Here is a 72089-nt window from a genome sequence, read left to right on the forward strand (position 1 = left end):
GTCACCACCAGCACCCAAAACCAAACCATCACCCTCCTCCCCTGAAGAGCCACTTGTTGCCTTGTTAAGGGGTCTTTAAAAGCATTAATGTTCAAACTCATCCTTTTCCCGCTTTCATGTGTTGCATTCCACGTGTTGTAGGTTTAGATATCTTCACACACTATCACACCAGTGTCCCCGTGGGAATGTCCCTTTATCAACGTGGAACGACAGCCTGTTAAAAACTCCCAGGGAAGCACTCCCACAAATGTTTTTTTTTTTTTTTTTAATTATTATTATTATTGACGCATAGAAGGAATGCCACCGTGGAATCCTCTTTTTGGGAGCTCCGCACATCAGGCGGAATTCGACAAAGTCCAGAATGCTCCCCTGCTCAACGGACAACGACAGCAGAGCAGTTGTTCCCAGTTTGAAGCGACGCACGGTCGTGGACCAGCTGCTCAGAGATACAAGAACTAGGATGTCGATATACTGTGTGTGTGTGTGTGTGTGTGTGTGTGTGTGTGTGTGTGTGTGTGTGTGTGTTTGCGCGCGCGCCATGGAGATCTGATGAGACGTGGATGTCTTACCTGAACCCACTGAGTAGCAAGTACACACTCACATATAGGTGAAGAACAGGAACTTTGACCTTTATGAGCTATGGAAAACATGGTGCTCCTAACATGCACGCAAACCTCATGTACACTGTACACGTGTATATTTTTTTTTAAACGCCGGTTGGTATAATAATCACACAATCCTCATAATCAATTGGGTTTTGGGGGTTTTCTTGGTGTGCTGGTGATAACACAGGGCTCTGCCGCGCACTGATAAACATGGCTGCGCGTAAAAGCACATTTCAAACATGGAGGGTGTTAGGTCCGTGCTTCGGCGCCGAGCTGCAGAATCACACACATATATCAGACGTACAGTATATTACACACAAACTCCCAAACGTTCCAGCTCATGTGTACCGACAGCCCCGACGGGCAGCTGTCCGTCCGCATGTTAAACTGTGGCGCGTCGCTTCATGTCGGCTGTATATGTTTGATTCTCCCGCAGACTTCCTTCTGCGCTTGGGTGAGCTGATGTTATCAACCTCTTGTACAAATGTTTGTTCTGCTGCTTTGGCTAAACGGGCCACGTTGACGTCTCATGCACCGCCCGAAATCAAAACGGGTTGTCACACTTTTAATTCTTTTTTTTTTTTTTTTTCGTTCAGCACTGTTCAGTTGACACGAGTAATAACCTGATGGTTGTTTCCGACGTCCAAGTGTAATATTGAACGTGAGGACGTCAGTTTACTCTGCTTCTCAGTCGTCCAGTTTATTTCCTGTACAGAGCCATCTTTCTAAATACCAGCCAGCCACATCCAGGACCATTTAAATGTTGAAACGTCTGTTTGGGTCCGTCTATTTATTTAAACGCTTCCATAACGCTTGCAAGAAAATCTCCCAACGCCGGAGAGCTTTGGGAGAAACAGTGACAGTGCCTGGTTATTGTTCTTCCCCTCACGGTCAGCAGCTACGTCCTGGTGTTATATTTTTGCTCTGGCCACCAGGGAAGCCTCCGGGGGGCCGCCCCGTGCGGCTGCCTGGCCAGGCGTTCAGCTGGACGCTGCAGGAGTGGGAGCTGGCAGAGGTTCCCCGTGGGAGTCCCGACGCCGCCCAGCCACTCTACTGCCAGGGGGTCTTCGACGCCATCACGATGGGTACGGTCCAAATTGATTTCTGTTTTTTGGATGTGGCTTAAAAAAAACAAAAAACAACACGCTCGTGGAACAGGTTTTAACATAGAGAACAACATGCCTCACGTCAGCGAATGCATTCCAATGTCAGATATGATGAATTACGTGCACTCAGTATTTCCTCACTTCTAGAGGAGATGTCTCGAAATGTCTCCGATGCCAGAGGAGGTGAACATATCGATCACCGCTGTCGCATTATCTTGTGGCTGTGTGTGTGTGTGTGTGTGTGTGTGTGTGTGTGTGTGTGTGTGTGTGTGTGTGTGTGTGTGTGTGTGTGTGCAGACCAGAACGAGACGGTGCTGGTGTTTCGGGGCAGCGTGTACTGGACGGTGGCGGCTGACGGCAACGTGAGCGGGCCCCTTCCGCTCCGCCAGCGCTGGTCGCACCTCCCTCCGGCCATCGAGGCCGCCGCCTTCTCCCCGCTGGACTCCAAGTGGTACTTCTTTAATGGTGCGTGTTTGTTTCGCCTGTTTTCCCGGAGGCCGAAGCCAGTTTCTCATACTTGACATTGTTTGGTGAAGGCCCAAAACATGAAACTTCATGGCTGTGGATCCACCCTCTGCTGCCCAAAACATCGTTATCATCATTTTTTTCGGCCCACATTATATTCTGAGAGGAAAAGGAGATATAAAACATCCTCCAAATTATTCCATTCGCTGATCTAAATGTGGTATGAGAGTTTCACTTACAGGTAAGTGTAAAATATTATATACTGTTTACAGAGGCACTTCTATGGTATTGATTGTGGGCAAAAAATACGTTGGAACCCTTTTCCAAGGTTGTTGTTCAAATAAGATTCAAGAAACATGCCGCTAATATGTTGTGGAAACGATTTCTGCAACCGAGAAGTCATGATTGGTTTTCATGGCAGAATAGAATCCAGGATGTAAATAAGCCTTCGGTGCCGCCGCTGCTTTCATCTGTGTTCTGCCGTCCCGGCGTGCAGGGAGGCGGATGTGGCGCTACTCGGGCAGCGCGCTGGACCCCGGCTTCCCCAGGAGGAGCACCGAGCTGGGGCTGCCCCGACACCCCGACTGCGCCTTCTACTACGCCCCCCTGGGACACATGGTGCTGTTCAAGGGCTCCCGCTACTCGGTGCTCAACCTGGAGACGCTGCGGGCGGAGCCCTACTACCCCCGCCGGCTGACGGACTGGAAGGGAGTGCCGCCGCGCACCAACGGAGCGCTGACCCGCCCGGGCGGCCGCGTCTACCTGTTCAGGGAGCAGCAGTTCTGGAGGTTCGACCCGGTGAAGGTGCGAGTCACCAGACGAGGCCAGTGGGTCAAGGAGCTGAGCTGGACCGGCTGCGCCAACCCTCCAATAAGCAACAACATCCTTTGACGAAAAAAAAAAAAAAAGGTGTTTGGACCTTAGATAAAGTGCAATTAATATGTGTGAAGTATTAACTTGTTCCACAGGGGTGTGTTTTGCGGCGTTTGACCAGCTAACTGTATTACTTCTCATGCACAACAGAAACAGGGAGCAGTTGGGTGTTTGGTCTTGTGTAGCCCAACAAAATTAAACAAATCTGGATATTTATACCACATTGCAATTGATATTATAGTCTCGGGAAATGCTATAATATGCATAATGATCACAACTGAAACCCAACTGGACTCTGCCCAATTTAGTTTTATACTAGAAACTTCCTTAGGGTGAGTTATTCTGGCAGAATAATCACAATTTAGTCATAAAACAAACTTTTCATAATTAAATTGGTATTTTTGTGCTTGTGATTTCTGTCCTAAACGAGATATAACTGTGGTCTTAAACTCAAATGACCCGGGGGCCACTGGTCAGGCTTTCTCCTTCTAGGGTTAGGGTTTAGTGTTGAACTTCAGGGGAAAAACGTTTGTTTTGTTTTTTTTGTGTTTTTTGTTTTGTTTTGTTTTTCTCCCACACATGAGTGAATTGCTTCATAGTCTTGTTAGAAATGATCTGTTTAATTCTGTTTTATATTTTGAAAACATTAAGTACATTTGTGTTGATTCATTTATCATTGTGATACGAAAAAAATATATATATATTTATCACAATATTATCACCATGTAATGGGGCCACATTAAATTATCTCACGGGCCGGATGTGGCCCCCGGGCCTGTAGTTTGAGACCCCTGAGATATAAGGTGTGCACATGTTGACACCGCTGCCCCCACGTGGTCATAATGTTCCATTACAGGACTGTATACATTATTTTTCGGTCATATAAAAACGACAACAACACATTAGTTTTACACGGGGCAGCAGCAGGTCGTTAAAACCCAGAAAAAGGTTTTGAATCAATGTGGAATAATTAAAAAAAAAAAAAAGGCATCAAGTTCCGTTAAAAGTCTGACATTTGCGCTGGCGGCTGAAGAGCAGATATGAAGTAATGCTGCCGTGCAATGTGTTTGAGAGGATTAGTGTGAAAGAGCCATTACTACAGGACAGTCTTGAATTCAAACCGGCACCTGACCTCACGACGGGTGTTAGAAAAGTGAAGCTCATCTTGGGTCACTCATTTATCTCACGTTGGTATATCTGAGTGAACGAAACCATCGGTACTGTAGGACGTGTCATTGTGTCGCAGATCGTGAACTACAACTTGTGTAACACAGCTATGAATCTTCATGATTTCTCAGGAAAGAAAAGATTTCCTTCAGGTTCCTTCGTGATGTTTCCGCCGAGATCTTTCAACATCCAGAGAATGTTGTTTCTGTTCATTTCTCTTTTTATCGGTAGATTATTCGTCTTAACAAATGTGACTTAGCTCAGGTATGTGTCAAGATCCAAATGCGAAAGTAACAACGACTGGTAAACGTGCCATCGGAGGGAACGTCTTCCAGATACTGACAAGATGATATATGGATCATTTAAATCAATTTGCTTAAACATGTTTCAAAGTCAAAGTGTCAAAGTGTTTTATTTCTCAGATGCACAGTACAACACAGGGTGATTGGGAACCGTGAAATCCTTGTGACAAGGCAAGCGATTGATTGTTAAAAATGAGTCAGCAAATGAGGGCAAAACTAGCAAAATATATAAGAATAGCAAGAATTTACACAACAAAATAAAAAAAATAAAACAAAACACTAGCCGCAGTCCCGGTGAATTAAAAAAATGGGGAATATATAATATGTGGTTGTAGACACACGTAACCAGAGCGTATATGAATCGTTCATGTGTCGTCAATCTGATCAGTAGCTTATTATTGCTGGTCAAGAAGCCTGATGGCCTGGGGATAAAAACTGTTTGTGAGCCTGGCAGTCCGTGCAGGAATGCTCCCGTAACGTCTACCAGACGGCAGCAACGTGAACAGTCCATGGCCCGGATGGCTGATTTTCAGTGCTTTCCTAAGGCATCGCTCGTGGTAGGTGCCTTGCTCGGAGGGGAGATGGCAGCCGATGATGTGCAGCTGCCGTACCAGGCAGAAATGCAGCCAGAGGGGAAGCTCTCGATGGTGCGTCTGTAGAAGTTGGTGAGAGTTTTGGCAGACGTGCCAAACTTCTCGAGTCTCCCGAGGGAGTATTTTCACTTTTGGGCAGTTTTTACCACCGAGTCCGCTTGCCTGGACCAGGTGAGGTCCTCTTTGATGAACACAGGGAGGAACTTGAAGCAGGAGACTCTCTCCACTTCAGCTCCATCGATGTGTACGGGGGCGTGACCCCTCCCCTGCCCCTTCCTCAAGTCCACGATCACCTCTTTGGTTTTTCAGACGTTGAAAGAAAGGTTGTTGTCCTGGCACCATGTTGCCAAGACGCTGATATACTCTCTGTTGGCGGTCTCACCAATGTTGGAGCTGAAACCCAGGATGGTGGGGCCGTCTGCAAACCTGATGATGACGTCGGAGCTGCGTGGGGCCACACAGGTGCATGAATAGGGCGTACAGGACCGATTACGTAGCCCTGAGCCCCGAGGCACCTCCTCCGCACCGCTCAGGGTCAGTGTGGAGGAGGTGACCTTATCCATTCTCACCACCTGGGGTCTGCCCAACAGGAAGTCCAGGATCCAGTTGCAAAGGGAGGTGTTAAGATCCAGGATCCTGAGCTTGGGAACAAGCTCAGCGGGCACAATAGGGTTGAACACTGAGCTGTAATCTACAAACAGCATCCTCACGTGTGTTTCCCTTATCCAGGTGGGAGAGGGTGGTGTGTACTGTCAGGGCGATGGCGTCCATAGATCTGTTGGGCCAGTGCGCTTAGACTTCTTTTCTTTTTCCAATGAGATTTAGTGATTATGTGCAAACTCCATTCTTTACATATATTACAAAGTGATTTAAGGATCAGAGCCCAGATCTCTGTGGGCTCAAGTCCCATCTGTCACAGCGGAGCTGACCCCACGGTAATTCCAGTTTGAACACCCAAAGCATTATTCCTCAAGTTCCACTGTGGATAAAACCTTGTTATCACCCGATCCTTGAGATTATTCAAGCCTCCCGACGTAAGGAAGAAACACGTATTGAAAAAAAACACCCTGGTTAATATTGAAAGCACACTCCTGCACATCATGACCAGATGTGAGTCCACTCCGTATTGTAAGGAGCCCAATACATTCTCAGGATATAGCTCTTTTAAAAGCCACTTCTAGTCTAAATGTTAAACTAAACATTAAAATGCTCATATGGCGTGACTGCCTGGAGCCTGTTTTCCTCTGTTCAAATTTGAATAAAAATCAAGAAATCTATTAATTATTCCTTCTTTTTCAGCTGGCAATAAACACTCACGTTTTTTAGTCCATGCATGATGCTAGGGTTAGCTCTGGTTCAATTGATTTTGTCCTAGAAATGAATATCACATGGTTTGGCGCTTATTTTGTAAATTTTGAAAGGGCAATTACTTGGACACCAAACCATTCTTTGATCAACCAGGAAGAACTGGAAGACATCCAAGGCTCAAGCAGTTTTGCGTTTACATTTTTCCCCCCATTTAATAGGGAATATAATTCATGAAGAAACGTAATGGTCAATTGTTTGTGTCTTATGATGTGACACTTTTTTACGCAAAACAGGAATACGCTTTTGATATTTTTGTCCTTGATACATAAATGTACACTCACCGGCCACTCTATCAGGTACACCTGTTCAATTGCTTGTTAACACATATAGCTAATCAGCCAATCATATGGCAGCAACTCATTGCATTTAGGCATGTAAACATGGTGAGGATGACCTGCTGAAGTTCAAACTGAGCATCAGAATGGGGAAGAAGGGGGATTTAAGTGACTTTGAACGCGGCATGGTTGTTGGTGCCGGACGGGCTGGTCTGAGTATTCCAGAAACTGCTGACCTACTGGGATTTTCCACACACAACCATCTCTAGGGTTTACAGAGAATGGTCCGAAAAAGAGAAAATATCCAGTGAGTGGCAGTTGTGCGGACGAAAATACCTTGTTGATGAGGAGAAGGGGCAGACTGGTTCAAGATGATAGAAAGGCAACAGGAACTCAAATAACTATTTGTTACAACCAAGGTACATAGAATACCATCTCTGAACACATAACACGTCGAACCTTGAAGCAGATGAGCTACAGCAGCAGAAGACCACACCAGGTGCCACTCCTGTCAGCTAAGAACAGGAAACCGAGGCTGCAATTTGCACGGGTTCACCATAAATGGACAATAGAAGATTGGGAAAAAAGTTGCCTGATCTGATGAGTCTCGATTTCAGCTGCGACATTCAGATGGTCGGGTCAGAATTTGACGTGAACAACATGAGAGCATGGATCCATCCTGCCTTGTATCAACGGTTCAGGCTGGTGGTGGTGGTGTGGTGTAATGGTGTGGGGGATATTTTCTTGGCACACTTCTGGCCCCTTAGTACCAATTGAGCATGGTTTAAACGCCACAGCATACCTGGGTATTGTTGCTGACCATGTGCATCCCTTTATGAGCACAGTGTACCCACCTTCTGATGGCTAGTCAGTGAGGACCGTCTCTCCCAACGTAAATACAAACAGTTCATTCTACGGTAACAAAGACAGGATTCTTATTTTCATGGGTTTAAACACAAGTTAAAACATACTTGTGAATATTATGTTCCATTTCTGTTAAACCCGTCCCACAAATTCTACACACTGCACCTTTAAGTCCCTTCCCCTTAGGACGTTCTAATGGAATGTGATGACATCACATATACTAGCTCTGCTTTTCTGACATATAGTGGACTAGAGGTGGTGGGCGGAGAGAAGGGACAGCAGTAGTGCTGGGACTTACATGACAAAAAGTTTGGTTCTTTAGGTGAATGGAATTTCGAGCGACTCTGATTTTTTTACATTAGTCCATGCCTACAACACAACCTACCAAATGTACGTATGTCATCTAACTTCATTACATAAGATAAATCAACCTGGCACTACAAGGATGATCACAAGTACCCAGTCTGATAAATTTGTCATTGTTCAATATGGGGGATATTATGTAATGATGTAATTGTATAACATTTCCCATAATTGCTGTGATAAAATAAAATCCTCCATATCTAGTCCGAAAACAGACATATCCAACACAATACCCGTCACACAGACAAATAGCAGTGAGGGATAGTAACCACCCTAGGGGCGTGTTTGAAAGAGCCCGGAGACCAGGTTTAGGCATGAAGGTGTACATGTTGGAGCGATGGCCCAGACACTGCCGTCCGGTGCTGCAGTTGCAGGTTCAAGTTCAGATTTTTCCATCCAACTCATGTTCCTTTAATCAAATGATCGGCGGAGACGACCAAGCTCAGTAGGACGCGTGGGGCTCGAAGGGATCTGAGCGAAAGCTGAAGTTTTCAAACACGTCAGAGATGACTGTTGCGTGTGTCTAGAAGAAACCGTGGCACACGTAGCTGGTCACCACCAACTACATGTGTCATATAGGTTATAGCTGATGTGTTGCCACTTTTCTAAATAACCCCTGAACGACTGACTGTGTGGAGACTGAGTTCCAACTCCAGCAGGTCATCTTCAGTAAAACAGTATCAGCTGATAAGAGTTTGTTTTCTTCAGTGAAAAATGAAGACAACACAGATAAATATATACTTCTCCGGGGCTTGATTTCTGTCGATAACATCTTGGAATTTAATGTGTTTTCATAGAGTACATGATTTGTCTTGTACTTGAAGGTTTTTTTTTTTTTTTTTAAGCTTAAGATTTAAGATTTTTATGCTTAAATGTCAACCACCAAATTGCTGTATTTTACTGTAGTTTTAACCACATACTGTCCGTATAAAGTCTGATTAGTTATCTGCATTACTGTTACACACCCATTGTATCTATATCCTCTACATCTAGAAAAATATAAATAGATAAGAGATAGTATACTATACTTTATAGGCTTTGCATCAAAATGCTGTAGTCACTGTTAGGCAGAATGAGGAAGAAATGGTTTTATTTCACAGTGAGTGGTAAGGCTGGGTATTGGTACTCAATACCTTTAAAGGTATTGCCTGAAATAACCCAATTCCAAGTAGTATCGAAACTTCTCCAGTCAAACAATACCTGCATTCAATCATCTTTGTACCCAGATTTCGGGAAAAAAAACAAACTATGATTTTGCTTGCAGCCAATCACCACCAACGTTCGATCTTGGCTGTAATGTGACGTGTGATTGGTCCACTAGCGCAGCAGCTACAAGCCAGCCAATCACCGCAAGCCTTTTAGGTTTAATGCGACGTGTGATTGGCTCACTACCGCAGCAGCAGCAGCTACAACAGTCTGTTAGAGGAAAGATTCACGTTTCCTCCTGTACTGGCTATTTGTTTGAAATGACACTGCCCAAATAACTTGAACACGTTCAAAATGTATTCCTGAAAAAAATCATTCACATGATGGGTGTAGTAGAAAAGAAAGGTATTGAACGATGAGGTACTCTATTAGTATCACTTTAAGGGTACTGGTACTGGTACCGTAATATTTTAAACAATACCCAGCCCTAGGAAGCGGTCGTGCCATGTTGGATTGTCACACTTCATCATCGTGCGGCATCACTTTTTGCCAAATACGTTTTTCACAAGAGCTTGAAATTTTGAACATTTGAGGACTAAAAAAAACAGGCTGTCAAAAATGAAAATTAAAACAAATACTGGAAGTGGCCTTTACAGGGAAAAACAGAGTTAGAAACACAGTTCTTCGTTACACAGTACCTGCTGTTCTATCTAGAAGGACTGAGGCCCTTTCAATACAGTCATTTGGCGAGTTTTAAAACCAACAAAATATATTATATTTAGGATGAGCCAATACTTAAACCAAGATCCATCTCTAAGTGCCTTAAAGGAAACGTAATCTACTGTTATCAGGGTCACTACACCCAGCAGAGCCTCGTGCCACAACAGGCCCGTACGGTGATTTCAACTTGGGTGTCATGGCATGATTAAACTACACAAATAGAGATTGACTTTTACAATTACACAAGTTTTTTTTATGGTTGGCTACTGACAGGGCTACAGTTACAAACATTACTAGGGTCTATATAAATACACATAAAACCATTAGGACATTCGACATTTCCCTAAAGGAGTAATACTCTTCTGAGTGCTGTGCCTAAGACTGAAAAATTGAGAATTTCTCCTTTCAACTGAAATCAGCTGTAGACTTTGTTATTCATTTATCGCGCCAAACTAGCTGATCTCTCTGGCTCGATGAGAATCAAAGTTCCCATCCTCAGTTTGGTGGGCTGGCTTCCCTCCTTCCTTATACGTACGCTGCATTCCGTGCTTATACATGGAATGTATGATATAATATGTATGTACTTCATTTGTACAGTGACGTTCATTGCACCGCGCTGCATGGCGGCGAAACTTCATATAAAGAACTCATCCACCGGGTCGCGGTGGAGACCGAGTGCAGACGGAGGTTTGGGCTCGGCTGTAGTCCTGTCCGTCTCCGCCAGCGGCCCCCTCGCGGGGCTCTGTCCTGCCCCCACCGTCCTGCCGCAGCAGCGGCCCCTGGCTGAGGAGGCATCCTTACACCCGGCGGGGTCCCACGTCCTGGAGGCCCCGGGGGACGCCCCGGGGAGGCAGTCGCTCAGCTCCCTGGCCAGACTCTCCAGGCCCGAGGCGCCCACGGCCTCGGGCCTCTTGGCGCGGGGCGTCGCCAGGAGGTCCACGGAGGACGAGCGGGTTGCCTCCTTGACCGCCGAGAGGTGGCGGGGCGAGACGGGGACGCCCGTGTCCACGTTGGTCTCGGGCTCCTCCTCTTCCTCCTCCAGCAGGAGGTGGGACAGGGAGCGGGAGATGGAGGGGCGCAGGGGGGAGTCGAGGTGGGTGGGGGCAGAGGGGCTGCTGCGCTGGGAGGAGTAGCAGGAGCTTCCTGGTGGGGAGCTGCAGCAGCTGTCAGAGCCCAGACTCTCACCTCCTCCTCGGCCTTGCCCTTTGTCCAGAGCGGGCTCAGAGGACTGTCTGCTCCCTGCAGCAGAGAAAGATTAAACTGTCACAAACATTTTGGGGATACGTTGTACATGTAATCAGCACGGTCATTAATAAATTACGTTTTTTTGACCTGCTATATTCTATCTATATCTATTCTTATTTTTTTGAGCTAAGAAGTACATATAATTGCTGCTAGTGCTGGTACAAAAATAAATCGGAATACTGTGTGAATAAATCCATATGCCCAATGAAATGATCTTCTTTCAATTTCTGAATGGATTTGAAAATCGTAATGTTCTGAAAGTTATGCAACCATCTTCTGTGAGGTCCTGCCAGATACCAGCCCTAACTGCTTCCAGCTGATCTGGGCTCTGATTGTATATTGAGGGGCCCAGGTTGAAGTCAAAAAAGGGATTTCCTCTATAAATCTAAAAAGTACCACACACCGCATAACCCCCCACCCCCCCCAAAAAGAACAGTAACGGTAGAAGAGCCATGCCGCTAAAATGTTGAGGCCAGATAACAATCCGTCTGATTCGCAGTTGCTCAAATGTTCTCTAGTTTTACAAGATGGCGCTAACAGGACGCTCCGGAGGCACATTCCTGTCTGCGTAGAATCAATGGTGGCCTAAATCTCCGGCGACGGGCTTGGCCTCAACACGGGCCTCACTTGGCCTGTGACTATCACTCAGTGTGTCTCCTTCCTTCCTGTACCTTGCCTGTGTGTGTGCCGGGGCGGGGGAGCCGTCAGGCCCGGGCTCGGGTTCGGCGTCGGGGCTTGTTGCCCGGAGCTCCTCGGCTGCAGCCCCAGGAGGGAGACGCCGGGGCAGGTCAGGGGGAAGGCAGAGGTCAGAGGTCGCTGGGGTTGGGCAGTGCTTTTCACCTGCGAGAAAAAGAGGACAGGGGGAGACGGATTAGTACGATTTACACCGGGACTCGGGAGATTACGGCAGCATAAGTAACTTTGACAGAATTATCATCCGCTCGGTCGACATATGGCGAGTTTGGCAGCTTTACTGGTTCTGCCGAGGGCGTGAGCTACGTGCATTTATACTCTGCTTCTTACAAGAAAAGTCTTTCCAGTGTTTTCCTTCTTCATGGCGTCTATTAGGTCTATTTTATGTTTAGCCAAAGTCTTTACAGGAGATGCCAGAAATTGCACACAAAAACCTTTTATACGATATATAAAAAGTTGATTGTATAAATCCCAAAATACTAATACCTCACCCCGCTAAAAAAAGAAAAAAAGAAAGCAGTGAAAAAAATAGTTTTTTTTCCCGCCAATCCACAAACCAGTCTTTAAAGCAGGGAAGTTGATCACACACACACACACTTGAACAAAAATCCCCTATTTTCCAAAACCAGACATTTTAGAGACAATGAACAGAAATCCAGCTCCTTCCAGAGTGTGGGGATAGCTGTGCAGCTCTGCCCGAGGCTGAAGAACCTCCTTAAATATCACCTGTAACAAACTATTCAACCTGCCACAAATCAGCAGGGAGCTGAGAGTTCATTCCCTCTTTCATGCTGTACGTCACACATGAAACAAAGAGACACACTGGAACAGGGTGGAAATTAACTACAGTACTTTAACTTAGTACTACAGACGTGGACAAATGTGTTGGTAACCTTACAGCTCATTGAAACAATGCTTCATTCCTCCTGAAAAGTGATGAAATTAAAAGAAATTTTCTCATGTACACCTGTACGCCTTCTGTATGTCAAAGAGTAAAGTAAGGAAACTAAAAAATTATTGCTATAGAGATCGATTATATTCTAAAATGGCCTGGACAGATTTGTTAGTACCCCTTAGAAAATATTTTAAATCATTGGATTATAGCCTTTGGCATGTCATAGAGGAAAGCAAAGAAACTGAAAAGAGATCAATTATTGCTTAAGAGATCAATTATATTCTAAAATGTTCTTCTAAGAAGAAGAACCCACAATTTTCTCTGAAATAACTCGAAACCATGAACTTAATTGGCATCCATCATTGTTTATTCCATATTAAACATAAATTAAGAGTTTTCTTTTGATTTTTGATTCAACAGAATATTTTACATAATAAAACAAATGAAAATGGCATGGCCAAAAATGATGGAACCCATAACCTTATATTTTGTTGCACAACCTTTCGAGGCAATCACTGCAGTCAAGGGATTTCTGTAGCTCTCAATAAGACTTCTGCACCTGTCAACAGGTAGTTTGGCCCACGCTTCCTGAGCAAACTGCTCCAGCTGTATTAGGTTTGAAGTCTGGGCCTTCTCCAGACTGCATGTTTCAGCTCTTTCCATAGATGTTCGATAGGATTCAGATCAGGGCTCTTAGAAGGCCACTTCAGAATAGTCCAATGTTTTGTTCTTATCCATTCTTGGCTGCTTTTAGCTGTGTGTTTTGGCTCATTATCCTGTTGGAGGACCCATGACCTGCGACTGAGACGGAGCTCTCCGACACTGGGCAGTACGTTTTGCTTCAGAATGCCTTGATAGTCTTGAGATTTCATTGTGCCCTGCACCGATTCAAGGCACCCCGTGCCAGATGCAGCAAAGCAGCCCCCAAACATAACCAAGCCTCATCTGTGAACATAGAGCTGATGTGACTTGCCAAAAAGCTTTGGTTTTAACTAATCTGTCCAAAGGACATTCTCCCAGAAGCGTTGTGGCTTGTCCATATGCATTTTAGCAAATTCCAGTCTGACTAAGTTTTTCTTTCAAAAGTGGAGTCCTCCTGGGTCTTCTTCCATGGAGCCCGCTGTCACTCAAAAAGCGACGGTTGGTGCGATCAGACACTGATGTACCTTGACCTTGGAGTTCAGGTTGTACCTTTTTGGAGGTTGGAGGTTTGGAGGTTGTCCTTGGCTCTTTTTCTACCATTCGCACTATCCAGGGAGGGTCAGTCCCATGGACCTTAAACGTCATAATAATATTTGCAACTGTAGTCACAGGAACATCAAGCTGCTTGGAGTTGGTCTTACAGCCTTTACCTTGTACATGCTTGTCTATATATCTCTTTCTGATCTCCTCAGACAACTCTCTCCTTTGCTTTCTCTGGTCCCTGTTCAGTGTGATGCACACGATGATACCAAACAGCAGAGTGACTACTTTTCTCCATTTAAATAGGCTGAAAGACTGATTGTAAGATTGAAGACAAGATCGAAGACATGTGTGATACCAATTAAAGAAAACAGTTAGTTTGAAATATCTATATAATCTATTATCCAATTATTCAAAATATTTTCTAAGGGGTACCAACAAATCTGTCCAGGCCATTTCAGAATATAATTGATCTCTATAGCAATAATTTTTCAGTTTCTTTACTTTACTCTACGACATACCAAAGGCATGCAGGTATACATGAGAAAATTGCTTTTAATTTCATCACTTTTCAGGAGGAAGGAAGCATTGTTTCAATGAGCTGTAAGGATACCAACAAATATGTCCACGTCTGTATATTTAAGTACGGCGTGGAGGTTTTTGCACTTTATCAGGGTTGATTCTATCATTACAAGACTAAATTCAAGGACTTTTAAGTACATTTTAAAGCAATACTTTACATTTATTTTACAAATAATCAATTTTCAACGTGATTTCACTGTCGTCTACTCATTTTCTATTTCTAACCATGCTGGATTAAATTGATTTAATCTAATTTCCCTGGCACGATCTATGTCGTAAAAACTTTTTGGAACTGTGTTTTCCACTGAAAAAAAAAAAACTGGCTGGAAATATAAGATCATATAAACTCGCATACCACAACTTTTCAAAACTTCAGGAGACACTTTTGCCAATTGCCGATGTTACAGAATGGTCTTTTAATATTTTTACTCCAAGTAGAACGGTGAGCTGGAGAACTAACTAACTTTAACGAGAGCACTGTTCTCTTAGCGTATTATTAATTTCCCATCAATCTACTGAAACCCATAACACAAATGCACAGTTTTAAAAGCACAAGACTGCTGGTCCTGGTACCTGGAAAAGGATCTTGTTTCCATCCAGGTCTTCCGTCTGCCAGCGTGACGTGCTGATGGGCGTGCAGGGGTTGGGTAGCAGGGGGACCAGCTGGCCAATCTCCTCCACCCTGAACTGCAGCACGGCGCTGCTGCACGGCTCCACCCGGACCCCCGGAGAGAGCTGCTTGAGGGCGAACTGCAGGCAGAGCCCCGGTTCTGAGGAGGGAAGCGCATGTGCAGGAGGGGAAAAGGGGAAAAGAGTGAAGCAGAACGAAAACAAACTGTGCCGGACATTTTGTCAACTGTGTTATCATTTCTTATTTTTCATACAGCAGCGCTGCTCAAATTCATTAGTGGTGGCGCAGACTTTAAAGGGGACAAGTAAATATAGTTCTCCGATTTTTTTTTGCTGAAAATATGACTCAGATTATGCATTCTAGCCATTCTAACATGCCTCTAAGACATCTTGTTCCAGGACGGTCTGTTTAGTGGGTGGCGCCTCCCTCTTGGGGCCCCTAGTTCTGTGAGCAAATGGGATTTGTGGTTGAGGTGCAGGTTATGTAAGTCTGTAAACGTTCACTTATTACACCTTTCACCTGCAGTCCACCAAAATCTGTTTTGGAACAAATTTGAGGCGAGAAGTAAGCAATCCAGTTGCTGAATCTTCACTCATATCAGATCTACATGGCCTCATTTAAGACTTCACATGATCTGCGCAAAGCAGATTATTTTTGAAATACTCAAATTTCCATCGTTTGCAGTTTTGTGAAGGACAGTTGGTATTTATTCATCCGTTTAAAAGATTTGTGCTGGTCTGTGCAGCCAACAACAGAGCACTTCCAATGCATAGCTCCTAGCTTAGCCACCGGACCCGCAAGCGGTGGCACTCAAGCCGCGGGTGGAGTTACTCAGATGGGGGCAGTTCTAATTCTAAGGAGACCCAACGTGATGTAGGCTTGAGAGACAAATCTGAACGGTTTGTTGAATTACAGGTTATGAAATAGGCAGCTCACAAAAAAAACTGACTGGGTTGTCTTATTTTACAGTTTGTGCGTTAGTAGCCCCTTCAGAAAACCAAATGTATGTGCACAAGCTATAATGAATATCCATAAAATCGTCTGTGTTGGTTGGTTTAAGCCCCTTTCCCACTTGCACTGAAAGCCGTAAATCTACTGGCAATTCCAGTTCCATATTGGCGTCATGTGGGAAAAGGATCGATCTTTGCTCTATTCTGGCCAGAAAAGGCGGAGGCCACCACCAACACTGGAAGCATCATATAGAGGAGCACATGCATAACGCTAATACATCGAATGGCTGTTTGTTTAGTGCAAGCTAAATAAATCCCAAATATGGGATTTTTTTCCATAAAAAAATTAATAAAAATAAAGAAATAAATCAATAGATTAGCAGTGAATAAGAATCAAAAGCTTTTGCGTCTAGCTCAGAGACTTGCCAGCATGGAGGGTGAACCAGCAGAATCCGGTCTTCTGCTCCTCCGCCTGGCGCTGCAGCACTGTCTCGTACAGTCGCACGGCATCCTCGTAGTTGTCGTACCCGCTGTAAAGCGTCACCCGCAGGATCTCCCCTCCGCAGTGCACCGGCCGCACGCCCCACACCGGCATCCCCGCACCCAGGCTGTAGAAGTCGCGGCTGGGCAGCAGGTAGGGCCGCAGCGTGGCGTTGCCCGGGGAGACGCAGGAGGTGATGTGGACGCCGGCAGTGCGGTTCCCGCAGCTCTCGGTGTGGTGGTACTGCCAGGGCGGCCGCTGGAAGAAGTCCAGGACCCGGAGGATCCGCTCCTCGCCATACGCCTCGTGGAGGAAGAAAGTGACGGCCAGAGAAGGGTAGCCTGAAAATACAGGATTTACATGGTAGTGACCGTGTCCAAGTATAGATGTATTTCTATAAACATCACATTCACCAAAAAGGGAAGAAAAGGTTGGACTATACACCGAGTTGCAAAAGGCTAAAGAAAGTGATGCTCATTTTATTATGCATTCACTGTTATTCAAGTGAATAGACTAAACAAATAAAATGTGTAAAAAAAAAATTAAAAATAAATAAATAAATAAAAAAGCGTTTATTTTTCATCATGATAACTTTTATTTCTGAGATATAAGGATGTAATGGCACAGCAACCATTGCCCTGAAGGCAGTTCATGGAATCAATAGAGACATTAAAATGACAGCATTCTTTATTACATTTTTTTTAATAGCATCCAACTCAAAAAATGAAATGATCTGTTTTTAAGAAGGAAGTGAATCCATGGAGACCTACTGGTATATAATACAACTCTGAATCCCTAAATGTATAACGTTTTATGTAGAACAGACATCACAGTCCTATGTATTTCTCTCATAAAAGATAGAAACAGCAAAAACTCTAACCATCATGTTTTTAACTTAGATTTAAAGATTTCATAATGATCTCCATATACATATTGAAATGTAATTGTGTAACCTGTGGAGCAAAATCGAGGTTACCGGTAGCACAATGATCATCAGCATTCACCCCTGAAACGCAGCTTAAGGACCTCTACCTGTGGCGGGACAAAGCCTGGAGCGTGGGAGCTGCCGGAGGGGGGAGGCTCTCTCAGACACGTGGAAGATGCGCAGGCTGGGGCACAGCCAGCGCAGCAGCTGGTCCAGGGTGTGCTGCAGCAGGAGGGAGTCCCCCGGGTTGGCCAGGAGATGCAGGTTGATGAGCAGAACCTGCTGCTGCTGCTGCTTCAGCTGCCGGGTCATCAGCTCCGCTGGGGAGGTCGACGCATGATGAGACCCGGATGATAACAAACGTACAGGGTTTCTGTTTTGACATCTAGGCGCGGACACGCATTGGTGTACAATCAGCATCATATGAAAACTTCAAAAATAGCACAACATAAGATCCAACAGTAGCTGCATGTAAATAATCGGCGCTACACTAAGTTCCAGATTTCCATTAGGAACCAGGTCTCTTTTTCTCTCCAGAATCTGTCTTGTCTTCGCTCGAAGATGGTAACTTCAATTCTTGAAAACTATCGCTCTATCTGGGTCACTTGAGATGGTGGGGGTCATTTTTTTCATCCGAGGGCATTCGTTTTTATGATGTTGCTCATCCATATCAACAGTTTGCTGATCACAACTGGCTGCAATGGTTATTAAATTCACTGTGGCAGCGTGTTGCCCGACCAGTGCATTGTTGCCTGGAAAGGTGGCCCCCGCCACCAACAATGGAAACAGCATATAGAGGAGCATGTACATTCAATTGCCTTTTCTTATAAAATGGCCGCCAAAAAAAAAAAAAAAGGATCAAAAATGGGAGCAATATGTAATACATAAACAAAATGATCTTGTAGATTTAAACTTTAATATTTGACAATAATTCGATTGTCTCCTTAAAGCAGCCAATGTACTTACTTACGCCAGTAAGCACATTGGCTGATGACATGTTACTGCAATCAAACCTGAAAATAAACATTTATGACAGTCATTCAGCTCAACCAGCATCAGACTTAATGAAAACATTGTGTGTAGGTCCAGTGGTGCAGAAAATAAAAAATTGTCTCCATCTTGTGGCGGTAGCTTGGAAACATTTGGTCACCATGACAACAGATGATCTTTGTTGTTGCCAGATGAATGCTTAAGGCTGAATCGAGGGGAAAAAACCCCCACGATAACTTATAAAATAGGGCAGTGGATCCACCGCTGGCCGTGCCGGTCAGAAAAGTATCACAACAACAACAAACAAGGGTCTGAGCGAGTCTCCCGTTGCTCCTCGGCTAGCCGCTAGCCAGCTAGCACAACTAACTTACCGGGCACTTTCAGCGCCGGAGTCCACGGTTCCATCATCGATTCCCGGAAGCACGGGCGGTGTTCGCAGCATCGTCCGATGCCAGGCGAATAGAGAGCGGTGTCCTTCGGACGAACGGCCGGGGTGCAGAGCCGCGGGGTCACATTTTAGAGCAAGGAGCCTCGTACCGTCGCCTCCTCCAAACCGCAGAGCGATGCCTCAAGTTTAGTGAGACTCGCGAACGACTCGTTCGTAGCGAACGAGTCGCAAATGATTCGTCGTCGAGCCACTCGGGTGGAAAAAAACGACTGGGGACTAAAGTTAAGTCCAAGCAAAAAATGAACATGAAAATAAACAGGCGCTTCCAAATTGCAGCAACGTGATTTTGGCAGAAGGGAATTATTTCGTGGATTCACACTTTGCGGTTCTCTGCCAAAATAAACAATTTCAATTAGGCTGAAATACTACTGTGACTCGGCAGTATTAGTCATCTCTTGTATCAGTATTAGTCGTCTCTAGCATTAGTATTAGTCGTCTCTAGCATTAGTATTAGTCGTCTCTAGCATTAGTATTAGTTGTCTCTAGTATTAGTATTAGTCATCTCTTGTATCGGTATTAGTCGTCCCTAGTATTAGTATTAGTAGTCTCTAGCATTAGTATTAGTCGTCTCTAGCATTAGTATTAGTCATCTCTAGCATTAGTATTAGTTGTCTCTAGTATTAGTATTAGTCGTCTCTAGCATTAGTCGTCTCTAGTATTAGTATTAGTCGTCGCTAGCATTAGTCGTCTCTAGTATTAGTATTAGTCATCTCTAGTATTAGTCGTCTCTAGTATTAGTATTAGTCATCTCTAGTATTAGTCGTCTCTAGTATTAGTATTAGTCGTCTCTAGCATTAGTATTAGTCGTCTCTAGTATTAGTCGTCTCTAGCATTAGTATTAGTCATCTCTAGTATTAGTATTAGTCATCTCTAGTATTAGTCATCTCTAGTATTAGTATTAGTCATCTCTAGCATTAGTATTAGTCATCTCTAGTATTAGTATTAGTCATCTCTAGTATTAGTATTAGTCATCTCTAGTATTAGTATGTCATCTCTAGCATTAGTATTAGTCATCTCTAGCATTAGTATTAGTCATCTCTAGTATTAGTATGTCATCTCTAGCATTAGTATTAGTCATCTCTAGCATTAGTATTAGTCATCTCTAGCATTAGTATTAGTCGTCTCTAGTATTAGTATTAGTCGCCTCTAGTATTAGTCGTCTCTAGTATTAGTATTAGTCGTCTCTAGCATTAGTATTAGTCGCCTCTAGTATTAGTCGTCTCTAGTATTAGTATTAGTCATCTCTAGTATTAGTATTAGTCGTCTCTAGCATTAGTATTTCATCATTTAGACAAAGTGAAATGTTTTGCAAAACTTCTTGTGTCCAGTAGAACTGAACTGACTGTTCTGGCTCTCGTACATCGTTGGCTTAGCGGCCCGTGCATTCATCCATACAAACCGCTCTGGGCTGCCAAAAAAAACACATTTCACTCGACGCTGTACAGTGCAATACCTGACAAAATGAATATTTTGACTCTTTTGAAATAAAAGAGTCGGAAATTGAACGGATCTTTTTTACCGAGACGAACCGTCCCTCACTACTGGAGTTGGGACGCTGGCGTCACCGGGCAGGCACGCGTTTATGGATCAATTTCCATCATTTGAGTCAGACAAAAAAAAACAAAAAAAAAAAGAATTTTAAATAAAAGTCTTATTTTAGCAAGAAGCTTACTTTAACCCCAAAAATAAATGCACAATTAAAAAGGTTGATTATTTAAAATAGTGATGTAAAGCCGTCTATAATAAAGGCAGCAGATGGCCATCTGACCAATATGAGGACAAAGGAGGCAGTGCAGACGGGGGGGGGGGGGGGGGGGGAATCCCTGAACCCATAATATTCAGGACATGGTCTGTTAATACCATGTTAAGAGCATTAAGCCATATCCAGGTTGCTTTTAGGGGCAGTCCTTCTGACAAGGTTTGCTTTACGATGTATTTCTACGAAAAACTGCTTATATTATTCATGGAACCTGATAGCATGTTGTAATACAAGACGGAGTACAACTTACTAAGGACCAATGCCGCTTTAATTGACCTGAGAAAAACAAGTTTTCCTGCAGGATTTACAACGCCCGTTTTGAGCGGCTTAACACATAAAGTGCACGATAATTTCGCCGAAATGACACGTTTTTCCTCTGTGCTCAAGGAGAAAATTAAAAGCACCCCTCTGCTTTGTTTATTCTACATTTAATATGATGAAAACAAGGCCCTGTACAATCCACCTTAACAGTGAGTACAATAACAATTATTTTACAATTTGTACAAGGTGCAACATTTGTTCCATCCATTCCAAATGCAGCTGAGGAAGAAGAAAAAAAACAAAAACAAAAAACAAACAAAAAGGAAAAATAAAAAAGGAATCCCATTTGAACCCCACAGTTGGAGAGCACATTCCACACAGGAGAAACATCTTCTGGGCTGTTGTGGATCCAGTAGTACAGCAGGCCGGGGCAGAATCATTTGACATAGAGCGTTATGTCACCGGTTTCCCTCCCTCGTTCCATTCGATAAAAGTGTGCTGTAAAACCACAGCTCGGACTTCTGTAAACACCCGTACAGATCTGGCCAACATCTCTTTATCTATATATGGCATCAAATGTTTTTTGGCTTGCGCGAGGCACAATTTGCATCACCGCTCACTCGCAAGTCAAGATTAATCAAGCACTCATCTTCCGAGAGGTCAAAGTGTCATGTAATGCTTTTTTCTTTTAAATTTTTTTTTTTTTTTATTGTTATTCGTTTTCTTTTTTTAATTTAAATTATTTTTTTCAGACCAGGTCTGTACAGGTGTACACTTGCCCTCTTCCTGAATTTAAAAATCTCGAGGACAAATGTGTCCAACAACCTGTACAGCCAATGCCATCATGGTGCCAAACACAAACAGAACACGCTGACATCAACATAAAAAAAGAAAAGAAAAGAAAAAAGGGGGTTATTGTGATGATCTCCATTTTAGCCCCTTCATTTGCTGAGTAACATGTCTCTTGTTTTCTTTGGACAGAACGCAAGTGGCGCGCACTCAACCAACTCTCCAAAAAGGCCACATTAGGAAGATGACTGTAACAAAGCTCTATTCCCTCCTTCACGCTCCCTCGGCAGAGGGAGTCGGGACTAAGGATTTCCTTTCCACATTGTGTGGAAGGAAATGGAAGCTCTCCAGCATTTCCCAGAACCAGCGATGAAAAGCACTTCCCAGTTCCTTTTAAAGACACAATGGTCCAAAGGGAAAAAAAATGCTCTCGGTTCCTCTCAACTCGTTAGCTTTCAGTGAATTTTATTTTATGCTACGTAGGTATATACTTTGCGGTCCTCTGGCGTTCGTGCTAAATATTCCCTCTCAATCAGTCCTTCAATGCGCTTCTTGATGACTACAGGACTAGGAAGAAATCGTGTTCGCAACTGCTGGGTGACCTGGGGAGAGGGAACAGACACACAAACACCATCAGCGTTAACTTCAACTTGTGCTCTTTCATCGTTGTCGTCACTTTTATTTGTGGTCATGAGCTTTCATCAAAAACACACTCCTAAGCGCCCCTTTCACCGCATTGCTCTTTTGCAGAATGAGTTCAACACGACTAAAGTTCAGCAAGAAAGAAAATAAATAAATTAAATAAAAAGAAGTGTCTTGATGTTAGCCTTAGCTAGAGGTGCTAGCAAAATGTCCCTAGAAATCATTGCACCGTGCCACCTCAGCCCAATTTGATGGTTCTGTTCTGATTGTTGGTTCTCCGTTGTCAACAGTAAAAAGTAAAATCAAATTTCATGTTCTACAAACTTAACTGTTCATAGCTGTACGGTAACGGTACTGTTTTCCAGATGGGGGAGGGAGAAGGGTGCGGGTGTGCACGTGGCGGTGTGCGCTGCTGGAGTTCTGCTTCCTCAGAATCATTTCTAAGAATTCCAATGTAAACCGCCTCCTGTCCCATCCCATAATGCACGCACGTCGCACACATGAGCCGCGCGGCGAAATGAGGTCCTACTCCAGACGGCGCTTTGTCATCATCGCGCTCCCGTCAGACCGCCATCACGCGCGGGTGAAGCTGCGCACTCCTCTCGCGTTTTCGTCGCCGCATATTTAACTCGTCGTGATTGATTCATTTATTTATTTGAGCCTACGTTCACGACCGCACGGCAGGAAATGCCTTGTTGTTTTGGTAAAAGGGTGGAGCGCGATCTGCAGCTCGGATCAGAGCCATCCTTTTTCCAAACAAAGTTTGTTTATATTGTAGATGTATTTCTATTAGCATATACATTACATAGCATATAGCATTACATTGCAAGTTGACTGTGACCCAATTGGTGGCAAATGCTCGTAAGCGTATTTCCCACGTCTCTTGCTTTGTGTCCAGGGGAATCAACACCAAGAGGAGCTGTTACAGACCAATTATTGCTTTCACACGTCTGGGCCAGAGAGTCTCTTTTTAGAACATAGACCTCAACAACCTGAGGAAAAACGTGTTCACAATGGACGCCTACATAGCCATGGCACGTCAATGTACTGACCTCTGCTACCAGTACATTGTGCTGCATCTTCTTTCTGGACTTCATGATGCGGACTATGGCCGCTTCAATTTCATGTTTTCTATCATCATCCACTTTCTGCCGCGTCTCCTTCCTCTCCGGGTCAGACTCCCCCTGTTTAGCAGCCACTAGGAGGCGCAAAAGATTAAAGAAGCAGGGAGATTACGTGTACTTATTTTTTAAAGGCGTTATCATTTTAATTGCATATAAGAAAATCACGGCAAGTGCACTCAACTGATTCAACTCTTTCAGTGTCTCTAGTCATCTTTAAAGAATATATCAAATTCATACCGTGTTATCAGACCTCGTTCAAACAGGGACAATTATTACAATTCACATTCTTCCATTGCTCAACAAACATGACGTACCTGTCTGGATCTTGACACGGTGCAGTTTAGAGGTGAACTGGTCGTTGACTGTAAATACGTGGCCGTTCTCGATCTCTTTGGACTTTGGCTCCTTGGTGAGGACTCTCTGCGTGGGCTTCCCGCAGGCCAGAGACTGCAGCGCTCGCACCAGCTCCCGCTCGGGGATGTCCGTCTCCTGCTGGATCTCCTGCAGAAGGAAGGAGAGAAATAATCCAAGTAGAAGATAGTGAATAAGTAAGCCGTGCAAAGAGGCCTCGAGTTCAAAAGGAAAGAAACACGTAAACAAAGGGACCCGGGAAGATAAGAGTAGGGAAGAGTTCATGATGGGATGGCGTCCAGCACCACAGCATGACTGTAGATCTAATATGTACTGACATAAATAACTCAATGGGAGGTTATCAACAAAGCAATGCATTCTAAAATGAATTCAAATGATTGGATGGAACCAGCCATCAATATCAGTTATGGACTGCTTCATTACTATTATAGTATGTTATTGTATAATATAGTATAGTAGCAGCCAAAGTTTTAACATTTGTGTCTGATATAAAAAGACAGTAGCTTGGGTTTATAGCACCTAAGAAAACATTTGTACTAACCCAAGATTATCTTTGGGTAAAAATGTATGAATCAACAGAGCCCCATCAAAAAGCATTTGATGTAAATACACAACAGCATTTTGTATAAATAGGCATGGAACTGTGATTAGATCCACCGTTCTTATCAGTTCTGATCCAATTCTGATACTGATACAGATACTGATCCCATTACCAGAGCTCTTTTTTCTTCTTAATTAATATTATTATTATTATTATCATTATTATTATTGTTGTTGGTATGTGTAGACACAGTACTTCTAATTAAGAGCAAAAAAAATAGAAAAATCAATTCAATTTCTATGTATTCCAAAGCAATTTATTTGAACTGTATGTGAAGTAGGCTTCACATTTTACCTTCATATACAAACAGGTGTAGGGTTCTGCGTGGCGCTGCACAAATAGAACTACAACTCCCAGTAGCTCTGTGGCCGCACATATTATATAGGTCAGAATCCCAACGTCTTATTTTGAGGAGCAACAGCTGAATGGCTGCTTCAATCCGTTACAGTTTGCCCAACTCCAACTGCCAGTTCAGTTCCTATTCGCGCATTGCACTGTACAGGTTAATCATTTGCAGAGTTGAATTGGTGAGGCAGACCATTACATAATTAATGAAGAGGACCATTAAATAAGCAAAATAAAACGCCGGGTTCATGATCCAGCGCAAGCTATGGAATGGAATTTGGATTGGCATGTGGATCGGCGACATCGGCCCGATATCCGTCAGTCTCGGCACCCGATAGCGTTTCTGGGTGTTTCATTTTTTACGGAACGAAAAATAAACACTCAAAAACGCTATGAAAAAGGAAAAAATTGAATGCATCAGTTGCGTCACATTCCCGCCAGGTGTGACCTGTGAATTGGAACCCCTGGTCCGTACCTCGAACGTAGACTTGTCTCTGTTGTTGAACAGCATGAGGATGGTCATCTGGAAGGTGGACACCTGCAGGATGTGCTTCCGGGTGTTGGACCCTGTCACCTGGGCTCCTCCCACAACGACTTCTGAACCATCCTCCTATGGGGAAACAAGCTCAGATGCCATAACAGCACTAAACATGACTCTCCCCAAACATTTGTATTTATTTCACTGGTCGATCCATTCCATTCCAGTGTTTAAGAGGCTTTCTGAAATTAATCCTTCTACATTGTTTACTGCTAACCAAATTCCTTTTTAAAAGGTGGCTTTTATCAGGTGTTGAAGTTTCCCGTCAGGGGCATTAGGTATGAACTATCTGCCTTTTTTCAACATCAATGTCCAATAGTGACGTTGCGAAGGGCGCCATGTTGGCCACTGGGACAAATAGCTCATGTCACCAGTGTTTTCCATTTGAATTGGTTCAAATCACAGCACTGTGTACCCATACGTCCCCTAGTACATCATACCTACATTGCAGTGGAATATCTAAATATAAGCAAATGATGATGTCATGACAACATAAATACACAAGTCTATATCGTTGCAAATTATTTTAGAGAGAAACAAACAAAGAAACCCCTTAAGTGATTTTTGTTCTTCTTGTATTCAGGCAAAAAAACCCCCAAAAAACAGCATAAAACCTTAAAAAATTGAACAGTAAACATTATTGTGATTGCATAGCATCGCAGTCACATTCCCCACACTGTTTAAAGTTTTTATTTGGCGGAACGGGGCACAGCGATCGGAGAGCCGTGTTCACGTCAGAGTCGCACATAAAAACATACATTTGTGATTAGCCATTGAAATGTTACCGCTGTGTATTTTGTTTGCTTATTTTAATGCACAATGAGTGACAAAAATAAAAAATTAAAAAAACCCGACTGTACAACTTGGACAGGTCCCTAGGTCGGACAGTTGACTGACAGGTCCGACCGAGGACTCGACTCGTCGACTTTAGGGGGCAGTCCTATTGCATAGTATAAAAAAATTAACTAATAATGGGTATTGTAGAATTGAAAAGGTAGTATAATAAATACATCAAGTTAGTTCATCAACTATATTTGAAGTAATAAATTAGTAATAGCATTCAGTAAAATGAAAATACTATCAAATATTATGAGCCCAAACAGTAGCGCAAATCTACCGATGTGATAGAAAATCACTGAGAAATACTAATTTAAAAGACTAATGCCATATTTTGACTTGATGGTAAGAACAGTAGGCTACTACATGGGTTGTGTGGCGTTAATACTACTCAGTTCAAACACATTTTAGGCTTTTTAAGTCCCTATTCCAAACAACAGTTCAATGATTTTGTGTGTTCAGATATTAAAAAGGTTATAAGCTCCTTAAAGAGCATTGCTGATATGAAATATAACGTAATTGTTGTCAAAATAGACTAAGGGCCAATCCCAACCCCCCCCCCCCCCTTGGCCCTACCCCTAGTTTTGGAGTGCCCTCTAAGCCTTTTTCAAGCTTCACACAAGAGAAACAACTGTAGTGTCACTCACAAACAGTCGTTTACCTGAAGTTCTGTTGACATCGTGAATAGCTATTTTTCTGAAATGCGCGTTATTACAATCCAATTACATATTCCTTTGCATCTACATTAAACTATATTCCAACAGACTTACATTTTTTTTTTCATATGGCATCAAATCAATACATCTCAGAGCTAAAATGTACCGATATTACGACTGGGAAGGCACGCACCTTTTTGATTGGTCCGTAGAAGGTGGCGTTTAGGTCTGCAGAGCCCATGTGGTGCTGCAGTGTGAGCTGTCTGCCACTGTGCTTGGCAAGGTAAAATCTACACGTAGGAGAGGGGAGCAACACAACCGCTTAGCAGGTAAGAAAGGTCAATTTAATTAAATGGGAGAAATAATTACTACTTCGCTCTGTAATTGACCCTTTTGGAGAGGTTGTTACCATAGTAATTTGGTGTTTTAGCACCCAATACCACCCAAAATTGAATCAAGAGCCTTTCAAGTAAGAGTATGGGCCACAAATGGGGTTGCAGTTCTACTTGATGAAAATGTGCTTCATCTTTGTTTAATCTGTTTTTTTACTACACGCAGTGTAAAAACCCTGAGAACTGAGAAACCGACTCACCTTCTGAAGACCTCAAATGCATGTCGCGGTGAAGGGGGGATGTTGCATTTGGGGGTTGCCGACTGTGTGGGCCAATACCCTGTGGTCAGAACTCTCACGGTCAGATCGACCCCGCCCAAAGACACCTGAGGGGAGAACACAGCAGCACAAATTAAAAGTTTATTGTCCGATGAATAAAACTATGACGATTCTGCATTTCCACAACTATGGTATCAGACCTGATAGCACTAGGGACCGGTAGATCTATAAAATTACAAAATTGTATATGAATATTAACCAATGGCAGTTCATTTTGATAAAAACCAACTGGTGTGATGCCGGACAATGCTGACATACAAGTTTATAATTAGTGGGAACCAACAAGTACATGATTCTTCTGACTTAAAACTTATATCCAAGTGTCTGCCAGTGAAGTTATGCCACCCACCGACTACACAACTTTCAACATAAGATAAGATAATACTTTATTGATCCCCCGAATAAAGTAGTATCTTATGTTCAAAGTCTGCACAATCCTAATGTCGAAGGGGTGTTCACACTACACAATCCTTTCTCTTTGTCTTGCGGACGTAGCGGTGTTCAAACTACACGTTGCACCCCTGATGGGGGTGTTCACACTACAGGATCCTATCATTCATTCATCAATCATTGAGTGTCTCGTGCAAACACACGTGAGACTTGACTCAGCTTGGGTATTTCTTCATGTAAATTTGCCAAAAGTAAAAAAACAAAAAACAAAACAAAAAAAAACAACCCAAAAACATTTGCTGTCCATTTCTTTTGTGCTGACAAAAGAAAGTATAAAAGGAAGGAATGTCTGTCTGTTTGTATGGTGGTCAAAAGTTCACATATACACTTGTAAAGAACATGTACAGTATGTCATGGCCATCTTGAGTATGGTTCTTTATCTGAGGTAATCCTTCATTATTCCATTTACTTTCTCTATAGCACCAGTTCAGCATAACAGGCCCAGAGCATAATACTACCAGCACCACCATGCTTGACTGTAGGTATGGTGTTCCTGGGGTTCAAGGCCTTACCTCGTCTCCTCCAAACATATTTCTGGTCCTTGTGGGCAAATAGCTCTATTTTTGTTGTTGTTTGTTGCATTTTCTTTTTCCATGTCATCTGCAGCAAACTTGAGTCGAGCCTTAAGGTGCCGCTTCTGAAGGAAGGGCTTACTTCTTGCACGGCAGCCTCTCAGCCTATGACGATGTAAAACACGCTTGACTGTGGACACTGACCCCTGTGCTCCGTCAGCGTCTATTTCATCGCAGACTTGCTTTTTGGTGCTTCTTGGTTGACTCTTGACCATCCTGACCCATTTTCTCTCAGCAGCAGGTGATAACTTGCCTTTTCTTCCTGATCGTGGCAGTGACACAACTATGCCATGTACTTAATACTTAAACTAATTGTTTGTACACTTGAACTTGGGACCTGCTTTGAAATGGCTCCAAGTTTCCTGCCTTGTTCATGTCAATGGTCAGCTTTTTCAGATCCGTGCCGAGCTCCATAGACTTTCCCATTGTAGAGTTGGTGGCTGAGTCTAATGAGTGTATCAAACGAGGCCAATTTAAATGTGCTCAGAGAAGTCACCAGTTGTAGTCAATCATAATCACGCACAAGTTAAGAAGTTAAGAGGCCATACCACAAAGCAAATCTGATTGACAACTTTCTACATCACCGAATTTGAAAATTCAAGTTGCTCTATGTATATTTTTGACCCACAGATTGTAACATTTCAGAAGACTCGGAAAATTCATGAATGTTTTTTTGTGACAAATCAGTATGTGCTCCAATCATTCCATCACTCCAGAATATGAGTTGACATACAGGTTATTACAAGTGTATGTAAACTTTTGACCACAACTGTATGTCCCTTCGATTACCTCGACAACCGTTGATCCGATCTACTTCACACTTGGCGGGTGTATTGATGGGGACCCAAGGACGTGCAGTGTCCAATTTGGACATGGGACACGTGGAATATTAATTAACAACGAGCTAACAGCAAGCTGCTCAGCTCAGCCGCTCAGCTCTGTGCAGCAGCGGAGCGGGACTGCAGTGCTCTGCGACTGAGGTCATAAAAGAAGCTGTGCAGCAGCGGGGCGGGGCTTCAGGGCTCTGTGACTGAGTCACTTACATACGCACTCATAAAGGAAGGAATCTCTGTCGGTCTGTCCTTCGATTATCTTGAACTGGGAATTCACTGCCCCTGCGAATGAGTCACTTAATTCTGCAGTGCAGCCCGTTCCGAACAGGCATGTTTTGAATAGGCTGCAATAGTTACGTAAATTTGGAGGAGTGGGTGGGGAGACTCGGACTGAATGCATTCATCATGCAGAAAGTTGGTGGTATAAACTATTATTATAAATATAATTCCTAATGAAGTGAAGTGCCACAACAATACCCTTATTTTAATATACATGCATTCCATATACACTTCTATATTAGTCTCCCACCCGTTCCCCCTCGCCCTGTATCTTGCGCTCTCATTGGCTGTAGCTCGTCATTGGGACTCCCCGGCAGGTCTAGCCTGCTAGATATCTCTCGGGTGTCTGCGACGTATCAACAAGGGTTCGGGGATATCGCATCTTCACACACACAGTGATCGTCCTTCACGTGAGCCAGTGCCGATTTGAGTCCGATCTGGGCTTTTGTCAAGTGATCTCCACAAAGCTGGGAGTGGAAAATCAGGCTACAATCGAGTCGTCGGAACTCGGCTTAAAATTGCTGTTTGCTATCAGGCTAGCTATTACTTTCTTACCCCATGCGTCTGTAAGTGTTGTCTGAACTCGTCCATCGTGGTGTTTGAGATGCTCATATCGCGGAACATTCCCTCCAGTTTAGAGGTGAACTGACAGCCACACTCGGTCTGAGGAGAAAGACGCAGAACAGCCGCACAGGGCTTAGAAATGCATGGTACATAAATCTTCATATTCATTAATGAGCTATAATAATTTCAATTACATGGCAACAAAAGCAAGATTTGCAAAGCACGTGCAAGTCCTTGCTATACTACCTTCATTTTTTTTTTTTTTTTTCAATCCAGGATGCCTTCCTGGATGATTAAAAGTAACAAATGTATACAGTACACGTTTCTGTAAATTTCTCGACAGGGGCAGTGAAATGGATGAAATGGATGTACAGGTGAAATGGATGCACACACAGAAAGGAATATTCCAAGGTGGCTGATCACGGCCAAATTAGTAGGGCTGCCCCCTGAAAGTTGACGAGTCGAATCATCAGTCGAAAACCCGTCAGTTGACTTGAGATTCTTCAAGTTGAGCAGTAGTCTTTTATTTTTTCTAGTAAGTGTGCATTACAAAAACAGGATAAAGCAAATAGGAGCTTACAATAATGAACAGGGATAACATTTCAATGAGGAATTATAAATAAGGGGAATCATAAATATATATTTTTTATGCGTGAATCGTCAGCGTCCTGACACGGACTCTTGAGGGCTCTCCCTGAGTTGTTTCATTTGGAGGAACAGGGATGGGGCACAAGTAGGGATAGGTACGGTGAAGATTTAAAATGGTACCACTTCTCTTACTGATACTGTTCATCGATCCGGTACTTTAACAGTACTCATATCAGTTATTTTTTTTATGCTTAAGAGAGAAGCTCAAACAAATTAACAGCAGAGTTAAGACTGCTTTATTTTCTGTGCATTACGCATGGAGAGGGGGCGATTGGGGGGCAATCTGCGCCGTTGTACGAGAGCCAGTCAGAGGGAGCCAGCCCCATCTCCCTCGCACATATCTCCATTCCAGTGATGGAGCGGGAGAGAGGAAAAAAGTCTCTTCTGATAACAGCGAAAATGCCTCTTAGACGAATATCTTAATGTTCCAAGTTGGAACGGGGTATATAGCTAAAATAAAATAGAAAATCAATGTTTTTAATTTCTCCGATACCGTTAACAGTACCGGTAACGTCTGGGCTTATTGAAACTATGTCTTTGATAATTTAGCCCTGGGGCCCGTTTCATACCGGGTCGGTAGACCCCCTTCCCCCGGCGCTACCGAATAGTCTAATATTACATTTACACTATACACACCTCAGCCTACTAAATAGCTAAATGAATTATGAAGGAGAACTTCTAAGCTTTGATGAACAAAAACACCTGTGCTCCACCTGGTTCTTACCTTGAGCTTGGAGATCATGTTCTTTTCAGAGTCATCAGAAACACTCTTGTTGGTGAGCAGTCTGCGGGCAAGGTGCTGTTTGTAGTATCTTTCAAACACATCCTTCTCCTGCATGAACCGAAACAGCACCATGGCCTTGTCTAGGATGGTCTCTACCTCCTGCTCTGTCAGCTAAACACAGGATCAAGTGAACACAGGGCCCGGTTACAGGTGATATACAATCAGAACATACGTGTAAATAATATTAACTTATGTACTGTACAGCTGCAAGAGCCAGGCCCCTCAACACAATAGGAAAAACGCTATATAAGCCCAAAACTAAGCACAGCACTGCACAAAATTATGCAGAATTATACAAATTCATACATTATGCAAACCTTGTTCAACTGCCAGCACATGAAAATATTTTCTGTTTATCTATGCCTTTGTAAATTTAAAAGGGGATAAAGGAGCTGGGTACCATTTTTGCTGAGTCTGCTCAAAACACCACATACTTAAGATATTACCTATTGTGGAAAGTTCTCTAGTGTGGTACCGGAGAGATAAAATTGACAGTGTGCTGGCAGATGTTACACCACGTCAGATCTATGATAACTATTAGTTGACTAAACTAGTTTTCAGGTGTTGTCGAGGACTCACCCCTTTCACTCCTTTCTTCAGCTTATCATCGATGAAGAGGGATAAGTATTCAGGTGAGCGGGAGTTGAGGTTGAGGAAGTACTCAAAGTCACCAGCGATGGTCTGTTTGAAGAGTCTGTCGTTGTTGAAGGATTCTTGGAGGAAGCGGTCGAAGCGGGACTTTAAGTCCAACAAACCCTGCAGTGAAGGAGAGGGGGGAAAAGGGGAAGGAGGGATGAAATTCAAATAAAAAAGGTTGATAGCAAGTATTGAGAAACGGTGCTCCTCAAATCAAGCAATAGATCAAAAATTGTACATTTTAACAGCAAAGCAGAGGCTATAATGACCCTACCTAGCACTGATATGATTATGGTCTGGAGGACCCTCGTACCTGGATGTAGTCCACAGGGTTCTTTCCTTCTCCCTCCTCGGACACTAGAGCCTTGCCCTGCTCCCTCAGGTAGGAGCTCATGCACTCGCACATGGTCTTCAGTCCGTTTGGCACCCTGCTGAACAGCTTGTACATGCACGCCAGGTCTGTGCGGAGACAAGAGACAAAATAGCCACGTGTTTAATATGCCTTGCATGAATAAAGTTGAGAAACGTACCATCAAGCCGCTTTAGCAATACTTTCAAGTCTTTTAATTGTCTTATCTTTAATAAGTCGTGTTTTTTTCTTTATAATTTGATGGAATATAAATGTAAATTTATCTTCTTTAATCATAATGACATGACTAGAGCTGTTGCCTCATTTCAAAATACTGAAGCTGTATTCTTGAAAATAGGCAACATAACCAACAACATTTTCAAAACTTTAAAATCAGTTTATAATTGAGAAGAAAATCCATGAAGCTGTCTGTTGGATGTGTCTATAAATTAATTTTACTTTCAGCAGTTAACTGAAATGGAAATATGACATGAGCACCAACCTTCCGTCTTGCCGTTCTTGAGCATATGGACTAAGCCCGAGTTCTCCATCTCCACGATGGTCTTCATGTGCTTGGAGATGAGCTCCCTCTCAACCACCTTGACGATGGGCTCCTCCGTCGACTTGTCCAGACAATGCATTACTCGCTCGATCTCCTCATTGATCCTGGCCTCCACCTTCTTGATGTACACACTGGCGCTGTTCTCCGCCAGGAACTTCTGGCTCTCCATCTGTCAGGGAGGGAACATTAAAAGGGAGGGAATATTAAAAATCCGCTTTGGACACAAGTTATAAATAAAGCAGCTGTTTGTCATGTAGATCTTATGGCCACGCAGTCACAAACCTGGAAAAACTCTGCTGACATTTCTAGAAATGGTGCCTCAAAGTCTTCTTCATAAACAGTTCTCCCCTCAAGGCCAAGGATCATTAACATTTGGCTAGCGTTTCTGATGGCCCCCCTGGTGAAAAGGAGGTGCACAAACAGGACGTTACACACTGAAGAAACTCATCATTATCTAGCTACTACCAAGACACTAGATGTCATTATAACTCCTACTCTTAGTTGCAAATATGATTGAAGACCTTGCTTTTGACACTATATACAACAATAAAGCTGTCAGTCACAAAGCTCCAAATTGTCACATTGAACTGTGAATGAATAGCAATAATGAAACATCAATTAATAACCATCATACTCAATTAATAACAATGATTTGGAAGATCTTGACAGATATTTTTCATGCGCAAGAGCGTCTCCAACATCGCAAGAACCTGCACTGCTCCGTGTTTATAGTTCAATTATTTTATGAGCTTTTGGTAATTTTGTCATGAATACTATAACTGGCATCAGGGAAGGGACTTAAATGAATGTGCAACTTTGTTAAAGGCAACAATACAGTGACAACTTAAGTTTTAAATTGCATTTAATTTCTCTTCTTTTGTGTACCTCTAAAACCTCGATATTTTCCAGAAATGAGCAGATCTTTCCCCGTGTTCGGTTTGTCTTTTCTGCTTGCGTTGAGGTAGATATGGAACAGGTCTCACCTGTCAACCACCTCGCCCTTCCTCTCCCGTGCGATCATGTCCAGTAGCGTCTGTAGGAGGTGATCTCGGATGCAGCCGTAGCGCACCACTTGGTCTCTGAAGATGATAAGGCCGAGGTTGTAGACATTCTCCACATTATTCTGCTGCACATACACCCGGTCCTGTGGGACGGGGCATGAGAAGGAGTTCATCATGTAGAAATTTTATGAAATGCATGCACTGCTACTTTTATCACCGTAAATTAAACCTTTTAGAAAAAGTATATATGTATATTTTTTTAATAAATAGAGCAATAACCATTTAGAGCGTTTTCTAAACACGATCAAATCACTCACCATGTACATGAGGATGTCTCTGATCATTACCATAGCAGTCTGATGATCATTCCATGCCTGGTTCAGAGTTTGAAGGAAGTTGTTGTTTAGAGAGTTGAGGACGTCGTCCCGTACCTGAAGAGGAGGCAGACATTAAACAAGGTGGTTCAAGATAGAAAAGGGCCAGCTTGCTAACTTCATCATTTTCTTTCAACTCTACATCTCCTATAGACCATGAAGTTTGCCCAAAGACCAGATTCATTCCTGTGGCTTTCTGCACACGTTATCTCCCTTCTTCATTTGGAGACTGATTCTTGACTCCTGGCAGAAAACAGCTAGACAGTACTGGTACTGCAGTGTGACTCAGCACTGTAAACCCAACATCCCCGTGGACCGGGATTCTAAAGGGCACACCGACTTCCCCTTTCACTCCCTTTGGACAGAGATGATGTATCATTGCTGCAAGCAGACTGACACATTTCTTGTGGATAATCCATGTTTGGAATTCAGGGGTAGATTGAAAGCAAAATAAACAAAATCCATTAATAAATGTCTGTAAGCACAGAACACAAATCTCTTTGTATTTTGGTGTCTGCAATCAAGATAAGCAATCACGCTTTCTACTTCAAATTGCAATTATTAAATATTATATTTCCCATATCAACCCTGCTTTAGCGCAATGTAATTACTGTTGCACCAGTTGTTTTATAGCTTTTGATCCAAAAGTTAGGTCGGCAAGTCTAAAAGTAGTGACTAATGTTGGCCTTACTTTGTTGATAAGGTGCTCAGTAACAACTTCCCGTAGGCCTGTGTAGAGCTTCTCTCCATGCTTATGTAGCACCATTGTGTAGGCATTCCTGTACAGCTCCTCAAAGCTCAAGCCACTGTTGTTCTTCCTCTGAATCTCCTGGATCGCATTTTTCAGAAGGTCCCATATGTTGTTGACATACTTCTCATCCATAGTCATCTGTAACAGACAGGTGAGAGAGAGACACACAAAAAAAATAAAGTGAAAATGTTGGCTATTTAAGTGCTTTAAGTCCCTTAAGTGGAAGAAGAAGAAGAAGAATCTTTAATCGTCACACAGCACACCACACTACAACACATGCACGCACACACACATGCTTTGGATGGTGGCCGGTGAAATGCGGCGTCTGCATTTAACCCATCCTTGGCTTGTCATCCTCCGGGGGCGCAGCCAGGAGCAGTGGGCAGCATTCGTGGATGCGCCCGGGGACATGGTGACGAGTGTCCATCGCTGGTCAGACGAGGATGTGTGCATGTTTTTGGTGGGGGTCCTTACTGACATTAGGTGGAGGAAACCTCATGTGAACATGAAGCCCTAACGCCAAACACAATGCCTTAAACCACTGTTCTGTGTTATATGTGTGTGTGTATACATACATACATACATACATACATACATACATACATACATACATACATACATACATACATACATACATACATACATACATACATACATACATAAAGTACTCAGACCTCCTCACTTCTTGTTGTAGATGCAATTTTAAATGGATAACATTTTGTAAATGTGTTAAAAATCAAACAATTTAAATCTGTCATTTAAATAAATATTTAGACCCTTAGCAGTACAAATTGTGGTCAGGTGCATCCTGTTTGCTTTAATTATCCTTGAGATGTGTCTTGAACTTGTGTATGTAAAGTTCCCGAAATTCACACTGCATGTCATGACAAAAACCAAGCCATGAAGTCCAAGGAAATCTCTGTAGGGCTCTGCAATAAAATTGTGGCGAGGCATGGATCGGGGCAAGGGTATAAAACCATTTCAAAAGCTTTGAGTGTTCCCAGGAGCACAGTGGGCTCAATAATTGTGAAATGGAAGAAGTTTGGAACCACCAGGACTCCATGACCAACTCAGCCACCCCCCAACCCGCAGACAAAAAAACAAAACAAAAAAACAAACAAAAAAAAATAAACAATAACCTGTTTCAACACTTATAAAGTATCTCAATTTCATGAGAAAACCGCTGACCTGGCAACTCTGCCCTTTTTAGAGTTGGCCGTCCGACCAAACTGAGTAACTGGACAAGAGGAGCCTTAGTCAGGGAGGTGACCAAGAACCCAATAGTCGTTCTAAGAGAGCTTCGGAAATCCTTTACAGAGAGAACCTGCCAGAAGGACGAACCATCTCAGCAGCAATCCATCAGGCCCTCATGGTAGAGCAGCTAGACGGAAGCCACTCTTGAGTAAAAGGCATATGAAAGCCCGCTTGGAGTTTGCCAAACAGCATTTAAAGGACTCATGAGGGAGTGCATGGGGAAAAGGATTCTCTGTTCCGATGAGACAAAAATGTTACTCTTAGGGCAAAACTCCAAGCACCATGTCTGGTGAAAACCAGGCACTGCTCATCACCTGGCTAATATCATCCCTACGGTGAAGAATGGTGGTGGCAATTCATGATATGGTGGTGCTTCTCAGTGGCAGGGGGAGGGAGATTGGTGAGAATTGAAGGATGGATAAATGCAGCCTAATACAGACCTCAGACTGGGGCGATGGGTCACCTTTCAGAACAACAATGACCTGAAGCATACAGCCAAGACAATACTGGAGTGGCTAATACTGGAGCGGCTTCACTCAAGGACAGTCTCTGACTGTGGCACACCCACAGCCCAGACCTAAGCCCCATAGAACATCTTTGGAGACCTGAAGATGGCAATTCACAGGCGCTTCCCACCCAATCTGACAGTGCTTGAGAGGATCTGCCACGAAGACCGGTAGAAACTTTCCAAATCCATGTGTGCAAAGCTTGTAGTGACTCACCTAAGAGGACTCGAAGCTGTAATTGCTGCCAAAGGGGCTTCTACAAAGTACAAAATTAAGGGTCTAAATACTTATGTAAATTAAAAATTTCAGTCTTTGTTTTTTAATAAATTTGCAAAGATTTCTAAAAACATGTTTTCACTTTGTCATTATGGGTAATTGAGTATATGAATGGGCAAAAAGGCAATTTTATCCATTTAAAATTACATCTACACTGCAAAATTAAAAAGTGAAGGGATCTAAATACTTTTTGAAGCCACTAACTGTGTGTGTGCATGTGCTAAACACTGATAAGCCACAACATTAAAACCACCACTTATATTGTTTTTCGCTCCCCCTCATGCCGCCAAAACAGCTCTGACCCGCCGAGGCATGTACTCCACAAGACCTCTCAAGGTGTGCTGTGGTATCTGGCACCAAATGTTATCAGCAGATCCTTTAAGTCCTGTAAGTTACGAAGTGGGGGCACCCATGGAACAGACCCACAAATGGTCGATGGGATCGGACCCTAACCCCGACCATCTACATGAAGTAGAAGAAAATGTGATTCATCAGACCAGGCCACCTTCTTCCATTGCTCCATGGTCCAGTTCTGACGCTCACATGACCATTGTAGGTGCTTTCAGCAGTGAACAGGGGTCAGCATGGACACTCTGACCAGTCTGCAGCTACACAGCCCCACACGCAGCAAGCTGTGATGCACTGTGTGTTCTGACACCTTTCTATCATAGCAGCATTAACTCTTTCAGCAATTTGTGCTACAGTAGCTCTTCTGTGGGATCAGACTAGACTTTTGCTCCGCATATGCATAGATGAGCCCATGGGCACACGTGACACTGTCGCGGGTCCACCAGTTTTCATTCCTTGGACCACTTTTGTTCGACACTAACCACTACATACGCTGAACAACCCACAAGACCTGCCGTTTTGGAGATGCTCTGACCCAGATGTCAAGCCATCACAATTTGGCCCTTGTCAAAAGTAGCTCAGATCCTTACGCTTTTATATTTTTAATCACACGCACACACACAATTTTGCTTAAACAAAGCAGAATATATCATCAATACATCATTAGTTACAAATAATTAAGTGCCAAGGTCTTCAAAATCAGTGATCTCACAGTATTGGCAATTACCTTATCAGTGCATCGGTTATTGAATAAAAACAACGTTAAGTATTGTGTTTCCCAAAATGGATGAATAATCGTGATAAATAATTGTGATCACAATATTGAGCAAATTAATCGTGATTATCATTTTAGCCATAATCTTGCATCCTAGGCTGGGTTATAAGAAATATTTGAAAATCACAATAACCAAAGTATAAATTGGAAGGAATTGTGTCACAATACAAAAACACTTGACAATTCCTACAGAAATGTGCTGTCCCTGTGTATACTATGGAATTACTAGAAGTTGAGGAGCTGAGCTATGCTGGGAATTCCCCAAACTTGTTTTACATCCATGACTAGATTTCTTGCCGCACACTACTTGAGAGTTGTGACATCACAAAGACTGGATTTCTGCTGCTCCTTATCGTTTAAGAAACTGCTTGAGAATTTTTTTTTAACTGCTCAAAAACTCTTTTGTATAACATCTAACATTTTTGCATTGTGGGTGAGGGGCCAAAATTGCCCAGCTTTTTATGTATATACGTGTGTTTGTGTATGTGGGACGTATAGTGTGACATATTTTGGCTATAATAATAATAAAAATATGTGCGTTAATAATACATTAAAAATACAAATACTATCATAATCTAATATTTTTAAAATGTAAAAAAAAGGAACATACATTTCTCAGTCCACCAATAAGTAATGAAATACTTGTAAACCATTTCACAAATAAATGTTGCAACATTTATATACAATTAAATATATTTACATAATTTTTCTAATCACTTACAACTTTATTTCTTCGTCTTGTTTTTGGGTTTTTATGGTGGCTCGCATCCTGGTTTGTTGTATTACCTCCCCCCTCCTGCTGTTCATCTGATCTCACGGCTTCTACACATGAGAGTGTCTGTGTACGTGCGCGTACACGCATGCGTGCGCGTCCAATCATGCGTGCACGCGCACTCACGCATTTAAAATGGTCGATTCACGTGTGGAGCCGCTACATTTGTATTGGTGTTGTGACACACACATCACATCGGGGGGGAGGGAATGGGTGGGAGTGGATACACGGAGTGGAGTCGACTCAGATCTTGGGACATACCAACTGCCAAGTTTGCGTCTGGTTACAATCACCAACATGGCGGGAGCATAAAATATTGACAATGTGTCTTCGGAAAGTTGAGACATTATTACAGCGATCATGCTTTTAGGTTGTCCTTTTCATCACATGTTTGTGATGCCAACACATTTTTTAACGTTGCTGTTTAATAGTTTAATTTGGAACCTGTCTGCCATAAAGTCCACTCCAGAATCCACTGCGACAACCACCCTTCCCTCCCAAAGATGAGTTATGTCACAAAGCACAAAGACAAAATGCAAAAGGACTCACAAGTGAATCAACCATTTAGGTATATGTTCAGGCGTTTGGCCAGGATGCAAGCTGCTATAATAAACCAAGAAGAAGAAAGTTGTAAGTGATAAAAAAACATATGGAAATATATTATATTATTATATATATTATATATTAAACATTTATTTGTAAATGGAGAAATATATTTGTATTTCACATTTAAAAAGATGTGGATTGTAGTATTTATTCATCTTTTTCCATTTGTTTCTGACAATTCCTATAACAATCAGTACATTTGCCATATGAGTGGTATGGACAGGCATAGCGTCAGGAAATATGACTCATGTGAACATAAACAATTAGGACGCTATGGCAACAACAGACCTGATTAGTCACAGAAAATAAGTTGGCAGAATAGATATAACGCATCCATGTCCATTCGTGTTTGGCTGATGGTGGGCCTGGGTGTTCGAACATCATCGGTGTGTGATTCAAGTCTTTGACAACCAATAATCATGCTACGATATAAGACATAACTGGATGTGAATTAGTCTCTCTGTACTTGTTTTCAACTACACCCACCAAACACTTCAGAACTTGATTATGAGATCAAGTGCTGTGACCCTGGGCTCGACGAAGCCTACAGCCTGACAAAATGTGGTCAACGTAGCTGAGCCTGCACACAACTGTCAACTTGCATCTTCCCACTATTTGAGGTTCTGCAGCCCCATCACAAGTAGAGCTGTCAGTTATTACATAATTGCCTGGCCATAATAATTTCCGCTGACCATGATCCTTTTGTGAAATCGTTCCTCTATTGTCGTGTTTTACCATTAAGATTTAAGGGAAATTTCAAGCAAATGTCAGAAACACTGCAACAAATAGTGTGAATTAATCAGGGTGTTTCTTCAGCTGGGTTGAGTAAAATGTACCATCTACCTGAATCTATGTTCCAATTTTCAATGTCAATAAATTGATCTTCATGAGGTGGATGTGAATTATTACACCATTCTGGATTTATATTGTGTATGATCGTGACATAAGAACAAAAAGAACAATTCAATTGCTCCTCCTCTTTACATTTTTAAATAAGTTGTATTTTATGGCAAATAATTCGTGAATTTTATCACAGGTGTTTTTTGTCACCAGGAAGTCAGTGCTCTCGCATCAATTACAGATAAGTGCCTCAGGATTGTGGAGCTGATTTACAGCCTTTCTACCCTGGTGGGTAGAGAATCCACCAAGTGCCGCAAGAATTATTCCTGACAACTAGACTATTAATGGGCCTGACTGTAATGAGTGGAGAGCAGTTAATATGTTACAGCACATACATATTAACACGCCTATTGTTGGTTTATATGTAGATGAGGAAGGAGAAACATGTATATAATTTAAAAGATATATCTGCGCCATTAGAAGTATCGCCCTCACACCAAACTGTAGCCTAAAATTAACAGACCAGGAGAATTTGTTTAATTTATCAAAATGAGATTGAACTCTGTCATGGACTTTACGATTCCATACTCAAAAAGACAAGACCATACGTTGATAACAGCAGAGGCAAAAACAGAGAAGTCATTGTTCCGTCGTTGACACAAAATAATCAAACGTTAATATATGAAATCTCAGGGTCATGGAAGGACTTAAATCTACCCACAATTGTCAATTCTTGAATATAATTTTGCGTGTTAGCTTTACCAAAAGGCAACTACTAAAAAGCTGAGTTGCACAAGCAAACCCAGACAAATGCAAATGCATGTCAAGAGGCTCCAACAACAACTGCTGTCAGGACTGACACGCACTTCTACACTATTTTGACAACATTTAGGATTTGGTGTTAAAACTTCTTATCCATTAACCACAGACAGGTCCCAGTTAATGCAGAGTACTATTCGGCCAGGCATCAAACAGGCCTGCATGACATTTTATGGGGAAACTGGGTCAACAATGTCACAAAGGAATTAAAGGCAAATAACGCGAACACAAAGGGCTGCAACGTAAAGAAACTGCATCCACTACCACAGCAGTTTAGAATTAAAGTCACACAGGCTGCCGTGGTGTGCTGAAAATGAGTCGTGTTGAAGCACACATTCCTGGTCCGTGAGCGGGTAAAACACAATTTAAAAACGGCGGAGATCCAGAGGCGCAAAGCACCGAAAACAACAAGTGTCAGGAAGCTCTTCCATCAGTGCCTCAACTGGCTGGTTGGCCTCCCAACTGTGGCCAGAAATTCGGTCTGCTGAGCAAAACAGTTAAACACGTCGGTGTCAACAGAATGTAATGATGTGTCCGAGTTCACGGCGTGTCAACCACATTTGTACATTTCAGACACGTCGGACCTCCAGCAAATATGACGCTTTGCAGTTTGTTTACGGACAGACAGGCCGGATTCACATAAATTAGCGGTTTCGTCTGTTAGCATGTAGCCAGCCTGGTAGCATATAGTGAGTCTGATAGCATGTAGCTGGCCTCCCAGACCCCGGCGGTCGAGTGACTAGCCACCCGGCCGACGGCGTACCAATCGCGGCGTGTACTCACAGGAAATGCCCGTATCCGCATCTTGGTGTCCTTCTTGGGGCCGCCTTTGCTGAGAGTGGACATGGTTGCCGCTGTCCGTCTGCTCCGTGTTCACATGAACGTGTTCCCCCCCCCCCCGGGGCAGGGACGGCTACTGGTTGTGGCACAGCCGATGGCGCTTCCCGCCGACCTTCCCACGGCTCCGCGTCCCTGCGAACTGCGAAGGTGGGTTTGTTGTTGACAGCTCCACGCCAGAGAGGAGAAGGTAGCTGCTCGCACAACAATGGCGGACTGCACCGCAAGTCTCGCGATGCGGGCGCCAACTCACGCGACAAAGCGGTAATTAGAGAGTTAATAATAATAACAACAACAATAATAATAATAATAATAACGATTTAAAGTAGTGAAACACTCATAAGCTTCATGACTCCCAAGGGACTCTTTCAAAAACAAAAGTATAATACTGTATAGAGGTGAGTGCAATATGATTTAACGTCCTATCGCTGGACACAGGCGTTGCTGTATCGCCCTCTGGTGGTGGTAAAGATTATTCGTCAATTCAATTCTCCCTTGTCCAGTGATTTGCACAAGGAATGACAAGCGGTGTTTGTTTTTTTTTTGTTTTGTTTTGGTTTTTTTTTTTTTTGCGTTTTTCAATTATAGAAATATACCTGCGGGCAGCAATACAGGTCCAGGGGTAGTCTGCCCTTCATTAAAGTTCAATGGAAGAGTGTGCTTTAGCGCTCTGAAAAGCTGCTGGGTGAGTCACACTGCACATGTCCAACTGTGCTGGCTGCGTGTGAATCTACAACTGCATAACACGACCCCTGCTTAATAAATGCACATGTATTGCCAATAATTGTTAGTAAGCATGCGTCATTATTTCCCAGTGATCCCCGAATGGCTTTACCAAATCGGCATGGCGACAGTATATTCCCCAATGCAGAGTCGTAGTGTTGAACACCAACACAGCCGGCAACTGCTTCAGCATACGTTAATGAACATGTTGTCTCACAGAAGGTTATTTTGCCTTGGCAATTCTGATATCGCGATGTAATCTCTCCCTAAACCATTGCCTTTTATTCAACCAGACGTTGTCATGTCCTGATAAAGGCGAGTTCCTTCTACCAAAACATAATCTAGGTCACTTGCTGTCCACGTGAAAGCATTTTGGGTCTTGCTCCTATGTGTGGAGTATCAACAGGTATATTTAACAGAACTTCACCCGTATTAAATGTTGTCAGACATTTTGCAGCAACTTCTGTCTGTGTTTTTCCAGTTGTTCATCCTGGGTTTTTTGCAGTCCTTATTTTGCAGAGTTTTGTTCGGAGGTTTCAGAAAATATTTGAGTATTTTTCTAAGAGGGGAGTGGCTGACCACTAAAGCAGCACGCGCTGCCCATCGTTTCTTTGCTGCCTTAGAATCTGGGCACCTATGAGAGATCTGGAAGTGAACCCAAAATGCAAAAATAATGCAACCATTTCAAAATATATACACAATAAATAGCGTACATGTTCCTTGTATTATGTAATAATACATGTATATGTAATGTATACGTATGTGTAAATGTTTATTATGTAATTGCTTATGGTTATTGCTACCATTAATTATAATTCGGGAAGTTTGTATATATTGATATCTCCGGAATGTCTATAAATTCTGACAGGGATGTTATTGGGTTTTTATTTTGTAGAACTTACTCTGGTGTGTGTGTCAGTTGTCCTCAGAAGCATATATATTTATAACGTTGAAGTTGAGTGTGGTGTATTCATGAAATCCACACACCACTGTCGTCAGTTTTTCATTTACAAGAAGCCAATTTGAGATTCTTGAGATTTCTTATCAACAAAACCTTTACAGAGAAAATATACCGTGCAGTTTGTTTAATACTGTTGCGAAAGCGGATTCAACAGGCTGTTCCACATCAGCGGCAGCCATCTTGGTAAGGTGCCTCAACAGCTCTCCTCTGTGTCGTCATCGTTACAAACCCGTCCCATATTAAATAAACCGTTGTGGTTGGCCCCACCCTGGCAAGGCTGGGTGGAAATCTGTTTGAATGGGAGGGTGGCCGGACATATAGAGGTATTTTCGTAGCCAACCCAGAAGTTATCACCGCCCTGGTTCCCTCGAGCAAAAGCCAATGGGATCTTTCCATTGGATTTAGGATTATTGCAGAGAATAAGCTCTGAGGCAAAAACGAGTGTATGGTACTTACACGTTTTGTTCAGCAAGCCAGAAGCAGAAGTATACTACCAACGTCAGGCTACAAACCAATTACACCACGGTCCCATGACTTCAACGTCACCACCACTAAGTTTCCAACTTCCAACTCCAACTGACCTGCTGGAAACTTCGATTTAGAATAGTTTGCAAGAGCGCAAGTACAAGAGGCTGTAAGGACGACTGAGTAGATGACTTTCCGTGTTCGCTGTGATGGCGTTTAATGTGCCCGACAACCTCTGTAGTCTCATTTAGCCACTTGTGAGCAACCGGCTTTTTTTAAGACGCGTAACAGCTTCAAAATTCATGAGTCGGGTATTTACTGATGTATTTTATGTCGTAGAACGGTTTGTGTTCGTCTCAGCTTGTGTTACCCACCAACCTCATCTAACGTTTAATGTTAAGTAAGCTGGTAACTGGTAATATAAACTGGTTACTGGTCATATAAACTGGTAACTGGTAATATAAGCTGGTAGCTGCTAAGAATCTTAGCTGGGTCTGGTAATAAGAGTTGGTAACTAGTGGGAATCTGAGATGGTAACTGGTAAGAATGGGAGCTGGTAGCTGGTGTCACCAGGTGTAGCTGGTAGATGGCCGACCAGGGCTACTGTAGAAACAGCATGGCTGCCTCAGCGGAAGCGTACCCGCTCCCTATGGAGATAAAAACATCTCATTCTAAGGTAACAAAAACAACGATTCTTATTTTCATTGGATTATGCACTAATGCTTTCCATATTATATTCCATTTCAAGTCCATTCTGTTAGATGCCAAGGAATGAATGCATTCCCATTTGAGATGTCACCGGTCAGAGCGGCTGTAGGACCCTTACTCCAGTGGTACACTTCCCAAATATTTCCAACCCAATTTCTTCTTATTATTTTTACAACTTGTCAATAAAACGCGAGACTGAGGGCGACTCAAGAACTCTTACACCAGATTTATTCCATTTATTCCAAAAGATTTATTCACCAGTTTTCACCGGTTTTCCCTCAAAATGTCTTGTGATACCTGAACAAGACCAGCAGTGTTTGCCCCCTCCAATAAAATCAAATAATTATATGAATATAAATGATAAACGGGATAAGCATCATTTATACATTTCAGGCTAATTTTGGTTTTTATTCTCGCTAGAATACCATATGTATGCCGCAAATACACATGTTGCTGTGTCCCCTTTGTTGAAATGTCTAGAAATGGGATTCTTCAAAAAGAACATCAGAACCAGATCGAAATGTTCTAAACGTGACCACTTCACACACAATAAAGAATTGAACTAGTTTCAACCGTAGTAATGACAGACAATCAAGTAGCAATCTGTTTTTTTTTTTTTTTTTTTTTTTTTTTTTAAACTCTGGATATTTACAGCATTTATATATTTTCCACTTTAAACAGTTATTTCACAGGTGATCATCACACACACACACACACACACACAAAACCCCCATTACATGGCAGGTTGGAATCCTGCCATTCTGTTACGGTGCTGTACGAGATTAACCAGGTTGTTACTTTTTGGACAAGCAGCAGTGTCTGAACTGTCATGTTGTTGTTTTTTTTTAACCTGAAACATTTAGAGTGAACCTAGCCCTCACCTAACTATGTATTAAGCTTTACATCGTCAAACTAAATTTCATCATCCATTTGTCAAAGGAACGGCGTTTGACTTGACAGCTTGGCCAGAAAGTAGAGATCGTTCCATTGGCACATACAGTAGAGTCCTGACTTACGAAACAGAACAGACATAAGGAGGACAAATACACACCCGGTGTAAAAATCTTGTCTGCGGCCTGGATTTAAAAAAAACCCGAAACATTTCAAAACGTACATTTACCCCGTCCGGCCACTTTCAATGGAACAAACTCAATTGGTTCTTTAACGCTCCTGGGAAACGAGACCTAAATGAACGATTGGTACCAAAGCAGGCATCAGTATTCACATAGAAATCTATGCATCATCATCACACGGGCAGACACTTTCTATTGCACATAAAAAGAAACCGGGTGGGTTTGTGTGTGTGTGTGTGTGTGTGTGTGTGTGTGGGAGGGAGCGGGGCTGGGTTGAGGGGTGGTTGAGAGAGAGAGAGAGAGAGAGAGAGAGAGAGAGAGAGAGCAAGGAGACCAGTTTTGTAACCTGTTGAACCTTTAGGACCATAAGAGACAAATACAGAATCAATAATTGGTTAAATCGACTTTATACCATATACATTCCTGCTTTATGTTCCATATTCAAAACTTGCGTGTTATGCATTGATGCATAGGAAAGCCCAAGGGCGGCAATTATTGACCAAATCGATCATGGAATTGAGCGTGTTTACCTCGTTTGAATCTTTAATGGCAAATTGGTACAGATTGATTACCTTCTCTACTCTTTTTTCCTCTCGTTCCACCTATCTCTCTGTCAACTACACAGATGCACATCCATCCACCCACCCATCCATCCATCCACCCACCCACCCACCCATCCATCCATCCACCTATCCATCCATCCACCATCCATCCATCCATCCATCCATCCAATCCAACAGAACACTTTTGGCTTGCGATGCAGAAATGCGTGTGGTCTAATGTCGGATGAACCTCGGAGCTCTATGGTTAGTTGTCCTTCTCTTCTGTCCGTTGCATTATTTCAGAGCTAGAAAAGAAAAAAAAAGTCCAGAGGGTGGTGCATTTACTAAAAATAGGGAACTCTTTCATCATGGCTACATCCAAACAATGCATTTTCACTAGGTTCATCTCGCACTAAGCACAAAAAAGTTGGTTGATGTCAAGTCTGTCCGTAACCAAAAACAGTTGTGCAAGTAGGTTTTTTTTTTTTTTTGTTGGTTTGTTTTGAAAAGGCATGACAGATGACTTTTGAGGTCTCCACACAATTATTTCACATATATACATCTTCTGAACATTGCGATCATTCAGCCAACACATTTGAAATTAAAAACTATATGTCTATAACAAACATACAACATAAATACTCAACAGACTCCGTATTTCAATGTTCATATATTAAAAGCTCTAAGAAAGGCAGCAAAGATGTGCAATAAGGCAGATCCATATATGACACTCAGGTGGTTTCTAGTCTTGCACGTTTACACTGACAGAGGAGAAGGATCTTTTAAAGGGCTTTAGTTTCTCTCTCTCCAAAGTGGTATTAAATGCAAAGAAAAGACAAAATGAGAAAAAGAAGAAGCAGAGAGCGAAGGAGAGGGGGGTGGCAGAGAGGTTTCATTCAGTGAGGTGAACATGTATACAATATTTGACACGAGAGGTTTAGGTGTGTGTGTGTGTGTGTGTGTGTGTGTGTGTGTGTGTGTGTTTTATGCACGGAGCGAGGCTCAGGCTAGGTGACACCCACATTTATCACTGATTGTCAAATTGTCCCTCGAACCCCGCAGAAGAGAGGAATGTTGGAAAATGTCATAAAGGAAAATAAATACTTGTCCAGATGTCTCCCCCATTAAAAATAAAAATAAAATAAAAATGGTCATGAATTAATAAAATATTCTTTGAAGAGCTGAATACAAAATTATTTTTTGGATGACATAAAAATGGACTGCATTAATGTCATAGCACATCTTTGTAGTGGCGAAAAATAAATACTCGACTAGATGGAGAGAATTATACATGTGGTGCACATACTGTACAGAATGCATTCATAGAGGAGAGAGAGAGAGAGAGAGAGAGAGAGAGAGAGAGAAAGAGCGAGAGAGAGAGAGAGACCTGTACTGGAAGTGAGAACCACTTAAATCAATATAAGCTATTATGAAACATTTTACAGAATGGAAATAGCACTTTATGTAAGTTTTACATGTTGAAGCAGTCTTTTTCCTTTGTAACCAACAAGGTCATTTTTGTCCTGTGTGTGTGTGTGTGTGTGTGTGTGTGTGTGTCTGTGTGTGTGTGTGTGTGTGTGTGTGTGTGTGTGTGTTTGCATACACGTGCACTTCCGTGTGAATGTGTTTTTACAATCCCAAATAATCACTCTATGAAGTTGTGGTAAAACGATGACCGTTCCCGTCCTTCTTTCCTCCTTTGACCTGGAGACAAAGCAACATTGAGCATCTACTGCCGCGTTGACTTTACTCAAAAGTTTTGCGTGGAGCCGCTCGTACTAAAACACCGATTTGCCTGCTCTGCACCGCCGCTACGCCGCCTGTTCCACGTGGCCCGCTAAGCATCTAAGTGGTGGACCGAAGGTGATTGGGGGATCCCCCCTCCCCCCCCCCAAGTGCCGACAAAAAGGCCCCCCTCAGTCTCTGGGGTAAACCGGTGGTAAACATCAACAACGCCCGGAAGGTCCCCCCGCTCATCACTGACCCCGCCCCCCGTCCCCGTCGTCGAGGCAACCGTTGAGGCAGTGGTCGTCGCTGCCGAAGGCCCCCTGGGACTGCAGCAGCTCGTACTCCTGGTCCAGGAAGTCTAGGCTGTTATTGCTCGGCAGCCCCCGGATGGTGAACTTGTGGGAGACTTTGGTCCACTGCTCTCGATTCGCCGACACCCTCTCGAACAGCTCGGTGGCCCCGGGAAGGATTTCTGACAGCAGCCTAAATAAAAAATAAAAATAAAAGAATAAAAATAAAAAAGGAGATAAAAACAATAGAGCACGGTGCACGAGCAGTCCTAGAATTCAAAGTAAGAAATTCCATGAGAACAAAAACAATAACGCTGAGGTTCCTGTTTTAAATGATCGGCTCTGGTCGGCCATGATGCCACAAAAGTCCAGTCGGGTACTTGGGAAGATCAATGTGAATAATGCCATTGAAAAACAATGCATGAGCCTTTTTGAATTCACACGGACAAGTTGACTTTGACAGACCTTAACAATTTATACTTCAATACGACTTATTTTCTGCCTTTCTTTTTTTGTTGTTGTGTGTGTGTGTGTGTGTGTGTGTGTGTGTGTGTGTGAACGATTAGGGCCACTAAAAATGTGACCCCCATCTCAACGGGCTGTCCCCTGAAAAATAAAGGTTTAAATAACTAAAGGTAAATTTAAAAAAACTACAACGCACGCGTTGGCCTGTATGAGGCCTCAGTGCACCATTAACAGAGCGGTGTGAGGAGTTGACGCTGAGGGGCGTGGCGCTCACTTATAAATGGGCATGGCGATGTGTTCCATGAAGCTGATCTGGAGCTCTGGGATGTAGGCCTTCTCTCTGTCCATCATCTCACTGGGCCTGTTCCCCATGGCTTTCTCCTGAACACACACACACCCACGCACGCACGCACGCACGCACGCACGCACACACACACACACACAGGTTAATGGCATATGTAAAAACACACGCACATACACTCGCAGATGAACAATTACTAGGATAGAAAATGAGTTCAACTTCAGACAGAATAAGCACATATACATTCCTATGTCAACACAAGATGAGAAAAGTTTACACTTTATTAATCCCTGGGGGGGAATTCAGGAATGTGTTTCATTAATTGTGACTTGAAACACAGGAATGTACAGACCGAATGCGTTCAACTCTTTATGTATGTACAGTATGTAGTAACTGCAAATCTGCACCACTCAGGTGTGGGCGTGAGCTCTGCTTGTGAAAGATGACATCTAATCCTTTTTTAATGTATTCATTGATTTTACCTCTTATCTTTTCCATTGCTTTATGCATTTATCTAATCCTAAGTATTTTCTCTGTATTTTCATGTATATTTTTATAAAATGCACATTGAGTATGAAATTTTAAACGCTAAAGCAAATATCACGCAGGGTTATCGGCACCTGGATTGGGTTTACGTACCAGATCACCTTGAGAGAAGAACTCCTTGTAAATCAGCTCCTGCAGATGCAACAAGGGACAACTCTTTAGCTCGCCATGCATGTGGAATGCCTCTCAGTAAAATAATACAGGTGCTCCTCATTTAACGGCCGAGTTCCGTTCCTAGGACCAGGTCGTTAAGTGAATTGGTCGATCGGCGAGGACCCGTGTTATTTCACGGTAAGGGGGCGTGGCCATTGTGAACGCTAGTGTAGTGAGTACTGACAGACTGCAGGAAGTGACTGAGACTGAGAACGGTGATGAGATGAGATGTTTACAGTGTATATACAGTGTACATAGTATATACTGTATAGTGTATATCCTGTATATAATGTATATAATGTATATAAGGTATATAGCATTTACTGTATAGTGTATATCGTGTATATAGTGTATACAGTGTATATAGTATATATAGTGTATATAGTATGTAGTATATATAGTGTATATAGTATATATAGTATATATAGTGTATATGGTATATATAGTGTATATAGTGCATATAGTGTATATAATATATATAGTGTGCATAGTATATATAGTATATATAGTGTATATAGTATATAAAGGGTAATGCGTGATGAGATACTTGACGCTGAGACGTCGTGGTATTGTACGCAGCATACAATGCAGACTGGTCCTAAGTCTGAACGGTGGTTCAACAGGGAGGTCATTAAATGAGGAGTACCTGTATGCAACATGATATGCTTGTGATTTAGCCTGAGCTTTTTTCCTTGTTTTGGGCCAAATCTTGTTAAAATTAGGTGGTGGTGGTGGAAACTGGAAAGAAAGGCACTGGAGTCGTCCATTGGTAATTTATATGGTACCTTCCAATGCAAAGAGCAACACAAAATACAGCTGTTATCACCCAGCCGTCAATCACTTGTCTCAGAAACCAATACAAACATCTGAATCCCATTACTCTGAATCCATAATGTGGTCCACAAGGAGAATTTGGAAGCGGCCAAAAAAATCCTACCCAGCGAACGCAGCCACCACCAGTGGATACACCAGACCACCTGCTTTATTTTGATTTACTCACAGCGATCTTGCGCGTGGTCTTCCAGCCCTTGGTCTGGTCCGACAGGTCACACGACGTCATCAACAGGCACAGTAACAGGGAGCGATGGGTCCGATTTTTTGGGTTGAAACCGACTGAAACGCACACACACACACACACACACACACACACACACACAGGCGTGCACACACTTATAAGAATGACCAGTTCTGTTTTAAACAACACACTTCTGTTTTTGCTTCGCCTGAAAGTCAGATAATGTACCTTTAAGTCAGATTCAACACCTCATCTGTCGTTTCTTACACAGCGATTTCTCATTTGATGGTAGGCAGGCCCTTTGTTTTTTGTTGCTCAACTGTTCTAAATGAATATTAAACTCTGATTCAAATGATACTTACCATTAGCCATTTTCTGGAGATCTTTGAAGATGCGAAGATGGTGAGCCAGGTCGGTCGCCAGAATGATGTCCCTCATCAAATCCAGCATGCGCTGGTAGTCCTGAAATACATCAATGATGTGCAAAGGTTACAACCAAAGGCACCCAGAAGTCAGAGGATGGGAGTCGTGAGACGGTGAGGCAGCGAGAGAAGGATGTGAACGCAAAGAGCAACTAACCACTCACCTTCCTTGAAAACTTCTCAAAGATGTTGCAGCCTTGTGTGTTCAGGATGGCAATAGCCTGGGCGAAGTGATGCCTCTGTCACGACATACACAACGTAAGAGAAGGGAACAAGGTATGAAAGAGTGTGCACGTCAATACATGTTCACGCTACAAAAATAAATGAGTAAAATGATTCACCAGTTTATACACGTTATCACATTGGTGGCCAGTTTGATTTTTGACCACTAAGGGGCAGCATACAACAAAACATTGATTTTTGAGCATATCATTAAGCTCCACTTGGGAGAAAACCATGACAGTACATATTTATTTAGAATTGTACCTATCATAATATACACAACATATACAAAACATTACACACACTTGGAAAGGTGGGCCAAAGCAAAATCAGGTAAATTAGAGTGGATTTCCACGCCACATTAACACGTTATCCCTGTGAAAGTATGTAAATGTGGATTCCCATACCTCCATCACGGAGCCCTCTGAGCTGTACAGAGCTGCCAGGACCGATTGCTGCGAAACACAGAAGCAGAGGCATGAACGTGAAACCCGATTTTTTTTTTTTGTAATTCTTGATTTGGGCAACAGCTAAGTTGTTTATATCGACCGAACGTCGACATCGAGGTTTTGAGTCAATACTGAAAGTTCTCACCGAGGCAACCTGGAAAGAGTTGTTGGTGCCACGGTGGTCCAGGTCATGGCACATACAGGAGACAAAGAGGGCAAAAATCTCTATATCCCTAAACGGGGGGAGCAGAAGAGAGCGCGACACACAGGAAATACAAAGAAGATGAGTCCGGATCTCGTGCGTTTTAGGGTCGAAGCAACAGTGGCGTGTACTCACTGGAGGTAGTTGGACAGGCCTAGGTTTTTATAGAGCAGGTAACAGAAGTGTGAGACGGAGAAGGCGTGCATCCAGTTGTGGTAGGGCGGGTCCCTGTAGCCTTTCTTCACCATCAGACAGAACCTGGACAAGCAAGACCACACCTTCTTTTATCCTTGACCACCAACCGGCCCCGCGGCATGTTAACGTTCGGCACCTTTTCTCTTTTGCAGCTGGAGCCTCGTCACTATTATGTGGCGGTTTGGTTGAATTATGATGAACGGCTTGATTATGACGGTAATGACGATGACGACACATGGTTAATATTATCATTAATTGTGATTGTTGACAGTCTTAAATGTAAAAGAAAATTAGTCCAATAGTAATTCTCAAGTACATGGCACTTCCACTCGCACGTACACAGACTGCTGGTCATACCTGGCCAGCGTGTGCAGGTCTATCTTGTACGTGTTGATGAAGCCCATGTCTTCAACCATGCTGAGAATACCCTGCAGACACGCACACACACACCACAAGACCATGACAAACGTCCCCTTCTCCCCTCTCTACTGTCCTTTATCGCTCCCCCGTTGCATCCGTCCTCTTTTGTTCACATTTGTCTCCGGATCAGAGTTTCCGTTAGAAATAATCGGGGCCGGTCAACGTGTCCCGAAAGATTTCAATTTCCCGGACAAATGGGAGAAATTCCGGTCAAAGATTATCTGACATATTTTGCGCAATGAATATTTACCATCCGCTTTAGGTTGGAACTTAAATATCCCTATGTGTCCCTGTTGTCAATGATAATTCATCTTCCTGGTTCTCTTCTGGACGCTGTGCTCTGTCTCCACTCTGTGTGTGTTTACAAGGGCAACCTGTCCACGAGGGAGGGGGGGGGGGGGCTTAGTTCTATCGACAAGGTGGTGAAGCTTTCAGATCAGCTTTAGATCGTCCAAACCGATTGGCTTCCCGTTGCAACTTGCCGAGCGCGGAAATGAACAGATCTGAAGACTAATTTTATCGAAATGATCCACCCTGCGCAAATTCAAATTGGGCTTAGAGGGAATGATTTTCACCGGACATTATGACCGGAGAGATTGAGGTTGGACTTCAAAAACCAGCAATTAGCGGATAACGGAAACGCTGCTCCGGATCGCTCACACCCATATACAATGTTTTTCTACAATATTCATTCATACAAGATACAATATCCATTTGATTCCCTCTGTCGCCCTCCTACCATGGGAGTGGTGTCGTCAGGCAGAGAGCGAGGTGTGTACGTGAACTCAGCGAAGCAGGGGTGGATCTCCACGACCGGTTCGAGCCCCGTCACCAGCAGCTTTGTCACTTCCTCCTCAGACACCTGCAACAGACAGTATTATTATTATTATTATTATTATTATGATTATTATTATTTACTTTTAATTAGGGGTCCAGCCCGGAAATAAATAATTGTAAATATTGTTATTGCTGGGATTATTTTATTTTTAATCTTGGCATCTTTCGGGCTCAAAGACTCTGAAACACGACAACAGCGGTACGCATAGACATGGCGGAGGTCTTGTTAGAACCGGGACGTTTCAGAAGTCTTCTCGTTTGAGTTTGATCAATAGGGATCTACATTTGGAGCAGAAATTGGTGAAAGGCTATTGTATTTTTACCGGAAGTAGAAGAACGTTGAGGCGATTGGATTCGTTTCAGGAGCGGCCCTCTTTGTGACATTTGTGATCCAAAGTTATATAAGTACAAGCTTAGCCTCTCGGAATTTGCATCCAGCCTCTTGCGACACAAAGACCGAGGACTTGAGCCCATGCTGTGTTTAAAGGGAACTTGGATGCTGTGTTTTACAAAGCCCCGAAAACTATAATCTGTCACAGAAGGCGTATCATCGGAAGTTCTAAGAACCTTAGAAGGAACCCTTTCTTTTGTGTCTGCACTACTGATCAAGGAACCACCGTAATTGTTAAAACACCCTTCTTGAGGGATATTTTAACACTCAGTGACGTAAGTTCACTTGTTCGAACGTTGGTCAACCACATGAGCATGAGAAATACCTATGCGAAAAAACATGAAAAATGTGTTACTGAATTTAAAGTAACAAGTAGTTTATTTATACACAATTAATTTAAAAAACAATAAATGTAAAGACACATAAAGGCTAATCACAGTATTACTAAAACTATAACCAATGTACCTAACACAACTAAACTGGACCCTGTGTATTGCCACCTGCAGCTCGTTTTATTATTATGGGTACATCCCGTAGGGATGGAACTGTATTGCAATTGTTCGAATTTTTATTATTATTATTATTCTTGGCACTTTTCAGGCTAAAAGTGTCCGAAACAGGACAGCCACTGTCACGGCCGTCGGAACCAGGACGCCGCAGACATCTCTTGAGATTAAGTTCCATCCATATCGATCCACATACTGAGCAGGAAAAACCAACTAAATTTTACCGGAAGTAGCTGAACGTCTGGTCATCGCCGATAAGCCAAACGTTCAAAAACTTCCCGTCGGCTGGTGAAGCGGAGTTTGTGGAGGAAGACGCCTGGTGACATCATCCAATTCCCTATATATGCAAACTGCGCATGTGTGCGTGAGTGTGTGTATATCGTCGTACCTGCTTGACATCAGCGGGCCGTTTCATTTAATATTTTATTCTTTTGCCCTTTTGTAAATAAAAACGCATTCTGTTCGCCTCTAACCCCGTGCCATGTGCCTCCTTTTTTTGTTGCATTGGAGTCAGTCCTAACACACACTTGCAGCTCCAGAGCGACGGATACTAAAATTTGTAATTGGTGTCAATAATGGACCCAATGGCAGCTATATTTATTATTATTATTATTATTATTATTATTATTATTATTATTATTAATAATAATAATAATATCATCAATAATGATTTGATGAATAAGAGTAATGAAAATAGAGTAATTGACAAATAGTAGAATAATTGAGTAAAAGTTATTATTATTTTTACTTTGATTATTATATTTATGTGCAGTGTGTACAGTAGATTTTAGTGTATCATCTAGCGGTGAGGTTGCACAGTGTAACCAACTGAATACCCCTCCCCTCATTCTCCCCTTCCAAGCATGTAGGAGAGCCTACGGTGGCCGAAAACTTCGCCAAAAACACGAAAGGCCCTCTCGGGGACACGTATTTGGTTTGTCCGTCCGTTCTGGGCTACTGTAGAAATACAGTAGCCATAAAAATGGCTCATTCCAAGGTAACCAAAACACAACAAATCTTATTTTCATGGGATTATACACTAGTTAAAACATACTTATGAATATTATTCTATTCTATTTCTGCTAAGTCTGTTCCGCTAGATGCCACTAAATTCTAGACACTGCACCTTTAATTATTATTTACATTCGTTGTAGTATATATTATATGAAAAAAGTAAAGCAAGTCATATTCTAGTGTGTGCGTGTGTGTGTGTGTGTGTGTGTGTGTGTGTGTGTGTGTGTGTGTGTGAGTGTGATGCGTACGCACCTTCATATGGTACATCATCATTTCATTAGCCAGGTGAGATCTGAACTGAGCTTCGTGCACCTTCTTGTAGAGCAGAGACTGCGGACACAGACACGCTACTGTTAAACCACCAAGCAACACAACAGACGCCTTTACAGTATATATTAAAACACAGAACCGCGAGAAATGAATGGAGCTCAACGGAGGTAAAGAAAGAATTCCGATGGAACTCATATCTCAGACAGAGATGCACTCTTGTTGTCGACGTTAATCATTTATCATAATCATCGCAGACATTAAAACATTAATAAAGGGACAGCCACCTCTGAAGTTGTGATATGAAGCCACAGTTTCAGCGGTGATTAACTGGCCTTCATTCTTTAACAACACAATAGGCTCCTTTTTTTTAAGCGAAAAGAAAATTCCACATCGGATTGGAATAATGACCCCTCTATTACAGTAATCGTGGGGAGGGGACAAAAACAATCACAAAGGCTGCTGATAACACGATACCTTGAGCGTAGTCAGAATCAAAGTAAAACTTTTAAGTCCACGCTTGGGGCTCTTGTTTTCTAGATTTACGGGGGAATCCACTGGTTTGACGCATTCAATGACGAGAACAACGCGACTGCATGAACGCTCTATAAATCCCACGCCCCAAAACGGCTTGGTTAATAACGTATCGCTGAGCTGCCAATGCATTTTTACATTTCTTACACCTATCCGCCCGTCTGTCTGTCTGTTGTCTCTCTGCCGTTCTCAGCATTTTTTTTTTTTTTTTTTTTTTGCTCTATCAATCAAGTTTGATCGTTGAGGAACATTACAAGAGGAAAATAACGTCATCGTGGTCGACATTTTTTCATGAGACAGCGATAAAACGCCCCAATAGACGTGTGCCGACGCCATCAAATTGCACAGACGCTTCCGTCTTTATTTCCTGGTGATAAGTCAAGGTGTTAGTAGACGTTTTTGGGGCATAGTAAAAAGAAACATGCAAGTCTACATTTCCAGTCCTTATTTCATCATACTGCAGATAAAGCACATGTAGGAACATAGCTTATAGATGCTGCATCTTGCTATTCAATTCGATGCTTGAAAATAAATGAAAGGAAATTAAATCAATAACACCTGATAGTAGATAATGACAATTACTCTATATTTCCTGGTATTAATTTAGTAGGAAGTTGTAACGAAAGGGTATTACCAAGTTGTTAGATTGGTATTACCTTTTTATTACCGTGTTGTAATGTTAATGATGCCACGTTTTTAAATTATATTATGAGCAGATTGTTATGTTGATCTTTCAGTATTGTATGATCACTTTTATTAGTCCATAGAAGTCCTATCCTTCTAGTCCATAGAAGGATAGGAACAAAACCTCTATAGAAGACTTCTACTATACAAAACTTCTACTTCTATAGAAGTCTATAGAAGTTGCTGCGCTTAAAACTACTCATCAGAGATGTGGACTCGAGTCATTGTGACTTGGATTTGAGTCACTGTTTTGATGACTTGCGACTTGACTTGATTGAAAATAAATGACTTGAGACGCGACTTGATTTGGGTCATCATGACGCCAATGGCTTGTTTGCGTTCACTCTCATTCACTGAAACCTTGAACTGAAACGTGATCGGCAGACAAAAAGGTACTTCGGTTTGGCTCGGAGGTCGCCCTCATCTTATGCCGTCGTGGCTCGGTAGCAGGCGACCAAACGTTGTCGTAATCCATGAGTGCCATCTGGCAATTTGAGATTTCCTTATCAAACACAAGTTGATGTTTAGAAAGTTGTAATTTGCAAACAAGGGACGGTGCTTTTTTTCCCCTTTCCCGTGTTAAGCTCGGTGCGCCGTGACTGGTCCGCGAAGCGCCACGCTCAAACTAGTTTCTTGACATTCCGACCCACGTGCGGACAGCGTAAAGCGCGGTGACTCCAAATGACGTCACATATTGCCGGAAAGCACTTCTGCTATTGATTTGCGAGATGTGATAGAAACGGTATGAAAGTCTGACCAATATCGGTCATCATTTGACTTTTTTGACAACATCAGGATCAGCAGTTATGCAACCGAGTTGTCCCGATTTTTAAATAAGTATCATAAACAAAACCTTTATTATTTGTCCTGTACTTGTCCGTTGTACACCACTTTTAAGTTACTCATCAAAATAACCGCAGAAGCCTGACTACGCATTATAAATCCATGTTTGTTTACGCTCACTTTTAGACACGGACATAGCTCTCCAAGCAGTGTGCCCTGCTGCGTTCATTGTAAACTTGGAAAATGTAGCATTTTAGAAGTGATGATGTGTTCACTGGAACTTGGAAAAGAACAGATTACTCTCATATAATCTCTAAAGTTTTTTAATTTATCAAAAAGTTGTGTTTAGTTTTTATTTATTTATTAAATTGATTTAATATTTTATTTATATTATTTATTTTTACAAGTTAAATGTTCTCAAATATAGAAAAGTTTTTAAAATGTTGCACTTTTTGACAAAATATCAAACAAAAAAAAGGGACTTGACTGTGGCTGGACTTGCCTTAACTAAGGACTCAATTTGAGTTGACCTAAGGAAAAATGACTTGGGACTTGCTTGAGACTTGGACCAAATGACTTGAGACTTACTTGTGACTAGAATAAGAGGTATTTGGTCACATTTGCTAGTCATTGCGTGCCTTAGCTTGCTTTGACTTTTACTAAAATCAGTGCTCTAAGTGGGCCAGTACCAACTTCTACCCACTTCTACCTTTCACTCTTTGACGTACTGGGACTTTTCTTGAGCACCCAGACTTCTCACAAGCTGCCGGTACTTCGTTCTGCCCTCTCAAGTGAATGAATCAAGTGGACATATTATAAAATATATCATTTTTTGATTGAATCGGAGTGCACTATTTGAAAAAAATGATTAGAACGCACAAGCTGCGAGCTCCGGGTCGCCATGAAGTCATTGACCATATATGGACACGGAACGGGGGATTTCTTTACATCGTGGAAGTCCTTGATTGCGCTTTCTATTTTGCATCTTTTTCCACCAATTCTGGTGCCATCATTGGTAAAGGCTGCTGCCCGCGCTCTGGTCCGGGTGGATTAGAAACGCTATGTCGAGAGGCAGCAGGAAGTGATGCTGCATTCCACAGGAACTCGGAAATCTGTCATTCGAGTCGGTGGTCCGCCTGTTAACATAACATAACAATTACGGAGTAGTTCACAACGACAGTAGATGTGTTTTAAAATCTATACAAAGGGAACATTGTTAGCTGTCAGCGGTGCGCGCCACCATGTTGCCATGACGTCAGGTCTGTTAGCTTGGTTAACTCGGGCACGAGCGCTCTGAAATTCCAACCTAAATGCCGGTCCTTTACACTTTTCCAAGTACGCGGTTGGATTTTTCAGAGTTCCGACTTCAATAGAACACAGCATTGGCTGTTCTAAACACACGCAAAAGGATAAAGTATTTCCAGTGACTAAGGGGGATACTGGTACTTATAATTTTATGCTTCAAGCACTGACTAAAATTGATTGGTTTTATTATGCCAGATCAATTCCAGAAATGTGAGCTGATGTGAGAGTCACCTGAATAAACTTCAGGACAGGCCAGGCCGTTTTAGCCTGTTTGCATTATAAGCGACTGCAATGGGCCCCCTAGCCACCAGGGGGCCCCCGTGGGGTGGTGTTTTTTTTCTGAAGAAGAACCGGAACATTTATTTAATATGCAAAGACAAGTTGGTGCTGGGAGGATGGCGGACAGCAAAGTGAAGAAAACGTCATCACCCAACTGAGTAAAATAGGTAAGCACCCAACCAGAAATTGTCGGAAATATAATATCGAGAGAAATCATCCCTTTCAGTCACTAAGGAAGGCAAAGCACCTTGATTTTTATGACATTATTACGTTTTTAAAATAAACTGATTCAGCTAAAAGAATCTAGTCTTATTTCCTTAGGGGCCAAGCCCCCTCTCCATATCCACTCCCCCGGGTGGTAGGGGGGGAGTGGAGGTCAGCCTAGACAGGCGGGGGAGTGCTCTCTGGCACTCTCTGAACTCCACCTTTCTGTATGCCCCAGAGGAGGAAACAGACCGACCAAAGGTTTCAGAGCGACTCAGGGACCAAGCTCCCTCCTCTTCCCTACCAATGGGCAGGAGGGGGAGGGCGGGTGGAGGTCAGGCTAGTCAGGCGGGAGTAGTGTGCTGCAGTCGCGGCCGCACTTTCTGGACTCCATTTTTCCATATGCCCCAGAGGAGGAAATGGACCGAAAGCTGAGCCAGAAGAGGCAGAGGGAGTAGAAGAGTCCAGTCTTGTATCCTAAAGGACCAAGTTCTCTCTCCCTGAGTGGAGGACGCCCAGACAGGCGGGGGAGTGGTGAGCCTAAAGTCTCTCAAAGACACCACTCTCTGTACTCCTCTGAAGGGGGCCCAGGACCTCCCCAGAACTGCTGGAAAAGTTCAGTTGGTGGCAGTAATGCACCTCTAAGCTGGTTTGCCGATAACACCAAAGAAGAAGAAGAAGAAGGAGAAAAAAAAGAAGAAGAAGAAGACATGTACCCACTGTCAACAACCCAGTTGGAAGATGAAATGCTCATACCAATCTGGAGGACAAAAACAGACAAAGAAAACAATCTGAAGAGAAAAAATGATCCAAAAATAGAGGTCAGTAATGATCTATCTACATCGATTCAGCCTTTATTCCTTACAAGAGCTTTTGACATGCTGTTAGTTGAAATGAAAAAGGTTTGTTATTAGCTAGCTAACGCTAAGAACGATGGCTACCATACAACTCGTTTGACATCCTTCGACAAGTGAACACTGTAAGCAAGCTCCTGCAGTCTCCAAAAATGCAACTAGATGTGGCTCTTGACCGCCTCATGAAGGCAAAGGCATCTCTGCTGAGTTACAGGACAACAGGCTTTGCTGCGGCACAGAGCGCTACAAAAGATGTCTGTGAAGAGATGAATGTGGAGGCTGTACTGCAGCAGAAAAGCCTCTTCTACCCGAAGGCATTCTGCCTATAAAGCACCGGATGAGTCCATGTTGAAGCACTGAAGAGGCTTGAAAGCATCTCTTTAAATGTGGTTTTGGACTGTGCCATCCAACCTCTTGATGACCGGTTTCAGACACTGGGGGATGTCAAAGACAAATTTGGTGTGCTCCTGAACTTCAGAAAAATAGACCATCCGACATTGTCGAATAAATGTGACTAGCCCTGTAAGATTCTGACATGCTGAGATAAGTGACACTGATGGGAAAGAACTGGCCTATGAAATCAGAAACCTTCCAACCTTGCCGACTGACATGACATGGAGCTCCTCTCTTTCATTGAAGAAAAACTAGTTGGAGGAACTCTACACAAATCTCTGGACTGCACTTCGGATAGCGTGCACTCTTACTGTCACTGTGGCTTCTGCAGAGAGCTTTTCTAAACTCAAACTGCTCAAAACATATCTTAGGTCAACAATGGGGCAGGAACGTCTAAGTGGAGTTGCAATGTTAAGTGTAAATCGAGATATCAGCAGAAGGCTGTCATACGATGACATTATTGATGACTTTGAATCAAAAAAATCTAGGAAACAGAAATTCTGAAGAACATCACATGAACACACAGAATTCACTTTACTGAGATGCACAATTTTTTAACTGTTTATTGTTATGTAAGAAGAGGCTGTCAACTCCAAAGGGGACACGCTTCCTCTCATCTGAATCCTAGTGACACATGCGAACACTAAGGGGGCAGACGACAGAGATTAAGACAATAACCAGACGGCTCCGAGAGCAAATAGGAGAAAACGTATTCAGCTACCCCATTGTTTTCAACTCACACCTCCTGGACACCAGCTCTTGTTGAACAGTGGATTGACTGTGGATGGTTCTACAGGAAAATTTGCATTCCACAGCTCTATGCTCCCCTTAGAAGGAGATTGGATTGAACGAATGTCAAAATCAATGTGTAATCACCCTGTTTTTCCCAAGGCAATTTTGTGAAGAACAATACTATTCTCGACTTTGAGGGACAAATGTGACTGTTAAATGTGATCAAGCTACTGTCCTATTTGTTGGGGTTGGACTAGCGGCCACAGATGGGACCTGACTAAACTGTTAATGTGTGTTTTTTTGCTCCAAACTCGTGAATTATATCATGTATCACCCGTTTTTGTTTTAGGAGCGCTCTGCATGTCACACACGCATATTATCCTCACTCCAGCAAGAATAATCCACATGCTTATTAAACTCCTATGCTGTCTGCCCAATTGTGGCAATATGAAATGAATGCTGTGGGAGCTTGGTAACAGGATATGAACTTCCTTCCGCTTGGTTCAAGATTTATTTTCGTTCATGGTTTTCCTTCCTTTATTTCAAGATATATTTGACAAACACGACTGTATACCTGTATTAAATAATTCAACGAGACTGCAAAATTCAGAGTAGAACAGGGAGCTTGAAATTGCCCACGTCAAAGGGAACGCCTTCTTTCCACAACAGACCAAAGGGAAACCTCTCGACAACCCCTTGACCAATGGCCGTCAAAGGAGGTCGCATGAGGTCCCGCCACTTTTGAGGCAAAAAAACAAGCGAGATGCCATTGTCTCCTAGTTCTCTTCACGCAGACTCCATCCCTCTCCTGACCACCATTTTTACCTGGAAACTTTACTTTCCTTGGCGTGTTGCCACACAACCTTCTTCCTCTTTGCTCTTTTTTTTTTTTAAACCACATATACGCACCGCGACCCTGCCTGGTCGTGGAGATACTCAGATACACTTTTCATACTCTTAAACCATCTGCCTCCTTCCTCAACTGGGGCCGAGTGCCAGGCAGCACCGGTAATGAAGTTATTTTTGGACGAGCCACCAACCTACTCACGCCCAGCCCCAGAGAATCCCACCCACCATCGCAGCCTCTCGTTGTTCCCGACCGAATAATACGTTTGAATCTGTGATATTGTCCGGGATACAAATAAGGCTACACCCAAGATGTTGAATTTTTAATTAATGTTTTTTCCCCCCGGTGCTAAATGATGCCCGAACAGACAACAGATCAGCAATATCTCTTCTGGAAGGTAAGGAGTGGTAAAGTTTTTAAGTACTTTTTAACAATCAAACAATTAAACAATCAGTGCCAGTGGGAAGGCAGAGTTTTGGTGAAGCCTTGAGGGGGTGGACAGTCAGTCTGGTCCGACAAGAAGAAATCCAAAAAACAGATTACATTTCTGATAGAAAATGATGTGAGTTTTAACAGTCTGTGTTTGGGAGGGAAACTTTTCTAATAAATCTATGTTTAAACAACTCGTGTCCTGAAATTTTGAGATTCATTATTGATTCATAGATGAGTAAGTTTTACCATTATTATTAGAAATTAGGATTTTTTTAAGCAAAAGTTTACATTTCTTATTCGAGCCACCAAAATCTCCAGTAAAATATGGTTTGTATAAGAATCGGTGATGACTCACATGGGCGATACTGATTCCACAGTAGATGGAGAAGGCGGTAGCCAGGTCTTCATCGAAGCGATTAAACCACGGCCCATTGGTTTTATTGACCAGCTCAGCCACTCCAATCACCTCTGCAAGATGTAGGGCGAGGGAGGGAGAGCAGAGGAGAGGGTGAAAGGATAAACCCCCAGCAAAGTTGTAGAGAGAGCAGGAAAGGAAAGCAGGGAGAGATCAAGAGAGAGGGAACAAAGATCCGGGCGATGAAAAGAAGGTGGATGTCACATATGAAGGAAGGCAGAAAGAGCAGGAGGGATGTCGAGGGAACAATGAGGGAGGAGAGCATAATGGTGAGATCAAGAGAGGCAGACGGTTAGAAGATGAAATAAGGTCATGAGAATTGGTTAGCCGGGAATGAATATGTTGGAGAGGGAGGGAGAGAGAAAGCCAGGCGTCGAGTTGTTGAGGAAGTTCGGGAGAACAGAATGGTCTCAGACAAAGGATGCGCTGCCTGAAAAGGCTGTATTCTGGACACGCACAAAAAGAGACAAAAAGGCTGTGAATTCCCACATCTTACTGCTGCAACCATGAGCTTCATTCACATTTTTGTTTGTAGAGAATAAGAAACAATCAAGATGCATTGAAGATGCATGATTCACACCTCGGTATGAAATTGACTTTGGTTTTCAAATGTGATCTTCTCTGTGGAAAGCGTCTCGTCAACACACTTTTCTCTGCTCTCTATTCTTTTGTTCTCTTCGGACTCCCTAGCGCTTGCACAGCATGGCACAAAATTTGAAGCCTATGGGTGCCGAATAAATGTGTTCATACAAAACCAAGTGGCCCGCTCAGCATAGCTACCGTTGTTCTCATCTTTTATGGGGAAGCAGAGGATGTTACGCGTCTTGAAGCCGGTGCTGTCGTCCACGCCCCGGTAGAACAGCGGGTGTGAGTACGCGTCCTTGATGTTCAAGATCTGCCCGGTGGTTGCGACGTGGCCCGCGATGCCCTGGTCGGCCGGGATGCGGAACTCTTTCTGCTCGCGCACACACACAGGGACACAGCTATGCTCAGAGGCGTACAGTAGGTTTTTACATGATGGAATAGGTTGTGCCCGTCGGTGTGTGTGCCGGTTTTACCTCCTCGTCACTGACCACGCCCCCGTCAAACACCTTGGCCACTAACTCGTGACTGACGCGGTCCAACAGGAACACAGAGCATCTTGGAACACAGAGGAGAGACATTCAGGGAATAAAAGAGAGGGATATTTAGAGATATGAGTTAGATAGATAGTTTGATCTATGTGTGTGTGAAACTATATTATCATCGTTGCGATTTGTCATGTTTTATTAGACTTCAGTCTTCATTGTGATTCCTCAGCCCTATTAAACTGGACAGTTAAATGAAGAACACATTTCCAGATGATGAGCCTGGCACAAGGCCCATGCAAATAAAGCCATATAAAGGTCTTCGGGTGATATATAATACGTGGAAATGTGACACACACACACACACACACACACACACACAGACCCACACACAGACACATACACACACACACAATCACAGGTCCCTTTGAGGATCAATCGGGGACCTTACATCTCTGCGTCACTGAGGTTTCTGGCCTCGACTACAATCTCCTGCAGCAGCACTGACACATCATCTGAAAGACAAAGAGACAGAGAGAGGGTGAGGGAGAGAGCGAACAGAGGCTGAGCACACAGAGAAGGAACCAGGAGACGGGATGGAGAGAGGGAGAGAGAGAGGGGGGGGAGAGAGAGAGAGAGAGAGAGAGAGAGAGAGAGAGAGAGAGAGAGGTCGGCAAAGCAAATAGGGGGCAGAGATCATATGGAGAGTCGTACTGGGTCAACGCCACAAGCCAAAGTGAGCCTTTCTAATCCACGTAAAACATCCAGTTGTCGGCAGGTGCATAAACCAAACCGTAGGTGAGGCTCTCACGTCGTTGTGTATTATCACTCGCCGGCGCCCTGCTCTGACATGGCAGGCGTGATGGGGCGGAGTCCTAGTGGTCCAGGGTAGTTCAGGGTAGTCGACTGAAATCTGTCTCAATACGATCCCAGTCGGCCAGGTCACGATTCAATCAAACATGTTTGATTTTATCGGGGCGAGTCTTACCATAATCGTTTTGGTGTGTGCATGTCAGAGCCACTAATCGCAACAGGAATTTTTTTATGGCTTCCACCATATACTGGCGTCTTTGCATTTTTTTATTTTTTATTTTCCGTGTTGTACGGCATCCACGTTTGTTTTAGTGTCAAAATATCGGGAGATATCTTGACTCTCATGAGAATCTGGTGAGACAGTTCCTTCTCGCAAGCAATGGATAGCTGCGTCCGTCTGTTCTCCGTCTCCTCAGAGACAGAAGTTGTTTTGTGTGCGCGCAGAGGAGACTGCAGATCTGTAAATGTCAGTCACTACATGTGTGCTGCTCAATCTTTTCATCGTCGTTCACGCTTGGAAACATATAATGTGGCCCGAGCTTGAGGTGAGGGAACGGATGGAATGCGGCTGCTGCCAGATGAAGACGGATGAAGAGATGGAGACGGATGCAGAGAGACGGCGGAAGGATGAGGGACTCACCCAAGTGTGTGAAGAGATTCTTGGCCACTTGTAGGAGAGCCTGCGCAGAGAAACAAACAGCAAATCGAAGGCACGTAGCTGGTTAGATGATGGCCTCAGGCAAACCTGTGCGTGTGTGTGTACGTGTGTGTTTAACTACAGACACTGTGTGTGTCCCCTGTGTATCCACCACTTGGTTTGTCGTCTTATTTCGCCCTCAGGCCTAAAGAACTATCAATTCACATCCTCTCTCCTGCCTTTTATCTGTTATCCCTTTCTTTTTTTGTACATTATATTTTTAATGGTTTTGCATATATAGGACAAGACAGACGAGACATGCTTAGCCAGGTGGACAAGTAGAATAACTAAAAAAAACCCCAATAATTATAATAATAATAACAGTGAAGCCCATCCATAACCACCCCCATGAAAAAAGATGTAAAATATATACATATACATAAGACAAACCAATTAAAAAAAATATATTGGGGAAATGCTCAGTAATATTTAACCGTTTTCACTGCTCATCTACAAAAGGGTACAAGGGAGAGTTCTATTGGTCCTTGATGTGCTGTAACATCAGGATCCATATTCTGAAAAACTTCCGAATGATTGTCAGACCGTTCGTTTCTCAGTCTTTCTACGTGTGAAATGCCCACAAATTCTGGGGGTTTGAGTCAGATTTCTCCAGTTTCAAAACACATCTCTTGGCAACGATCATGCCGCACACCAAGGCTGTGGGGGACTGTGGTCTGAATTTTCTAGGAATGTGGAATATCCAAGTGAAGCGGCTTCAGGGTCAGGGGTTGAAGGGAGATTAAAAACAGTGGAGTACCATTAAGATAGGAGACACCAAAAATGATGGAGTTTTAGACAAGTCCAGAAATGGTGGTCAAGAGCACCGTCGGCATCTTTGCACCTTTGTAGTCTATGTATTACTTGGAATTGGTCCAGTTGGCGCCTGGCGTTAACAGAGCAGGATTTTATTCCTGTTAGTGCTTTGTCCCAGATATCATCGTCCATTTCAATGTTTATTTCTTTTTCCCAGGCTTGTTTTATTCTGGAAGTGGATTTGTCTAGTTTGCTTGAGAAGATGCACACAAAGTGACTATATTTCTTGCTTCTGGGGAGCCCCATCAGAGGCTTGAACAAGGATTAATCTTCGGTCAGTGACTAAAAAGAATATTTTGCTGGACTGCTTTCTTATCTGTAAATACCTGAAGTATTGTGTTTTAGATAGTGAGAACTTGGATTGTAATTGTTCAAATGACGAGTTTATGTGAAGATCTTTTAACGACTGTGATTATACCTTTCCAGCTCCACTCTTTAAAGGCAGCGTCTGCACAAGCTGGCAAGAAGGCGTGGTTGTTTCAAATTGGGGCGTCTATCGATGTGTTTGGAAGCTCGCGAGATTTTCTCATTTGGTTTCAGATTCTCTGAGCGTTGGACAGGATGAAATGATCCTTCTTAAAAGCAGTAGGAGGCCTAGGAGATGAAAATAAGAGAGCAGGGAGAGTAGTCTTAGAGGTTGGGCCTTTTTTTAATGGGCAGCCGGGGGGGCAGGTCAGACCGGTCTCCATTTTAATATCCATACCGCTAGCATACCATGACTCCAACATTGGCTGCCCAGTAATAATGTAAAAAGCATGGTAACCCCAGGCCTTCTTGTTCCCTTGGCTTTTAAAGGTGGCTTTTTGAGATTCTGTGTGCTATATTTCCCCGGATGAAAGGCATAATGATAGTTTCAATTAACTAAAAGAAAGGTTTAGGGATGAAAATAAATACAAAAATCTCGGCAAGGAAAGCATTTTCACAGCGTTTATACAGCTAATCAAGGAGAGTGGTTTCTCTCTGTGCTCCTTAAGTTTGTTCAGCTGTTCAGTTAAGTTGATTTCATAGAGGGCCCTTGGTGTCTTGGATATTTGAATGCCCAGATATTCTATACTGTCAGAGGTTATTTTAAATTGTGTGGTGGCCAGGAGTATTGGATCCAGATCAGCTAATAGTGATATAAGGTCACTTTTCTGCCAGTTAATAGTATAACCCGACACCTCTCCAAAGGAGTTAATAAGATAGAGTAGGTGTGCGATTGTCATGACATTTCACTGCATATATGTATGACCGTATGTATATGTATGTGACAAAAAATCTCTTGAACTTGATTGCCAGGGTCAGATACGAAGAGGCCAATGTCATCTGCATATAGGGAAATCTTACGATCAACCGCACCTAGTATTATCAGTTTAATGCTCTCTTATGCTGATTGCCAGGGGTTCAATGGCTAAAGGGAAGAGGAGCGGCGAGGGAGGGGAGCCCAGCCGCGTTCCCCTCAGCAGGGAGAAGTGGGGTGGTCTATCCAGATTTGTGAGGATGGAGGCCAAGGGTTGGGCATATAGTAAACGCACCCAGGAGATAAAAGAGGTACCAAGACCAAACTTCTCCAGGACCCTGAAAAGATAGCTCCACTCAACTTGATCAAATGCTTTTTCTACATCAAGGCATTAAATGGCCTGCTTAGCGGACTTATCAAATGTACTGGATACATACAACGTCCATAACTCTCCTAACATTGAAAAAGGAAAACCTATTTGGAATGAAGCCAGTCTGGTCTGTATGGATGATAGACTCTATCCATTTATCTAGCCTATTATATAGCCAATATTTTAGTAAAAATCTTTAAGTCTAGTTTCAGCGTGGAGATTGGCTGCTATGACGATACCATATTGGTATGGTAACAAGCGAGATCAATTTCATCTCTGTCCTTTTCCTGCAAGAGAGAAATATTTGCATTATATTAACAGTGTTGGTGGAAGCTTCTCGGATGCAATTTAGTGAGAGAACCTATGCGGGATCGGACTTATTGTGCAAACTTCTTTTAAAACGAAATACCTAAACCGCCTGGACCAGGGCTCTTGTCACTTCGATTGATCTAATAGGGTCCATGATTTGTGCAGGGGACAGTTCTGAATTAAGGGCCACTGTCTAGTTTTGATATTTTCAGATCTTTTAACCATGCATTAACCTTAGCTTTAGACCTGCATAGATCTTCATAATACTCTTTAAATTGGTTATTTTTCGACTTTGGATCAGCAAAAACTACCCCAGCACGACATTTTATTTTGGGGATGGACCTGCTGGCTTGTTGCCCTCTGAGCTGACGAACTAACAGTGTGTGGGGTTTGTCCCCGAGTTCAAAATATCATTGTTTGAGTTGCAGGAGCTGATCGTTTTTTTGTCATTCTGACGAAATTGTGTTATACTCATATGTAAGGTTGAGAATGTTTTGCAATGTTTAGGGGTTGCCTGTGTTTCTATACGACCCCTCCAATTGCAAAAGCTCAGAGTCAATTATCTATCATCGTTCCTTTTCGTGATTTCTTTAAAGATGCTTCATATGCAATAATATGTGATTACAGAAAGTTTCATCAGTAAGCAAGGATGGGCGTAGGGACCATGAAAAGCACTGCCGACTAGAGGTTTTTAAAAAGAATTCAAGAGTAACTAAGGTTGGATCATGATCTGCAATCAAACTATTGTGATATTTGGTATTTGTTACATTAGGTATGAGCCTAACGTCAAGTAAAAAAAAATCATTGCAGGCATATGATTTATGCACTTTGGAGAAAAGTGAAATTTTTTTGCCTGTAGGGTGTTGGATCCTCCATATACCAACTAAATTGGTGGCGGTAATAGGGTTATTTAAAACCGCGGATGCACTGGAAGGGCTACATGTTTTGTTTGAAGTTCTATCAAGGTGTAAATCAAGGATTACATTAGGTCTCCCGCAGCAATAACATTTGTGTTGGAAAGGTCAGGTAATATGTCAAAAGTATTGCGATGGATGTTTCAGGGTTTGTGCTCCGGTGTCTCGCCGCCACGCCGCTTCTCCCGCGGGGAAGATGCTGGGTCTTCCTTAGTGGTTTTCTTGATGGTGGAAGGCTTTCTAGACAACCTAGTTTGTAGCTATTATGTGCATAAACGGTTACGACAATGTGACACAAACTTTATGGAATGTTAGAACTTTAATGAATGAATGTTAGATTTCTTGAATCTCGATTTATCGGAAGGGGGCTCTAAGAAAGTACGTCTACTTCATCATGTGCACTCTAGCGTCCCCCCCCTCCCTCCCACCCTGTTATTGTTTTCCTGTCTGTTACTGTGTGTGTGTGTGTGTGTGCCTGCGTGTGTGAGTGTGTGTGTGTGTGTGTGTGTGTGTGTGTGTGTGTGTGTGTGTGTGTGTGTGTGTGTGTACCGTAGCTGTGTTACCTGGCACTCCACTTTGAGTTTCTGCTCCTTCTGGAAAGCCAGAGTTGAGGTAAGGACAGTGGAGGTGTAGCAGAAACAATGCTGAATGGCATGCTCATCTGCTTCTGTATGTCTGCAGAAGAGAAAACACGCACGCACACGCACGCACACACAAAATATTATTTGAATGCCAGATGTTTGGTATTTGTATCACATTTCTTTCTGATCACTCTCTGATCCAGTATGGTTCAATAGACCAAATCTCTTTTTTGACACACCTTTTTCTTTTCATTACCAGCAGTTCTGATATGTAAGGAAATGTCACGACAGTTCCAGCATTATAATAAACCGCATTGAAATAAAGTGTGCAGGGGAGGATTCTGTGATGTCACCACGGAAGTGAGTACAGATTGAACATGGCGGGACCCAGCTGCATGAATTAAAAAACAGACAATCTGCTCCAACTCAGACAAATAACAAAGCTATTGCAAAATATATATATATATATGGTATATATATATATATATGGTAATATATATATACATATATGTACACTGTATATATATATATATAAAAAATATATATACTGCGCGAAACCAAAGCGGAGGACCTCGAGGATTATATCAATTATTATTGTAACGAGTATGTGATGTAAGAGGACGAGGACCGGAACAATCCAGAGAAAAGGAAGAAGGCAGACTCAGCCTCCCGACACAGACAATCTAAAATCCAGCGCTGTTGAGGTTAGTGTTTTGGAGGAGATTAACAAGAAGCTGGACATGCTTGGTCTGCTTCTCCGAGACATCTCCGAGATCAAAGCCAGCCTTGATTTCCTGCACCGCACAGTCGACGAGATGCAGAAAGACAACGCGGATCCTCAAAACCCTAAAAACCTCTGCGAAGCGTCTCACGACAGAGATGGAGGTTCTAAAAAAAGAAAAATAAATAATAGAAAGAGAAAGAGACCATCCTGGATATCCAATTCAGAAGTATGCGGGACAACCTCATCTTTTCTGGAATCCCAGAGAACAACACAGAGTCCCCGGAAAATATGGTGAAAGACTGGGACACCGCGAGGGGAAATGTCCCCGCTCCATCATTGCTAAGTTGAAATGAACACTCCATGCACAAGGAGCTGGTTAAAAGAAAAGGATGGGAACTGAAAGGAACCACGTTGGGTATGAATGATCAATTCTCGCTGGTTATATATGGGCGGTCTGTTATTCCGAGACTCCTCCACCACACCCTGGTTATTATGATAATTCTGATATGCGAGATGTAGAAATTGGCATCCTATCTATGTCAGGATTGAAAATTGCTCACTCTCATCATCTCACCTTCCTTATCGCTCCCTCCCTACTTCTCTCATCACTCTCACTCTCTATCCACTCTCTCACTATAAGTATGTCTGACTCTGCAATGTTCCATGTTTATCTTTTTCAAATTTTCATTTGTTTGTGTACATATGTATCTCTACAAACTTCCTGCAATACTAGAACAGTAGAAAGGAATGTAAAGGAGAACTCAGACCTATCTAAGGGTAAACATGAGCAAGGTAGTATAGCTATTGCCTTGGATGCACTGTGTTGCTACATGGGAAAACTACAAATCCACATCCATCACCCCCTAACCAACCTCAATGACACCCATTAAGTTTGTTAGTTGGAATGTAAGAGGCTTGGGCTCACC

The 72089-nt window shown here is 42.8% G+C and overlaps 4 protein-coding genes across 4 annotated transcripts in view; 1 reads left to right on the plus strand and 3 right to left on the minus strand.

The window, feature by feature from the left end:
• Positions 1 to 3067, plus strand: part of mmp28 (matrix metallopeptidase 28) — a gene marked incomplete at both ends in the record, with an annotated part of 13754 nt that extends 10687 nt beyond the window's left edge. The window contains 3 exons of the mRNA XM_080006724.1: positions 1541 to 1690; positions 2009 to 2176; positions 2673 to 3067. Coding sequence (XP_079862850.1) covers positions 1541 to 1690; positions 2009 to 2176; positions 2673 to 3067 — 713 coding nt within the window. The remainder of the gene's footprint in view (positions 1 to 1540; positions 1691 to 2008; positions 2177 to 2672) is intronic.
• A 7414-nt stretch (positions 3068 to 10481) lies between these two features.
• On the minus strand, positions 10482 to 20231 carry fam124b (family with sequence similarity 124B; the record flags this gene model as incomplete). The annotated part of the gene is made up of 6 exons (XM_080006725.1): positions 10482 to 11086; positions 11764 to 11932; positions 15018 to 15214; positions 16452 to 16847; positions 17539 to 17751; positions 20213 to 20231. 6 exons carry the CDS (start codon positions 20229 to 20231, stop codon positions 10482 to 10484), a joined length of 1599 nt encoding a protein of 532 aa, XP_079862851.1.
• Positions 20232 to 21029: 798 nt separating this feature from the next.
• Positions 21030 to 42447, minus strand: cul3b (cullin 3b). Its single transcript, XM_080007121.1, has 16 exons — positions 42246 to 42447; positions 35207 to 35404; positions 34459 to 34572; positions 34124 to 34284; positions 33423 to 33537; positions 33081 to 33309; positions 32543 to 32688; positions 32173 to 32349; positions 31534 to 31704; positions 30153 to 30260; positions 27386 to 27510; positions 26987 to 27083; positions 25238 to 25372; positions 23759 to 23945; positions 23373 to 23518; positions 21030 to 22280 (listed from the first exon to the last, which is right to left on the minus strand). The coding sequence occupies exons 1-16, from the start codon at positions 42306 to 42308 to the stop codon at positions 22149 to 22151; spliced, it is 2304 nt and encodes a 767-aa protein (XP_079863247.1). The 5' UTR covers positions 42309 to 42447; the 3' UTR covers positions 21030 to 22148.
• Positions 42448 to 48747: 6300 nt separating this feature from the next.
• pde2a (phosphodiesterase 2A) overlaps positions 48748 to 72089 on the minus strand; it is a gene marked incomplete at its 3' end in the record, with an annotated part of 100281 nt that continues 76939 nt past the window's right edge. Inside the window, exons 14-31 of the mRNA XM_080006275.1 lie at positions 70422 to 70533; positions 66177 to 66216; positions 65175 to 65238; positions 64715 to 64796; positions 64437 to 64611; positions 63597 to 63709; positions 56180 to 56257; positions 53919 to 54041; positions 53117 to 53187; positions 52700 to 52822; positions 52508 to 52595; positions 52321 to 52368; positions 51856 to 51930; positions 51632 to 51731; positions 51255 to 51367; positions 50195 to 50233; positions 49529 to 49635; positions 48748 to 48982 (exon numbers count right to left, since the gene is read on the minus strand). Coding sequence (XP_079862401.1) covers positions 48748 to 48982; positions 49529 to 49635; positions 50195 to 50233; positions 51255 to 51367; positions 51632 to 51731; positions 51856 to 51930; positions 52321 to 52368; positions 52508 to 52595; positions 52700 to 52822; positions 53117 to 53187; positions 53919 to 54041; positions 56180 to 56257; positions 63597 to 63709; positions 64437 to 64611; positions 64715 to 64796; positions 65175 to 65238; positions 66177 to 66216; positions 70422 to 70533 — 1786 coding nt within the window. The remainder of the gene's footprint in view (positions 48983 to 49528; positions 49636 to 50194; positions 50234 to 51254; positions 51368 to 51631; positions 51732 to 51855; positions 51931 to 52320; positions 52369 to 52507; positions 52596 to 52699; positions 52823 to 53116; positions 53188 to 53918; positions 54042 to 56179; positions 56258 to 63596; positions 63710 to 64436; positions 64612 to 64714; positions 64797 to 65174; positions 65239 to 66176; positions 66217 to 70421; positions 70534 to 72089) is intronic.

This window comes from Zeus faber (genome assembly GCF_960531495.2).
Source record: "Zeus faber genome assembly, chromosome: 9".
NCBI lineage: Eukaryota > Metazoa > Chordata > Actinopteri > Zeiformes > Zeidae > Zeus > Zeus faber.

Coding starts and splice junctions, on each gene's coding strand:
- cul3b (XM_080007121.1), bottom strand. CDS start 42,308: ATGTCCACTCTCAGCAAAGGCGGCCCCAAGAAGGACACCAAGATGCGG. Junction 34,573..35,206: donor CTGAGCACCTTATCAACAAA/GTAAGGCCAACA, acceptor CCTCCTCTTCAG/GTACGGGACGACGTCCTCAA. Junction 27,511..30,152: donor AACACTTACAGACGCATGGG/GTAAGAAAGTAA, acceptor TTCTCCCCTCAG/GTGTCTTTGGGCGGGGTCGA.